The sequence below is a fragment of the Benincasa hispida genome, chromosome 5 (assembly GCF_027475165.1).
Source record: "Benincasa hispida cultivar pf3 chromosome 5, pf3_genome.v1.1, whole genome shotgun sequence".
Lineage (NCBI taxonomy): Eukaryota > Viridiplantae > Streptophyta > Magnoliopsida > Cucurbitales > Cucurbitaceae > Benincasa > Benincasa hispida.
This window is the reverse complement of record NC_143482.1, coordinates 1,598,038-1,670,126: the sequence shown is the minus strand read 5'-3', so window position 1 is coordinate 1,670,126 and position 72,089 is coordinate 1,598,038. Positions and strand designations below refer to the sequence as shown.

At 30.9% G+C, this 72,089-nt stretch overlaps 4 protein-coding genes and 2 non-coding genes across 7 annotated transcripts; 2 read left to right on the top strand and 4 right to left on the bottom strand.

Moving 5' to 3' along the window:
* Nucleotides 1–4,164: 4,164 nt before the first annotated feature.
* Nucleotides 4,165–9,537, bottom strand: LOC120078372 (ER lumen protein retaining receptor family protein). The gene is made up of 6 exons (XM_039032639.2): nt 9,000–9,537; nt 7,727–7,926; nt 6,567–6,707; nt 6,375–6,455; nt 5,679–5,806; nt 4,165–4,359 (listed from the first exon to the last, which is right to left on the bottom strand). The coding sequence occupies exons 1-6, from the start codon at nt 9,307–9,309 to the stop codon at nt 4,326–4,328; spliced, it is 894 nt and encodes a 297-aa protein (XP_038888567.1). The 5' UTR covers nt 9,310–9,537; the 3' UTR covers nt 4,165–4,325.
* A 3,881-nt stretch (nt 9,538–13,418) lies between these two features.
* On the top strand, nt 13,419–14,201 carry LOC150035830 (uncharacterized). Its single transcript, XM_090313956.1, has 2 exons — nt 13,419–13,506; nt 13,591–14,201. Exons 1-2 carry the CDS (start codon nt 13,419–13,421, stop codon nt 14,199–14,201), a joined length of 699 nt encoding a protein of 232 aa, XP_090170082.1.
* Nucleotides 14,202–32,185: 17,984 nt separating this feature from the next.
* Nucleotides 32,186–32,258, bottom strand: TRNAE-CUC (transfer RNA glutamic acid (anticodon CUC)). Its single transcript has one exon. It is a non-coding gene; the product is annotated as a tRNA-Glu (tRNA).
* Nucleotides 32,259–34,033: 1,775 nt separating this feature from the next.
* TRNAE-CUC (transfer RNA glutamic acid (anticodon CUC)) lies at nt 34,034–34,106 on the bottom strand. The gene has a single exon. It is a non-coding gene; the product is annotated as a tRNA-Glu (tRNA).
* A 4,096-nt stretch (nt 34,107–38,202) lies between these two features.
* Nucleotides 38,203–45,278, top strand: CHIP (carboxyl terminus of HSC70-interacting protein). 2 transcript variants are annotated; one of them, XM_039031009.2, is made up of 8 exons: nt 38,203–38,573; nt 38,739–38,806; nt 38,953–39,016; nt 40,311–40,382; nt 43,422–43,555; nt 44,387–44,540; nt 44,647–44,757; nt 44,836–45,278. In XM_039031009.2, the coding sequence occupies exons 1-8, from the start codon at nt 38,457–38,459 to the stop codon at nt 44,959–44,961; spliced, it is 846 nt and encodes a 281-aa protein (XP_038886937.1). In that variant the 5' UTR covers nt 38,203–38,456; the 3' UTR covers nt 44,962–45,278. The 2 variants fall into 2 exon arrangements, with proteins under 2 accessions (XP_038886937.1, XP_038886940.1); XM_039031012.2 differs by lacking the exon at nt 38,739–38,806 and having other exon boundaries at nt 38,208–38,573.
* A 6,153-nt stretch (nt 45,279–51,431) lies between these two features.
* On the bottom strand, nt 51,432–53,857 carry PUB9 (plant U-box 9). The gene is made up of 2 exons (XM_039032313.2): nt 53,222–53,857; nt 51,432–52,732 (listed from the first exon to the last, which is right to left on the bottom strand). The coding sequence occupies exons 1-2, from the start codon at nt 53,507–53,509 to the stop codon at nt 51,638–51,640; spliced, it is 1,383 nt and encodes a 460-aa protein (XP_038888241.1). The 5' UTR covers nt 53,510–53,857; the 3' UTR covers nt 51,432–51,637.
* Between the last annotated feature and the right edge of the window lie 18,232 nt (nt 53,858–72,089).

Sequence of the window (72,089 nt, the reverse complement as noted above, 5' to 3'; positions counted from 1 at the left end):
TCTTTAGTGGAATGCCTGACAGTTAACAAATGGTAGATCTCGTGGCTAAAGAGTTTAGTCAGCTATTCACGTATCGTTAGAGCTTCGAGTCACAGATCCATTAGGTCCCCTGGGTAGTTTGGATAAAGTCAAGAATCAGTATTTGGGTTAATTTGAATCGTTCAAATTGACAAGAAGAAGTTCGATTATATATGATATAATTGAACTGGTTAATTATATATGATATAATTAACTAAATGTATGAGATACATTATTTTGGAGAAATTAGATATAAATATGATTTATATCAAGTAGAGAAGAAATTACTATAGTAGATATGTGATATCAAACTATATGGTAAGAATATAATATGATTATATTTATTAATTATTGAATTGGTTAATTATATGATAATTGGCCTAAAATTTCTCTCGGACGTACGTTAGTGGGAGCAACCGATTCGGTTATGGTAACCAAAGGATAAAATTAAAATTAGTTTCATTTTTCAAGGGTTCGAAAAAAAAAATTTAGCATCGGTGTGGAAACGTAAATGATCGCATAAGTCGAGAGCCTATACGATATTCGCTCAGCGCCTAAACGATCACACACCTCGCACCTAAACGATCGCACGCTAGTTCCCAGACGACCGCTTAGCTTTCCTAAACGATCGCATAGTGTGCCGTGTTTTCTAAACGATCGTCCACCTTTTACTAAACGATCGCTTAGTAAAACCTACACGATCGTGTAGCTTCTTCTAAACGATAAGCACTTAGCTATACGATAGCTTCCTTTTCTCTCCCACTTGCTTATCGTCTACACAATTAGTTCATTCTCTAACCTTTACCAAACTCACCGAAGACCACATTTTGAGTTCTCACTCTGAGAATACCAAGGGCTCATTTTTAGTGTTTTCGTCCCTACTGCATTCATTTGTTCGTTATTGATCGTGTTGATGCAGCTGACGCATTTGTTGGGCGATAGTAGATCGCGTAGAGGTCTTCCGCTACGTTTGAGTTCCAAAGCTTGAAGAGCGTCTTCAATTGGTATGAAAACTCTTCCCTTGTATTTTATTGTTTGAAGCATGCCGTTAATTACTGTACATTTGCATAATTGTATGTTCGAATGTATTTATTGTATTTTGGTAATGGTGAAATCGGAAAGACCTGAATGCGCTCATGGATGCTCTTCGTCAAAAGTTCCTTCAATATTGAGACTGGTAGTAAGAATAATGTGAAATATCTATATATTACCTCTACTGTCTCAAATGAAAAACGTTTAAAAGAAAAATTCATGCTTTTTCTTCTAGATTGTATTATATTTATATACGAGTAATTGAAACATATACAACAATGAACCTGAAGTTCATGAATCCAGATATATTTTCTATTTGACATGATGATTGGGTCAACCAGGATCCATAATGATGAGAAGAATTATTGAGAATTCAAGTGGACACCTATTGAAGAGCAAGAAGATTCTTCAACCTAATGAATTATTATGTGATGCTTGCTCTCAAGGAAAATTAATAATTAAACGATCACCAACTAAAGTGGGAACTGAATCACTTTCATTTTTAAAACGAATTCATGATGATATATGTGGATCTATTAACCCACAAAGTGGACCATTTAGATATTTTATGGTATTAATAAATGTATCAAGTAAATAGTCGTACATGTGCTTATTATCAAGTCGAAATCTTACATTTGCAAGATTACTTGCTCAAATAATTAAGTTAAGAGCACAATTTCCTGATTATAAGTTAAGACCATTCATCTTGATAATGCTAGTGAATTTACATCTCAAGCTTTTGATAATTATTATATGTCAATTGGGATAAGTGTTGAACATTCTGTAGCTCATGTTCATATACAATATAGTTTAGCAAAATCATTTATAAGATGTTTGCAATTAATTGCAAGACCATTACTTATGAGAGCTAAGCTTCCTTTATTTGTATGGGGATGTGCTATTTTGCATACAACATCAGTTTTACGCATTAGGCCAGTAGTTTATCATAAATACTCACCATTACAATTAATTTATGGTCATGAGGAAATATTTATTAGCTAATAATACAAGACCATATATTGCATTTTCAGTAAATTTATTAGCTAGATATAGTTCTTCTTCTACCAAAAATATTAGAACATAATTAAGCATATACTTCGTTATCTCCGAGGAACAATCGATATGAGTTTGTTTTATTCAAATAAATCAAATTTTTACCTAGTTACGCAGATTCTGGATATTTATCTGATCCACACAAAGCTAGATCTCAAACAAGTTATCTGTTCACATGTGGAGGAATTCCTATATCATGGCAATCGATGGGACAGACCATAACAACTACTTCCTCAAATCATGCTGAAATTCTTGCAATTCATGAGGCTAGTCGAGAATGTGTATGACTAAGATTAATGACTCAACACATTCGTGAAACATATGGCTTGTCTTCTAATAAAAATCTTCCAACAATATTATACGAAGACAACATAGCTTGCATAACCCAACTCAAAAGATGATATATTAAAGGAGGTAGAACAAAGTATATCTCACTGAAGTTTTTCTACACTCATAATCTTGAAGAAAATGACGACATCACTATACAACAAATTTGTTGTAAGGATAATCTAGTAGACTTATTTACAAAGGCATTTTCAACCGCAACTTTTGAAAAATTGGTGCACAACATTGGAATGCGGTGACTCAAAGATTTTAAGTGATGTTTTCATGAAGAGGTGTAAATATATTGTATTCTTTTAGGAGTATATATCATATGAAATATGTATTTTTTTTTTCCTTCATTAGAGTTTTTTTTCCATTGAATTTTTCCTAGTAAGGTTTTAACAAGACATATTTTATATATATATTGACATCTAAGAAGAAGTGTTATAAATATATTATAAATATTATAAAAATAAATAGATGTCCATTGCTTAGTGTTTTAAAAGTCATGTGTTAATCTTCATGTTGCTCATGTGCCTTGTAGTTATTCATGCTTGGTGTCCATATAAGGCTGCATCTTAATTGTCACTTTGCCTATAAATACTGACATTTGATGGATTTTAAAATCACACACATTGGTGAGAAATCCAATCCAAATTTTCACTAAATTTTCATAATTTTAGTTATTATATTATATTATATTTATATACTATTATATTATATTTTCTCCATATCCGTTGTGTTCCTCAATTTCACAACCTTTTGAAATAATTCAATTTTAAATTTAAAAAAAAAATATTGAAAAAAAAGTCTAATTGATACTAGTGAATTTGGGAGTTATTTCAATTACTACATCAAACTAATAATGGTTTAATTTAAACTAATAATTGATGCTAGTGAATTTGGGAGTTATTTCAATTACAACATCAAACTAATAATTGTTTAATTTAAACTAATAATTGATACTAGTGAATTTGGGAGTTATTTCAATTACAACATCAAACTAGTAAATCAAATTACAACTTTAATTAGTAACTAATTGGAATATAAGTTCAAATTCTATCGGATATGTATTTCAGCCTAAATTCTTTATCTTAATTAGTAATATAATTAAATTTTCATTAAATATGACGTGAATTTCTCTCTCTCTCTTACTTTTATGTGTGTAAATTTTAGTGTTTAGATATGAAACAAAAACCAATATAATACTTCTATATATAAATGATAGGCAAATATAAAAAAAAAGCTTTCGATCTTATATAATTTAAACCTTAAACTAATAATTGTATCAATTTAAACCATAAATTTTGGTAATTATATCAATTTAAACCTCAAACTAATAATTATATTAATTTAAACCCTAAACTTTTACAAGTGTCAATTCAAACCTAAACTTTTATAATTGTATCAACTTAAATCCTCTATTGTGTTTTATTGGACACACATATGAATATTTAGTGTTTAAATTGATATATTTATGAAAGCTCAGAGTTTAAATTGATACTCTTATGAAAGTTTAGGATTTAGATTAATATAATTATTAATTTGGGATTTAAATTGATAAATATCCCAAATTCTGGGTTTAAATTAATACAACCCTAAAGTTTGAGGTTTAAATTGACGCAACCCTCAAAGTTTAATGTTTAAATTGATACAATTCCTGGTGTAGGATTTAAATTGATACAACCTCAATGTTTTGGGATATAAATTGATATTTACTAAAAAAAAAAAAAAAAAAAAGCCAAAATAATGGGAATTATTAGTAATGAAGGAAAAAAGGGTACATTATTAAATTTCCACAAGCTAGCAAGTGTAGCAACAAAAGGTTTAAATTAGTATGTCAAATTTGAAACCTCTAAAATGTTGAATTTTCAATTTACTTGGAGAGCAATAAGACTTTAAACAGGCATCCTCAATTTGCCTTGCATCACACTGCAATTCAAAATAATAAAACAAAATTAGAAACATATATAATCTAGATAACCTTAAAAAAAAAAAAAAAAAACACACACACACACATAATTTAAAAAGAATAGCAAATTACAAAAACCACCCCGAAGTATGGTGATAGTTGCAATTATATCCTCAAAATTTTCACTTCTAAAATTTAGACCCTCAAGTTTCTACCCATGTTAAAATTGAGCCTAGGGGTGTTAAAAAAATTCGAAAACCCAACCTAAATTATAAAGATTGGGTTAGATTTGGTTGAGTTGGATTGAGTTGAACTTTTTATATTTTTGTTGGGTTAGGTTCGGTCTAGGATTGGCTAGGGTTGAATCAACCTAACCCAAATTATACACATATATATATACATATACATTTTCTTTGTTTAAAATTTGACTACTTTGGGTTAATGAATTCGGGGTGGATTGAGTTAGGTTGGAGATCTTATTTGGACGTTTTGGGTTGCCAATTCAACAAACTTGAATTTCTAATGGTTGGTCCAAAAAAGACGTTCAATCCAACCCAATTAGGGTTGGCAACGGGGTCGGGGCGGGGCGGGGGAGGGTCCCCCGTCCCCGGCCAGAAATTCCCCCCATCCCCGCCTCCGCCCCCGCCATTTGAAGGCGGGGACGGGGACTGGGATTCCTCGTTGGGGAAATGGATCACCGCGGGACCCCATTCCTCGTTTCCCCACAAGGATTCTCCTATTAATTCCCTACGGGGAATCCGATCCCACGGGATTTCCCATTTTTTTCTTTTAATTTTTTAAGTTGGGCTTGACTTTTGGACTTAAATTTAGAATTTATATATTCAATATTGGGCTTACAACACTATAAGTCTATAGTATACATTATAAACATACATATAAATAAGTTATTTTATATATTATAAATATATATTTATAAAATATTAAAAATATAACTATATAAAATCGGGGTCGGGGTTGGGGCGGGGATACCATCCCCGTCCCCGCCCCGTCCTCGGACGGGGCCCCGAAAAAGTTTCCCGATTTGACCCCATCCCCAGTCAAACCGGGGATTCCCCGCCCCGCGGAGAATTTTTTAGTCGATCACACACCTCTTGAGCCTTGCAATTTACAATAGTCGTAAAAAAATTGAATCCTCAAAACAGTTTCTACGAGTATGTATGTTTGAGGGTCAAATGTTAACATTTGTATAAATTTAAGGGCGATCCATTTTTAGAATGAAAAGTTTGAGGATATATTACAATTACACCGTACTTTAGCGATTGTTCCGGATTTATTTTTTTTTTTAAAAAAATAAACTTTAAAAGAAGGAATAGTTTACCTTTTTATATAGTAATAACAAAAGTCAGCCAAAATAAAGGATTGAATCATTTCTGCAAGGAAAGCCGCCATGAACCAAAAGTAACCATTGCCAACCAATAGCAAATATTCTCCACGAGTTTCGTAAACCTAAAACAAATTTTGTTACAATTAAAAAAAAAAACCTAATAAACTTACATAATCAATGTAATTAAATACAATACTTACATCATGTTGGATAACAATTTGATTTTTAAAATTTGTATTTGTTTTCTCGTATTTTTCATATGAAATTTTTTTAATTCTTAAGCCCGTTTTCAAAAACAAAAATGAGTTTTTGAGAATTACAACTTTTTTCCTTGATTTTGAAAACATTCATAAAATGTAGAAAATAAAATAGTGATATTTATAGGCTTAATTTTGTAAAATCAAAAACCAAAAACTAAAGTCCTCTTTAGTAACCATTTGGTTTTTGGTTTCAAGTTTTTTAAAATTAAGCCTACAAACATCCCTATCATCTCTGCATTTCTTATTTTCTTATCTACTTTTTACCCATGTTTTAAAGGTAACTTTTAAGATTTTGTTTTTTTTAAAAAAAATTAACTAAAAATTCAGAAGATGCAATCAAACGAAACCTAAATAATTATCAAAGGGAGTCTTTAATAAACAAAAAGTCATTCAAAAAACAAAAAACAAAACCGTTATCAAATCATCAAACCTGAATAACCCAATGAGCAAAAGCCAAGAATCTAGAAATTCCCAAAGCAAACACATAATGGGCTGTGAAAGGCTCTATCATCTGCCAAACAAAAAAAAAACAACAAATATATAATAAAAATGAAGCAATATATAAATTGAAGTATTTTGATGAATCAAAAGAAAAATTGAAAGAAATTAAGGCTAAATTTACCTTAGCATTTTGCATAAGCCTAAGTTGAGGCAACACTGAAAAGGATTCTAAGTAAACACCAAATGCCCATGTCACACGAACCAAATGATTATGGTGTGTATAGGGAAAGATGAAGAAAGAAAGAATTAGAGAAGGCACCACCTATTTGAGACAATAAGATAATAAATCATTGTCAAAATAACGTTTAAAAGGTTATACTTAACGGGTGATTTACGATAAATTTAATTAGATTTAAATACTATTTTAATTCCTATACTTTGGATTTTGGTTCATTTTGATGTATACAATATTAAAATGTCTATTTTGATTTTATACTTTTAAAAAATGAATATTTTGACTCCTTCATTGTCATTTATATCTCATTCGTTTGGATTGAAATTTTTGCATGAAACACTTCTTATTCACTAAATATCTTAAGATGTAGCCATATGTTGCAATTAAAACGTTTTCGCTGGGTATAAAATTAACCATGTTAAAATATGGTAAATAGGAGTTAAATAGTCATTTTTTAAATGTAGAAGTGAGAAATATTAATTTATACTCTTAAACTTTGAAAATTATATCAATTAAAACTCTAAATTAATAATTATATCAATTTAAACAATAAACTTTCGTAAATATATCAATTTATACCCTTCATTACATTCTGTCTGGATTATTATAGTGTGAGACATAATTTTGTGAATTAAACCACTAAACGTTTATAAACGAATCAATTTAAACTCTCAATTAGGATTTTCTTTGAAAATTGTGCATGCATCAATTCTAATTGTCAATTTTGTAAATATGACAAGTGAAGAAACATGTAAGAATTGACACATCTACGATTTTCAAAAGTAATCTTAATAATAGGTCTACATCGATTCATTTATGGTAATTTAAGAGTTTAATAGAAACAATTATAAGTCCGACACAATATTTTTCTGATGAAATTTGAAAAAGAGTGTAAATTGATACATTTAAAAAAGTTCAGGACTTAAAATGATATAATTACTAGTCAATATCTTCATTCAAAGTCACAGCCTCGTTAAATATCACATATATCAAATCATTTATTTAGAAAAAATAAAAAAGTTAAGTCGATAGATTATGATAAATTTAGTTATATAAATATTTTCTCGAGATGCGAATAGAAGGAAGAGAAGGCGAAAGATTATTACCACATAATACAAAGGGAAGTTGTCAAGGGATTTTGTATAGGTATTTTTCAACTTGAAGCGAATCATGTAGATGACCCAAAGAGTGGAGAGGAAGGTAATTAAGTCAAAAAGTGTGTAAATATCAATTTCCATGATTGACCCACACACCAATCTTACAACAAGAAACAGAGCTGTGAGTTCTTGACTTTTTGAAGATATACCTGTTTACATTACCAAAATATCCTTGTAAGAAACAACTAGTTACCATTTTGTTCTAAATTAAATTCCTTTTTGTTTCGAAATTTTGACTAAAGCTTAACTTAGAATTCTCGTAATTTTTAAAATTATTATTAGTAGTAGTTGTACTTTTAGAAAAATCGACTCTAACAAGGAGGTAATTAGTATTTGGTCAATCTAAATCAACTTTCACTTAAAAAAAAAAAAAAAAAAAAAAAAACTCATGAACTCCATAAAGATAGACATTACACAAATGTAATGTTTTTTTTTAAATACCATTTTGGTCTCTGAGCCTTGAGTTTAGTTTTCATTGAGTCCATAAATTTCAAAATGTTACATTTTTACCCTTGTGAGTTTAGTTTCCATTTGGTAACTAATTTCAAAATTTTAGACTTTTACCTTCGATTTAAAACAATCCTAATGTGATTTTTTTTTAATTAATTTTTTTAAGAAAAATTTTTATAAATAGAAACATCCAAATACTATTTACATTTCATAGCAAAAAGTTTCAAAAGTGTTTTGTACTTTTAGAACTTTTTGGTATAAAATGTAAATATTTTTAAATATCTTTTATATTTAAAAAATGCTCTTAAATTTTAAGAGTCTAATTTAATTATAATTAACTCAACTATTTTAACTTAGTTACTTTACATTAATGATTAGAATAGTATAAATTGAAAGTGAATATTTAGTAAAAAAATCAAAATCATAAATTTTAAAGTTTTAAAATAAGAAAAAACAAAATTCAAAATCAAATAATATAGCACTGTTAAAATTACCGACCAAATAAAAATTAAATTAGAAATTCATGGGTAAAACTTAAAACGAAAGCTAAAATTCAAATCAAAACTAAACCCAAAATCGAGAAGGAAAAAAAAACATGTAAAACTTTTAATATCCACCCAAGTCCTCATATTTAGATATTTTTTACCTATCAACCCCTAAAAATCCCAATTCTTGGCGGCATTTTCAAACAGAAATCCCAAAAATTAAAAATAATAATAATAATAACAATAAATTGAAGCGTTTAAGAGATAGAGAGAGAAAAAGAACTCGCCGGAGCAGGTTTTATGAGTGGTGAGCTTATAAGCGAGGACGAGAAGCCCGGCGGCGTGAATGGATTCTCCGGCCATGAAGAAGTAATTATGATTCTTAACAGTATGCTTCAAAATCACCAACGCAAGCACCGTCACGGCCACAATAATACCAATTTTCGCCGCGAAGGATCGTCGGTTCAGCCATTCCGCCGCCGCTTGGCTCATCCTTCTCCTCCAAATCGGGCGGTTTTTCTTCAATTCATCGCTGTCGCTGGAGATCGGAACCCTACCGGAACCGAAATTGATCGGATACGAACCTAGGGAATCCATCTACAGAGAGAAACAGAGAAATGAATTGAAATTAAAGGATGAATTGAAAGAGAGAGAGAGAGAGAGGCGTTATTGAGAGGGGGGAAATTGGGGGAAATGGATTGAAACGGTTGCCATTTATGCAGAAAAAAGCATTTATGGAGGAAGGAATCAATGAATTGAAATTTGTAAGAGATATGGTGAAATGAACTCATCCGATTTTGTTTTAGAAATTACATAAATAATGAGAAAAAAGTATAAATTTGGAAATAGTAATAATTTTAATTACAAAAAATTAATTCTAAAATTGGAGTAGGAAGTAAATTAATTGACAAATTTAGGGTATAGTTTTTGACAGCACCAAACCTCGTTGGATATGCTTATTTAATTATTTTGTTTATTATAGAATCAAATGAGGAAGGAAAGAAAAAAAACATAAATTTGGAAAATCTTGAAATTGAAGTTAGAGTTTTTTTTTTTTTTTTTAATAAGTCATATTTGTTAAAAACATAAAAAGTTTTATTGTTTACATGTGCACGGATCTAAAATGATCGTTTTCTTTGAGTTTTGTGTGCTTTATGTGTTTGGTAGGTTGTTGTGATTGTTCGTTTCCGTATTAATTTGATAATATTTTGTTTGTGTATTGACTTTAAGTAGATCAGAGGTATACGTATGTATGTATATTTTGTTTATGTCATCACAAAGTAAAACTACAGGATTAAATCGTTACATATATGTGATCTCGTTGTCAATTTTCAATATCTGACTTATTCTTCTTTTTAATCTTCCTTTTCTCTTTTTGTGATTCATTCATGTCATTTTTGTTTTTTGTTTTTAATTCTCATTATTCAATATGAAAGGAAGGAAACTTGAAAAATGTCAGCAAAGGAAAAATAAAATATGAGTAAAGAGTATCAATACACGAATACAATGGGACAATTTTGTATCAAGCGAGCGAAAAGGTTATGGAATTTAGGTTTTAAAAAAGGTTGGTTTTCATTTGAAGCTGGTAAAATATGGATAGTCTATAAGATTATTTTCTGAAATTTGTTTGTTTTTTAAGAAGAAATTCATTCAAAATCAACCAAATCCATAACAAGGACATCCTCTAGAACTTCAAAAGAAACCCAATTAGGCAAACAAGAAGCCTTCCCAATAACAACTTCTTCCAAACTAGATGAAGAAATCTTCACAAAAGAGTACACAAAATCCTCCTTAACAATTGCTGCCTAGAGAAGGTTATGGGTAACATCACCACATACCCTCAAATATTTTGCAAAATAGTACTCTTAAACTTTCGAAAGAAAAATTAAAAGTTATTCTTTCAGTTAGTATTAGATGGAAATTGTAAGTACTTTGTTTCAAAAGTACACCTAATATTTTAAAATTTCAATAATAACCTTGAAAGGATCGAATCTCAAACTGAAGTGTGTTATCGCCTTGCAATTCGATTTTTGATTTTACATAAACAAAATAAGGTATAAAAATAATAACATAATGGATAAAACAATCAGATTAGCATGCCTTTAGGAGAAGAAAAGAGGGAAGAGCTAAAACTTACCTTTGTGGATTCCCAAATTTCTTCACGATTCCCTCTACGTCTTCTCCAGAACATCTCTTCATATTTAATATAGAATTAATCAATTAAACGACTATATTAAATCATATTTAATATAGAAGTAATCAACATATAATTATCACATATTTATATGTATACATCTCTTTATATTGAATCTTATTCAAATATTTTTCTCTCTTGATTATAGATCACATCTATAATTAACTGTATTATATTAATCTCATTAATATGCAATTGATTTATACAATTCAAACCATTCTTCTTATATATCCTTTAGTGAGCTAACAATGGGACCTTATGGGGACCTATTAGATACTTCAATGATACCAGATTAATTAATTAAACTCTTTAATTAAATTTCATTAACTATCGGTCACACCACTAAAGATCGATAGTTGCACTCTTCGCATTATAGATTTATTTTTGTATCCACAAATATAACAAATCAACAATAAGTTGACCCTTCACAAATTACTTATAACGAGTCAAAATACTGTTTTACCCCTATAGTTACATCTAACTCTTTAAATATCATTGATCTCTCTAATGAACAAACAGTTTATAGTCAAATTGTAAACTAACATCTCTCGGGCGAGTGAGAGGTTGTGACCTCAATGTTCAAGACCCAGAATCAGCTATTAAGAGAGCAATTTGTCTACTTTTCCTAAGGTCGAGAAAGGAGTGAATTCCATCTTGTAGTTGTGTTCCTAGCTCCCTACTCGAACAAGTCCCCAAAATGGTACGCTTGTTGAGTCGACTAACAAGGCTGCTCCCATTCATACAAATCAAAGGATTGCCCTCATAGATAAGAGTTCACAACTCACTCAGGATTAAGGTTATTCTATTTATATAGAATACCCTTGCTCACATGTCTCCACATTTGTAGTACTTTACAACAATTGTAACATCTACAAAGCAGACCGTATTCGTAGTGTCACCATGATAAGGTACCAAGCCTTATCCATCTACTACAAACTGTTTAGGTTATCACTTAAACATGATCCACTTGTATGTCTCCACATACATGTTTAAGTTTCATAAAATAACCTTAGATCTTAGTGTATTGGATTGATTTAATGTAGTATAAACATTAATAAAATATCTCTTATGTTATTAGATATATAATTTGTCTTTACAAACTACAAGATACACTCGATTTAGGACATTAACTTCAACAACCCTTACCTGATAAATGGACAAAAATGGTTAGTCTCCTTGTGTGCTTTATATCTTATGTTTGGTGGGTTGTTGTCATTGTTTGTTTCCTTATTAATTTGATGATATTTTGTTTGTGTACTGACTTCAGGCAGAGAGGCATATACATGTATGTATGCATATTTTGTTTACGTCATCACAAAGTAAAACTATAAGATTAACTTGTTACTTATGTGTGATCTTGCTACCTTGCTTTTTCTTTTTTTTTTTAATCTTCTTTTTCTCTTTTTATGATTCATTTATGTCATTTTTATTTTTTTTTAATTCTCATTATTCGATACTAAATGAAGGCAACTCGAGAAAATTTCAACAAAGAAATTTAAAATATGAGTAATGATATCAACACACGAATACAATGGGACAATTTTATATCAAGCTAGCGAAAAAGTTTATATAATTTAGGTTTTAAAAAAGTAGGTCCATTTTTATTTGTGTTGGATATATATATATATAGTGAAAGAAAGTGAAACAATTGAATATTGAAGCATAAAATGGGATTTAATTGTGTAGATTAAATTCATTGTTTAGAAACTTTCAAATTGGATTGAAACTTTAAATTAAAATGATGTTTCATGTACAAATTTAACATGTATCAAAGTTAAATTTGTAGTTTATTCAATTTGAATGAGTTATGTTTGATTTTTGTCAAGTAACAACTCAATTGAGTTAGAATTGACAAATATTTCAATTTTTGTATTTATTTGATTTCATTTTGTACTTTGGAGAGTTCGGAGAGTTACTAAGTAGCTAGCCCATAATAGAAACTTGGTTATTCATTTGTAGCATCTCATTCCAAAGCGAAGAGTTCTCTTCTTTCTTTCTTTCTTTCGTTCTTGAGTTGAGTTGAAAGTAAGTATCCAAGAGTTTTGCCAGATCTGAGTAGTTCAAGGTTACAGTTCTATTGTAGTTAATTGTTGTATCCTTTTGAGACGATCGTTGTAGTCTGATTGCAACCTTTGCAGAGCTAATAATTGTCTTCAGGACAACGCTTAACAGAAGCGTGGCTCGACTATGTTATGAAGTCTCTAAAGGTTTTGAGGTTCTTTTAATTTTTTTGTTATTTCATATCTAAGCATTGTCACACCATCAATATTTCATTTGAGTTTGAATATTATACATTGAGTGTATTGTTTCTCGTAATTGAGATGTAATCAGTTTGCTAGTGTATTCAGTTCTATATATACCATTTTCTCTTAACAATCTGAAAACAATTAATATATCTAAATTGATGGCTGCAAAATCCTCCACCAATGTCGCTATTTCTACCACGATGGGATCGCTCATTGTCAAACCTCATGCTAAAAACAAAGAAGTTTAAGGAAGACAACTTTAAGAGATGGCAACAGAAGATGATCTTCTACCTCAGCATGTTGTATCTTGTTCATATTTTGAAGGAAGATTTCCCAATTACCACACCAAAAGCTGTAACTCCTAAAACGAAAGTTGCGAAGCAAGCATGGATGCATTCAGACTTCATATGCCATAACTATATACTTAGTGGTCTTCAGACACTTTGTATGATGTCTATTGTAATGCCTATAATACATCAAAACTATTGTGGGAGGCATTAAACAAGAAGTACAAGCTCAAAGATGTTGATGCTAAGAAACTTCTCGTGAAAAAGTTCTTAAATTACAAGATGATTGATACCAAGTTGGTGGTCAATCAAATGGAAGAATTGCAAATTATCATAAGTGATTTGCAAAGTAAAGGATTGGAAATTAGTGAGCCATTCCAAGTTGCTGTTGTAATTGAGAAGCTACCTCCTTGCTGGAAGGACTTCAAATGTTATCTCAAGCACAAGCGAAAAGAGTTATCCATGGAGAACTTTGCAGTGAAACTCTGTATAGAAGAGGATAACAAAAAGAGAGGTAAAAATCCACTGGAAATTGAAGCCAAGACTCATGTTGTTGAAGCTTCAAAACATAAACCCAAGATGCAAAATTTCAAGAAGCATCATGGGCAAAAGAATGATCTTAGCAACTGCATGCGAGGAAATTGTTGGGTTTGTGGCAAGAGTGGTTATATTGCTGTAATGTGCAGACACAAGAAAGGACAAAATTCCAACAATCAAGTCAACGTTGTGAAAAATGATGATCTGGTTGCCGTCATTTTTTAGGTAAATATGACTTCAGACACCAAACATTGGTGGATTGATATTGGTGCTACTAGACATATTTGTAAAAGTACCTGTACGTTACATATGAGAAGCTAGATGGCAACGATAAGTTGTCATGAGAAATGCTTCAATCACCTCTATGGAAGGCAAAGGGAAGATCCTACTGAAATAAATTTTTAGAAAGATACTTACCCTTAATGATGTGTGACATGAGCCAGAGATTCGAAAGAATCTAGTGTCATGAACCCTACTTAACAAAAATAGATTCAAAATATTTGAATCAGATAAATTATTTTGACAAAGGGAGGTACGTATGTGGAAAAGGATATCTAAGTGATGACATGTTGAAACTGAATGTACTGACAAAAATGCCAAAGAAAAATAATAATATCGACTCTTCTATTTATATTGTTGGCTTGTATGATGTTTGGTATTCTAGATTGAGGCATGTCAATTATTATTCTTTAAATAGAATGGTAAGCTTAAGACTATTGTCGAATTTTAACATTGATAATAGATACAAATGCGAAGTTTGTGTTGAATCAAAGTTTTCTAGAAAAGTCATTTTCATTTGTGGAAATAAGTAATGAATTATTTGATTTAATCCACAGTGATGTATGTGACATGAAAAGTATTCCCACAAGAGGTGGTATGAGATATTTTATCACATTCATTGATGATTGTAGTAAATATTATTATGTATATTTATTACACAGTAAAGATAAAACCTTTAATTTTTAAAAAATATATAAGGCAGAAGTTGAAAATTAATTTGAGAAGAAAGTAAAGGTGCTCAGATCATATAAAGGTGATGAATATGAATCATCATTTTATGGATTCTGTGAAGTTAATGGTATAATCCATCAAACTACGATACCTTATATATCACAACAAAATGGTGTAGTTGAAAGAAAGAACTGGACTTTAAAGGACATGGTTAATTACATGTTAAATAGTTCAGGTTTACCTCACAATTTGTGGGGGGAAGCTTTGCTGACAATAAATTTTATACTAAATAGAATTCCACATAAGAAAACTAATAAGTCGCCTTATGAAGTATCGAATGGAAAGTTAACCTCATATAAAATGCTGAAAGTGTGGGGTTGTTTGGTAAAGATACAAGTTCCTTTACCAAAAAGGACCAAAATTGGGCCTAAGATAATTAATTATATGTTTATAGGCTATGCAATGCATAATGTTGCTTATAGATTCATGGAGATTAAATTAGAAATATCTGAATCAATAATAACACCATAATGGAATCTATTCAAACTGAATTCTTTGAGGATATTTTTCCTTCAAAGGAGGAAGGACATAAAATTATTAGTGTCAAAAGAATTAATTGTTAGGGTTTGTGCCCTAAAGTCTCGTGTCCAGTAGTTTATAAACAACTTTGTACGAACACTTGTGATGTATAATATAAATGATATTTACTTCACTACTTGACTTTGCACATTTAGATGTTTTTCATTTTACCACAAACCAATAAACATAAAATATCTTATTATCTGTATGTGACTCAAGCATGTATGTGGTGACATACAAGTGGATTATGTCTTGAGTGATAACCAAAATGGTCTGTAGTATATGGATATAGGAAGGAAACCTTACCCTGGTAACTCTACGGATGCGGCCCGTTTTGTGGAATGGTCACAAGTGTTGTGACTTGTCACAGATGGTCTGATCTTGATCGTTCGTGTAGGGGACATGCGAGCGGGGGCGTCTTATACAAAGCGTTTGTATAAGACCTGACTACAAAGTGTTAACGTCTCGTTATATAACACCGTTCATAACTGAGACTTCACATCACTAGGATGACCATAGGTAACATGATCTCAATCCTGAATGAATTGGAAACTCCTACCATTGAGGGTGGTCCTTTGATTTGCATGGGTGCGAGTAGCCAGAACGCCGACTCAAACCTACCATTTTGGAGATTCGTCTGATTTGGGAGCTGGGAACTCAGCTACACAAAATGGAATTCACTCCTTCCCCGAAGCAGGGGCAAGTAGATAGATAGCTCCCTTAAAGGCTGATTCCAAGGCTTGAATGATATGGCGCCACACACCTTCTCTTGGCTCGAGAGGTGTTCACACATAGTAGGACTATGTTGTATTGTTCATTAGAGGGATCAGTGGTACTTAAAGAGGAAGATGTAATTACAGGGGCAAAACCGTAAATTGGCCTACTATAATTACGAGCATCTGTGAAGGGTCATCATACTGATGATTGGTTATATCCAATGGACATAGAAATATATCTATGGCAAGAAGAGTTCAATTGTCAATCTTTAGTGGAATGTCTGGTAGTTAACGGATAGTGGATATCGTGACTAAAGAGTTTAGTCAGCTATTCACGTACCATTGGAGCTTCGAGCCTTAGGTTCATAAGGTCCCTTTGATAGCTTGGATACAAGTTGAGAGTCAGTTTTTGGGTCAATTTGAACATTTCAAATTGACAAGAGGGAGTTTGATTATATATGATATAATTGAACGAGTTAATTAAATATGATATAATTAACTTTATGTATGAGATACATTAATTTGGAGGAAATTGGATATAAATATGATTTATATCTAGTAGAGAAAAAATATTATAATTAATATTTGATATTAATTGATAAGTTATGAATGTGATAAGATTACATTCATTGGACAGTTATAAAGGAAATAGGAAGGCACTCTTCTTTTAAAATAACGTATGAGTGCATTATAAATAGCAGACGGTGTGTTGATCTCGGTGTGCGTGGGTATTGTGAAAAAGATAGTGTCATCGTTTAGAAAATCAGTGCCTATACGATAGGGACTGTACGATCGCTTACATATATGATATTGTTAAACGATCGTATACTGATTATACCGTCGTGCGCTATTACCTAAACGATCGTTTACCTTTTTCTAAGCGATCGTTTAGCTCCCAATATTTACTAAACGATTGTATAGACGATCGCTTAGTTTTTCCTACGCGATCGTTTTGGACGATCGCTCACCCTTTTCCTACACGATCGTTTACATTTTCCTACACGATCGTACAGACGATCGTTTACTTTTACTACACGATCATACACTTTATCTAAACGATCAAGCATATTGTATATGCGATAGATGACCGCATCTCCCACTTGCTTGATCGTTGTGTACAGTTGCTCTTCCTCCTTCCCTCTACCAAATCCGAACAAAGCCTACACTTTGGATTCTCAATCTAAGAATACTGAGGGCTCTAAGTGATGTCGTCTTCTCCAATTCCTTCTGTTTGAGTGATGATTGTTCGAGGTAGACGATTGGGCTTCATACTCGAGAAATCTTCATCTGGTATGATTTCTTGATCCCTTGATCCCTTTAGCATTATGAAAGTATGTTTGAATATATATGCGGTAATTTTGTCACAATGAATTGGAAAGATCCGCTTCCGCTCGTAGGTACTTTTGAATAAGAGTTCCTTCATTAATGAGGTTAGCTCTTTGAAAGGTCAAAACAATCAGAATACTGAGTCTGAACCCAAACGAAGCAAAAGAGCTAAGAAAGCTACTTCGTTTAGACCTGATTTCATAACTTATATGATAGAAGGTGAGCCTTAGACTTTTCAAGAAGTTGTATCATCTCCTGATGCACCTTATTGGAAAGAAGCTATCAATAGTGAGCTGGAATTTATTTTATAGAACAATACATGGGTATTGGTTGATTTACCTCTTGGAAGTAAACCAATTAGGAGTAAATGGATTTTTAAGAGAAAACTAAAGGTTGCACGATTGATAAATACAAAGCTCGGTTGGTAGCTAAAGACTTTTTCCAAATTGAAGGGCTAGATTTCTTCAATACATATTCTCTAGTGACGAGGATTACATATATACGGATGTTAATTGCAATATCAGCTTTATGAAATTTGGAAATCCACCAATTAGATGTAAAAACTGCATTTTTAAATGGAGATTTAGATGAAGAAATTTATATGGAACAACTGAAAAGATCTGTTGTTAAAGGACTTGAAAACAAAGTTTATAAACTTGTCAAGTCTCTTTATGAGTTGAAACAAGCACCCAAACAATGACATGAAAAGTTTTGTCACACTATATTATCAAATGGATTTAAGATAAACGAGTGTGATAAATGTGTCTATGTTAAAACCGTAGATCAAAAGTATGCCATTGTTTGCTTATATGTGGATGATATGTTAATAATGGACACAAATAGAAGTGTTATTGATTCCACTAAAAGGATGTTGAAATCAAACTTTGATATGAAAGACCTTGGTCTTATTGATGTTATCCTTGGAATTCAAATAATAAGAAATCCAAATGGACACATACTTTCTCGTCTCACTATGTAGAGAAAGTGTTGAGAAAATTTGATCATTTTAAGAGTAAGCCAATTGTTATTTCATTTTATCCAAATTGTAAGTTGAAGAGAAAAAAATGATGAAGGTGTGTCTCCTCTAGAATATTCTAGAGTTATTGGTAGCTTAATGTGAAGAACATTCCTCCTTAAGGACAAACTTCAGATCCTCAATGATGAGTATCATCGTGAGCATATGTTTCCAACTTGAATAGCTTTGGCCATTCAGTTTTTCTGCGCTAAATAAATTGATAGTGGTTGATGCCATTAAAAATCGTTGCTGAAAAAAACGAATAACCTTTTATAAGACTTTGCAAAAACCACATTTTTTAACCAATTAATTTTAGGAAAACAGATTCCAAGTACCCTAAGTGAAAAGACTTCTACTTTACAATGATGCCCCAGCGAGGCAGGAGAAACGTCACCAGTAGGGTGATCAGATGTCCCCTTCACTGGGATGAGACATTCTCAACCATCAGGCAGAACCAACTCTTGGAACTAAACCTAATAGCCACAATTTGTTCGGTCTAGAATAGTTAACTCTTAACAATCCTGCGTAAGTGTAACCCCTCGTTTTCGGCCCCAGAGTCCCGCCCTAATGCGTCCACTGTAGGAAAAAAAGTAGATTAGAAAAAGAGACTAAGTAACATTATCCTCTTACAAGAGATCAAATAAAGAAACGCGCAAAATAGCCATCCTATAGGGGGACACACCCAGGGTGCCACGAGGCAATGCGCAGAAACTTTATTCAATCCAATGAGGGAGACCAAAAGATATGTTGTCACACTTCCCACTCCTACTTACTATGAACACTCTCTCCATCCACTTTGATATTGACCTACATAAACACCATCCGAGGGGGACACGCCAAAGGTGCCTCGATGCCGAGAGTAGATCTTACAGTGTGGACTATGAGGGAGAAATGCGAGAGGTGAAAATGAAGCATCAAATGCCCCAAGAACCTCCCACTGAATGTTCTACCTAAGGGTTTATTAACCTAGACTATCCAGCTACTGATAATGATCTAAATAATTTATTAAGTTTGCTAAAAAATAACTTTTATCTTTAAAATTAAAAACAAAAACAAAAAAACAAAAAACAAATACAAGTAGTCACATTAAACTCTTTAATGGATTGGCCTTAATTTGCATGCATGCATCAAATCTATCTAAATTACCTTTCCAGGTAGGTTTCCAGGTAGGGGTGTTCTGTTGCCGTCATCTTAAATACCGCAGCCTAGACAGAACCCGCCTTCGACAAAAGGTCTATTATAGATAGATTTTCTACATATTAATCTTTTACTAATTATTTTAGTTATAATTTCATTTTATAACCATTTATAAAATAAACAACTAAAACACTCATGGCACATAACGAAGCATTTATAACGCTTATAAATATAACGTTAAATAATACAATATACATAAATATAAATCTTATATTATATGATGCATGAGCATGCACTCATGTAAATTAAATTATTATTCACTAAATCATAACACTTATAATAAAGAGAGTATGCATGACCTAAGGTGAGATTTATCTATATGTGCATACCATATGACATATATATATATATATATATATATATATATATATATATATATATATATATATATCACATGTATAAAACCATGGATTAATGGACTGGGATGAACCAAAACAAAACCGGAATGAGAAAACAAACTATTTACATAATTCAGCTGAGCAAACCGGTTCACAAGCGAACCGGGTCTGGAACCACCGAGTGAGCTCCCATCGTATAATAAACGTCTCCAGGTAAACGATCGTATAGCGTACACTAGATGATAGCGTAGAAGCTAAACGATCGCATAGACAATAATGAGGTTGTGAAGCCTGATCGTCTAGACGATTGCTTAGCACGTGAAAGGTAAACGATTTACCATGCAATTACTCCGTGATCGTATAGTCAGTAACTAAGCGATGAGGCTTGCTGAGCTATACGATCGTCTAGTGCGCACGCGCGTTAAACAACAACCGAGCATCCGATACTCAACGATCGTCTACCTGATCGTCGACACGATGCGATCAACCCTTGATCGCGTACCCGATCATCGACACGATGCGATCAACCCTTGATCGCGTACCCCATCGTCTACACGATGCGATCAACCCTTGATCGCATACCCCATCGTCTACACGATGCAATCAACCCTTGATCGTATCCATCCTCGAAGCATCGCAATGCTTGCTCCGATCTTCTTCACGAACGACTCAAAACTCAAACAGACTTTGAATTACAGACTCGATAACGATTATCAAAGCTAAAAAACGTAAGGGCCTTTATTAACAACCGCAAATGTAAAAGAATTAAATCAAAACGATGCTACCATCCACGAAAACATCCATTAATCCGCACATCCACAACAATTTAACGAATTTAAACATAGTAGACATGCACCCACCAAGAACGTATATGTCATTCGTTCAACAATGAAATTGGAATATCAAAAACCTGGTGCTCTGATACCAATTAAAGGAACTTTTATTCAAGAGTACCTACGAGCGGAAGCAGATCTTTCCAATTCATTGTGACAGAATTATCACATATACATTCAAAATATACTAATGTGCATTCATAATGCTAAAGAGATCAATATATCATACCAGATGAAGATTTCTTCTTCACAGCGAGTCTAAAACCCAACTGTCTACCTCGAACAATCACCACTCAAACAGAAGAAAATGGAGATGACACCACCACTCAGAGCCCTCAGTATTCTTTGAGTGAGAATCTAAAGTGTGGGATTTGTTCGGATTTACTAGAGGGGAGGAGGAAGAGAGACCGTACACAACGATCAAGCAAGTGGGAGATAAAGTTGTCTATCGCATAGACAAAATGCTTGATCGTTTAAGTGAAGTATACGATCGTGTAGGAAAAAGTAAGCGATCGTCTAAATGATCGTGTAGGAAAGGGTAAGTGATCGTCTAAACGGTCGTATAGGAAAAGGGTGAGCGATCGTCTAAACGATCGTGTAGAAAAAACTAAGCGATCATCTATACGATCGTTTAATAAATATCAGGAACTAAACGACTGCTTAGGAAAAGGTAAACGATCGTTTAGTTAATAGCACGCGAAGGTGTAGTCAGTAAACGATCGCTTAGCAATATCGTATATGTAAGCGATCGTGCAGGCACTATCGTATAGGCACTGATTTTCTAAGCGATGACACTCTCTTTAACACAATGTCCGCGCCTACATTCTCAACACAACGTCAGCTATTTATTCTCTCAAAGTGATCTTTTAATACACTCATCCGTTATTTAGAACAGAAGAGACGTCGTCTCATTTCTTTTATAACCGTCCAATGAATGTGATCTCATCATATTCATAACATATAAATTAGTATCATATATTAATTATAATATTTTTCTCTACTAGATATAAATCATATTTATATCCAATTTCCTCCAAATTAATGTATCTCATACATAAAATTAATTATATCATATTTAATTAACTCGTTCAATTATATCATATATAATCGAACCCCCTCTTGTCAATTTGAACATTTTAAACTGACCCAAAAACTTACTCTCAACTTGTATCCAAGCTACCAAGGGAACCTTATGAACCTATGGCTCAAAGCTCCAACAATACGTGAATAGCTTACTAAACTCTTTAGTCACGATATCCACCATCTGTTAACTGCCAGGCATTCCACTAAAGACCGACAATTGAACTCTTCTTGCCATAGATATATTTCTATGTCTATTGGATATAACCAATCATCAGTACGATGACCCTTCATAGATGCTCGTAATTACAATAGGTCAATTTACGATTTTGCCCCTGTAATTACATCTTCCTCCTTAAGTACCACTAGTCCCTCTAATGAACAATACAACATAATCCTACTATGTGTGAATACCTCTCGGGCCATGAGAATGTGTGTGGTGTCACATCGTTCAAGCCCCGGGATCAACCTTTAAGAGAGTAATCTATCTACTTACCCCTACTTTGGAGAATGAGTGAACTTCATCTTATAAAGCTGAGTTCCTAGCTCCCAAATCAGACGAATCCCCAAAATGGTAGGTTTGAGTCGGCGCTCTGGCCACTCGCACCCATGTAAATCAAAAGACCGACCTCAATGGCAGGAGTTCCCAACTCACTCAGGATTGAGGTCATGTTACTTATAGTCATCCTAATGAAGTGAAATCTCAGTCATGAACGGAGTTATATGACAAGACATTAACACTTCGAGGTCAGGTCTTATACAAACTCTTTGTATAGGACGCCCCCCCTCGCATGTCCACTACACGAATGATCAGGATCAGACCATCTATGACAAGTCACAATATTTGTAACAATTCCACAAAGTGGGCCGCGTCCGTAGTGTTACCAGGATAAGGTTTCCCTCCTATATCCATATACTACAGACTATTTTGGTTGTCACTTAAGACATGATCCACTTGTATGTCACTACATACATGCTTAAGTTACATAAAGACAACCAGGGATATTAAGTTTATTGGCTTGTGGTAAAATAGAAAACATCTAAATGTGCAAAGTCAAGAAGTGAAGTAAATACCATATATGTTATACATCAGAAATGTTTGTACAAAGTTGTTTACAAATTATAGAACACAAGACTTTAGGGCACAAACCCCAACACTATGATCATCCTATGAAATGTTAATCTCTTCAATTAACGGTGTAATAAAGAGAGATTAATTATTTCGTGGTTCAGTCTTATACAAACTTTTTGTGTATGATATCTCTACACGCATGTCTCCACATGATCAATTAGGATTAAATAGTTTGTAACACTTTACAACTCTTATAACAATTACAAAGTGGGTCATATTCGTAGTGACACCAAAATAAGACACCCACTTTTATTTGTATACTACAGACCATTTATGTTATTACTTAAACATGATCCACTTGTATGTCAACCACGTAAATGTTTAAGTTACATAAAATAACCTTGGATCTTGGTTTATTGGATTAAGTTAATGCAATCTAAATGTCGAATAAAACAACTCATTATTTTATTAAATAAATAATTCATATACAAATTATAAATTATAAGAACCAAGAGATTTAGTGCATCAATCCCAATAATATGATTAGTTTAATGTCTTTTTTTCCCAATCAAAACAATATATTTAAATTTGAAGGATAGGGAGTTGAATTTATAATCGTAAATTTTATAGTATAAATGTCATGATAGATAAATTTTACCTGGGTGATACAACAAACTCATTTAATAGAACTTACAAGCAAAATTGTATGGTTGAAATAAAATGTCAAATGTGATAAAATTCATCTATAGCTTTCACAAAAATTCTACCACATTATTCGCAGCATTTCTCATTGACCATATAGACATTTGGGAGTGGCTTTTTCTATGGTCGTTAGGTAGGTGACGGGACTTTTTGGTTGAACATGCTTGTTCTAAATATTTCATGAATCATGAGTTACATGAGAAATAATGAATATCATTTTTATATTTTCAATAATATAGTGCAAATTTTATTAAACAATATATTCCAATAAAATTGTAGATTTTTTTTTAAATTTTGATCCTAAACTTTTAGATTCGTCAAATTGCATTCTAAACCTAGAAAGTTTTTTAATTTTAATTCTCTAATAAGTTTTTTCTCTCAATATCGCTAAAAACATATTCTCTAGCAAAATTTCATTCTCTATCTCTGATAAACCATGATAAACTACTATCGGTATCTATTTGTGTCAGTATCTATCTATGTCATGATAGACACAGCTAGTAGTCTATTGTGGTCTATCGCAGATATAATGTGATATTTTGCTATTATTTGTAAATATTTTCAACAGTTTTATCATTTAAAATAATTATCCATATTTTTATGATACAAAATTGATAAAATTGTAGAGAAAAACAATATTAGAATAACTAAAAAATATGTGTGAATTTTTATAAAGTTATTTGATGGTTAATATGTGCATTGGTCAAACTTATTTTCTTGTAACACTTTATTTATCGAAATCTGTGAGTTTACGAAGATTCTTACACTATTTTAGATTAAAATTTGTGGGCAAATTAGCTAAAATTGAAATAAAGTTTAAGGGTATAAATTGATATTCTCGAGCATGTGTAGATTTCTTCCAATGTTGATTTTACAAAATGGATGATTAAAGTAAATGCATAAATGATTCTAAAAAAAAAATCTAACTAGAGTCAAAATTGATTTATTTATAAAAGTTTAGGAATTTAATTGATACGATTATAAGTTTCACACGAGATTTTTCCAAACAAAAGGTAAGGGAGGGTATACATTGATAGACTTACAAAACTTCTTGATTTAAATGTTACATTTTTTAGTTCATGATTTAAATTTATACAACTTTAAAAGTTTGAGTATGAAATGATATTTGTCTAGATTGGGTGTAAGTGGGTCGAGTCGGGTTGATTTTCCTTAAAAAAATCGACTCGACCCAATTTGGTTTCGTACGGACAAAACCCAATCTGATTCACTTTGGGTCATGTCTAAAAGTGAGTTGGGTCACTTATGCTTTTTGTGTGTATCTTATATTCTGAAAAAAAAAAAAAAAAATGGAGAACTTAAATTAACAAGGAACTCTTCGGCACAGTCTCATGATCAAATTATGCGAAAGATCACAAAAAATATCAAAATGGTAAACCCCTTCTTCTTCTCCTTCTGATTTTACTTCTTCTACTCCTACATCGTCTTCTCCTCTTTCTCATTCTCCTTATCCTCCCCATTCTTCATTTTGAGAGAGAGTAGAGGGTTCTGGTTTATTTTGTTAAGAACTAATCCAATTCAAAGGTTCGATCGAGTTTTTACCCTCCTAATTTTTCCTAACTTATTTTTATTTTACTTTAATTTTTTCAAGTAATAAATTCTCCACAATAGTAGGTGATTTTACCCAAAAATAAAACGAAAAAAAGAAAGAAAATAGAGGGAGAATATACCTTTTTAATGGTATTTGTATTCAAATAGTTGGTTGGTGATCATTTTTTATTTTATTATAAGAAAAAAGAATAAGCACACTCTTAATATAACCTAATCTAAAAAGTAATGGATACACTTTTCGAAAAAGATATCTTCATCAATGTGTATAAAGAGTGAATCTCTTATTTATTTGTATGAACCAACTCTTTTTATTTATAAAAAAAAAACCCAAATAACAGGTGAAAAATTAATTATCTATTTTTCCCCTTTAAACACATTATAATATTTTTCTGATCATATTTCGTATTAATGGGATACAACGAACTGGTGTGAACATGAAGAGCACAATAAGAAGATGGATACAATAAAATATAATATTAAAATAAATATAACATAATATAATAATAAAATAAATAAATATTAAAATAAATTAAACATAATATATAAATATATGAAATAAATAAATAATAAAAATAAATAAAATAAAAAGAATGAATTTCTCCACTTTCTCCAATCTTTATGAATTTTACCCAATGTGTGTTCCAAAACCCACCAAATGCCAATATTTATAGGCAATTTGGCAAGTAAGAGTTGAATTACATGGATACATTGTGTAATATTGAGACACATGGATAACAATTTGGGAAATGGGAGCATGACACATGGACAACAATTTGGGAAATGGGAGCATGACACATGGTCAATGGACAGTAAGCATGAGTATCTAATGGGCATTTATTATCATAATATTCATAATACTCCTCTTAGATGCCCATTATATATATGAAATATGTCTCGTTAAAACCATACTAGAAAAAAACCTAATGGAAAAAAATCCTAGTGAAAGGAAAAAAGCACATATTTCATATAATTACTCCTAAAAGTATATTTACTCCCCTCATGTAAACATCACTTTGAGATCTTTGAGTCACCGTAATCCAATATTGTGCACCGGATTTTCAAAGATTGTGGTAGGTAATGCATTTGCAAATAAGTCTGTCAAGTTATCTTTCAAACAAATTTGTTGTACAGTGATGTCGTCATTTTCTTCAAGATTGTGAGTGTAGAAAATCTTTGGGGAAATATGCTTTGTTCTATATTTTTTTTAATATATTCTCCTTTGATTTAGGATATGCATACTGTGTTGTCTTCGTATAATATCGTTGGAAGATTTTTAATAGAAGACAAACCACATGTTCCACAAATGTGCTGAGTCATTAATCTTAGCCATACACATTCTCGACTAGCCTTGTGAATTGTAAGAATTTCAGCATGATTTGAGGAAGTGGTCATTATGGTCTGTTTCACTGATGGTCATGATATAAAAATTCTTCTCCATATACTAAGTAATTTGTTTAAGATCTAACTTGTATGGGTTAGGTAACTAACCTACATCTTTACAACCAACTAGATCATAATTAGATTTATTAGAATAAAATAAATCAATGTAAACTAATTCTTAAATAAAACGTATCATATGTTTAACTCTACTCCAAGATCCTCATTTTGGAGGAATATCATATATATGTAACAAAATCACTAAAAAATACTACAGATGCAGTGTATAAACTAGTCAAGCTATATAAGTGTACTTATTTATCAAAATTTATGGTTCTTCAGGACCTAACATTCTTCATCATATTTCTCAGATCATATGATATATCTGAATGAACCACCTGAAGGATCTCATACCGAGAGTTCCATGAGCGGATTCAGATCACTCCGATCTCACCGTGACCGAAATAAAAACAATATACATTCAATACAAACAGTTATGCAAACAAAGACTAATTAATGACATGCTACTAACAATAAAATCATAAGGGAAATATTTCCATACCAGTTGAATACTATCTTCGAACTTCGGAACCCCAACGCAGCGGATCCCTCCAACAGATCTACCAACACCCAGCGAGAACGTCGATTGCAACAATACGATCAACGTGAATACAAACGCAGCAACAGGGACGACACCACCACTAATAAGTCCCAGGTATTCTCGGAGTGAAAACCCAAAGGGTGGGCTTTGGTGAATTTGGTTGAGGACGGAGGAAAAACGAGTCATGTAAGCAATAAGCAAGTGGGAGAGAAAACAACGTTGTCGTATAGCAGAAGTGCTTATCGCATAGGAGGAACTACACGATCGTGTAGGATTTGTTGAACAGTCGTTTAGGAAAAGGTATACGAGCGTTTAGCTAAATCGGCACACTATACAAACGTTTAGTTAAATCGCGATGTGGACGATTGTCTAGGCGGAGAAGCAACTATCGTATAAGCTCTCGAGCTATCGTTTCATGAAATCTTTTTGGGCGAAAGAATGAATATCGATTGTACGATTCAAAATGAAAACTTTTTTCATTTTTAACCCATCGGTTACCATAACCAACGTTGCCCACTACCCATATCCGAACATGGAAAAATGATTAATTATCATATAATTAATCAATTAATAAATAAATAAATATAATCATATTATATTTATATCCTATAGTTTGATATCACATATCTACTATAGTATTTTTTTCCTCTACTTGATATAAATTATATTTATATCTAATTTCCTCCAAAATAATGTATCTCATACATTTGCCAATTATATTATATATAATCGAACTTCCTCTTGTCAATTTGAACATTTTAAATTAACCCAAATACTGGTTCTCGATTTTTATCCAAGCTACCTAGGGGACCTAATGGATAATTGGCTCGAAGCTCCAACGGTATGTGAATAGCTGACTAAACTCTTTAGCCACGAAATCCACCGCCCGTTAACTATCAAGCATTCCACTAAAGACCAACAGTTGAACTCTTTTTACCACATATATATTTATGTGTCCATCGGATATAACCAATCATGAGTACGATGACCCTTCACAGATGCTCGTAAGTACAGCGGGGCCAATTTATCGTTTTGCCCCTGTAGTTACATCTCGCTCCTTAAGTACCACTAATTCCTCTAATGAACAATACAACATAGTCCAACTATGTGTGAACACCTCTCAGGCCAAGAGAAGGTGTGTGGCGCCACATCGTTCAAGACCCGAAATCAACCCTTAAGGGAGCTATCTATCTACTTACCCCTGCCTCGAGGAATGAGTGAATTCCATCTTGTGTAGCTGAGTTCCCAACTCCTAAATCAGACAAATCCCCAAAATGGTAGGTTTGAATCGGCGAACTGGCCACTCGCACCCATACAAATCAAAGGACCACCCTCTATGGCAAGAGTTCCCATCTCACACAGGATTGAGGTCATGTTACCTATGGTCATCCTAGTGAAGTGAAGTCTCTGTCATGAACGGTGTTATATAACGAAACGTTAACACTTCGTAGTCAGGTTTTATAGAAACTTTTTGTATAGGACGCCCCCGCTCGCATGTCCCCCAACACGAATGATCAGGATCAAAACATCTGTGACAAGTCACAATACTTGTGACCATTCCACAAAGTGGGTCGCATCCGTAGCGTTATCAAGATAAGGTTTCCCTCCTATATCCATATACTACAGACCATTTTGGTTATCACTCAAGACACGATCCATTTGTATGTCACCACATACATGCTTGAGTCACATACAGATAACCAAAGATTTTATGTTTATTAGTTTGTGGTAAAGCAAATAAAACAAGAAAATGAACAAAATATAAAATGTGAAGTAAATATCATATATTAACAACACAAGCGTTCGTACATACTGTTACAAACTACAGGACACGAGACTTTTGGGCATCAACCCCAACACCACCATAAGAGTATTCAATGATGTACATAATCCACAAAAGATCATTAATGTATAAATTGATGCAATTCTATTTGGTCTATGCTTTATTTGCAAGCTAAGGCAAAATTTATCATCTCAATTTCTTTCTTTAGAAATTCTATTATTTTTTAAATCTCTTCAGGAGTTTCTGCTATGCTTTATTTACAAGCTAAGGCAAAATTTATCATCTCAATTTCTTTATCTAGAAATTCTATTGTTTTTGAAATCTCTTCGGGAGTTTCTGCTCAAATCATCAATAAATAATAAATCTTAGGTTGTAATTACTTAATAAAAGAATATGGACAAATAGGGTTATTTTTGTACTCTCATACCAACAAATATTGAATAAGATGATTATATCAATTCGTCAGGAATATTATATAAGAATCTCTATGATATATATATGATTCTCTAATATTCGAATTATAAGATTATGATACCTTTAATTCTTTAGAAATTTTCATAAATAAATATCATTATTAAGAGATTCATATAAATGTGGTACGATTGCATCCATAAGATGTATATTAAACTTTTCATATACAATCAGATAAATTGATTATCTCATGGTATTGTATATCGACAATAAGGGAATATGTTTTGCTTCCAGCCTTGTCAGTTTAAAAAAATATTTTCTACTTGCAAGTATTGTACGTGTAGTTGCACTGTCTGCCAAACATAGATCTTCTTTACTCAATTTTTAGTCACTCAACATACGAAAATGATCCATGTTTCTTCATTAAAAAATAATAATTACAATAAGAAAAACAACACTTGAAATATACAAAATTTAACATTAACCAAGGAGAAAAAACATGAAAAAAAAATGACAACATTATACGAGGGGTGGAATCGGTTCAGTTCGGTTCGGTTTGGCCTGTTTGGTTCAGTTTGATGGCCAAACCGAACCGAACCGCTTTTATTTATATATGAAACTGAACAGAACCAAACCGGTTCTATTCAATTCGGTTTTGTTTCATGAATCGGTTTCAATGAAACGGTGGTCTACTGGTCTTTCCTGCGCCCTCTGGTTCACGAAAAAAGAATGACGAAAGTCTTTCCTCTGGTTCACGAAAGAAGAACGGCGAAAGTCATGACGTCCTCTAGTTCACAAAAGAAGAAAGGCGAGCGAAACTTTCCTCTGGTCGACAAAAAAAGAACGGCGGCGGCGGCGGTGGCAAAAAAAGCCCTAAAACTTCTTTTGAAATCGAAATCAAAAGCATTGCGTTGTGCTTGTGCATACTGCATGCGGTCGCCTTTCCTCTGGTCGATGAAAGAAGAACAACGGTGGTGGAGAAAAAAAACCCTATAACTTCTTTTGAAATCGAAATCAAAAGCGTTGCGTTGTGCATACTGCCCTGCGTGCGGTCTTTTTCTTGCTTTAGTTTTAAATTTATATATATATATATATATATATATATATATATATATATATATATATATATCGGTTTTCAAGCTTCCAAACCGTTTAAATTCGGTTTCAACAGCCCAACGAACTGCATCGAACCGAAAAATTCGGTTTTGCTTAAAAATCGATTCAGTTTTGCAATTTGGTTTGGTTTGAGCAGTTTTGCTGTCCACCCCTAATTAATACTAAATATTATCAAAATCAAAAGAAACGTTTATCATGCCCTCAATTGTGCCAATTTTCTCTTCAGAAGTTTTGGAAAAATGTGCCACATAAAAATATGTTATATTAAACGGATAAAATATCCCATTATCCTAGTATGCAAAATTTGTTTCCATATTTTTTCCTTTTTTCTTCAGTGATGCTTGATAGAGATCAATTAAGTGTTTTGATGTACAACAGGTACGTGACCAATGCTCAGTCATTCCACATCGAAAGCATTTATTTTCAACACTTTTTGAACTATTATCATGTAGAGCTTTTCCTTTGTGATTATCATTTTGTGTGGTTCTTTTAAAATTTCAATGATTAGAACAACTAACACAAAAATAATTATTATTTATTCCTCTGCCATAGTCACACAACCGCGACCGCGACCTCGACCCCGATTATTAACATTCACAACATTCACTTCAAGGAATGATGTTGTTCCAATTGGGCGAGATTCATGATTTTTCATCAATAACTCGTTATTTTATTTAGCCACAAGAATACATGAAATTAGTTCAGAATACTGTTTAAAACCTTTCTCTCGATACTGCTACTGCAAAAGCATATCCGAAATGTAGAAAAATATTTTCTCTAACATATTGATTTAAAATTTTGGAGACTCAAATGCATCCATTTACGACGAGTTTTAGGGGAAAAAAAAATATTTTCTGATGATCACATTTTTACAGCATCCAGGTGTATTGTGGCATCAAGTATTAATGACAAATTATTACCATTAATATCAAATGCTACAAATTCTAATTTTATGATATTTTTCTTAGTAACATTATTACAAAATGTTGAATTGATATTAGAAATTTAATAGATGTTAAATATGCCAATAACATTAAATTTATTAATTATAACGAAGAGAAAAAAAATCGACATATCTTTATGACCTACGTTTAGTGGGAAAAATGATAAGAGTTTGTGTTGATAGCACGTTGTGAACTTGAGGAGCATAACGGGAACACGGATATCAACAAAATTAATATAATATGATATAATAATAAGATAAATAAATATTAAAATAAATTAAACATAATATATAAATAAATAAAATAGCAAAATATAAAATAAGAAAATTCTCTAAATTATCCATTTTCTCCTAATTTCATAGATTTTGCGCAATGTGTAATGTTGAGATATATGGACAATATTTTGAGAAATTAGAACATGATACGTGACAAATAGACACTAAACATGAGAATCTAATGGACATCTATTATCATAATATTTATAATATGAACAACTTTATATTTTAGATTAAAATAATTACATGGAAAAAACAAGTAATAAATACAAAAAAATTACAAATATATAGAGAGAGTTACAAACAAAAATAAAAATAATAAAATTCCGTTGCCGGGACTTGAACCCGGGTCTCTCGGGTGAGAGCCGAGTATCCTGACCAACTAGACTACAACGGAAGTTGCAAATTAAGCGGCATTAGTAAATATCTATATTAAAACAAATAAAATTATAAGAAATGTTACATTTGTGCTACTTTTTTTTTTTTCTCTGTTTTAAGTTCAACATTAAAAAAAAAAAAAAAAAAAAAATTATTTTAGGGCATAAATATTTATATTTATATTTTATTTTATTTTATTTTAATCTCAAAATAAAATAAAAATAATGACGTAAAATTGTTTATATTAGGTTTAAATACTAAAATGTGAATATCTTTATGTATGAGAGTAAGTTTAATATGCCATCTACATTCTACAAGACATTATCAAAGTCAATAGACCTTTTAGAATCATACTTGAAAATATGATTGAATTAAAAATTTAAAAATTAATATCAAACAAAGTCTTGAAAATTAACAAGTGTATATACTAAAATGTAACATAAAGGCATTATGATCTATCTATATTTACATAATCTAAAATAGGTTTGAGAGATAAACTTTTGATTTATGGTTTTTCCCTCCACTCCTTTGTCTAGTTAAATGATTGTAGAGGTGGTAAATTGAATTGTTGATATTTGAGATTGTAATTAATGTCTTATATACTAAATTTCTATTTTTTTATACACTGTCTAAATGGGGTTTGAGGGAATCGTTTTTACTCTAATTCAACAATTGTGAAGGTGAAAGATCGATCAAATCAACTTTGAAGGTAACAATCATTTTAATTAAATTAATATAAAAACTAATTCATGTGGATAATTAGTGTATGAACTAATATTTGATTTTTTTTTTTAATATAACCAGGATGAGGAGATTTGAACCATAGATTGCATGGTCACTCACATATATCGTATGTCAGTTGACCTATGCTCACTTTGACAATTAGATTTGAAGTTGAAGATACACAAATTCACAAGTTTTATTTATTGCACTCAAATGTTTTTATTTTATTTTTATTTTTTCATGTATCACACATATGGCAGTAAAACATATGTAGTTTAATTATCTCATCTCACTTTTATGATTTGGTTAACCTAACAAGTCAAATAGTTTATTTGTATTGGTATCAAATGACAAATAATTTGATAATATTTGTCATTAAGCACATATAATAATAAAATAATACTAATGACAAATAATTATTACCATTGATATCAAATGCTACAAATTCTAATTTTATAATATTTTTCATAGTAACACTATTATAAAATATTGTATTGATATTAGAAATTTAATAGATATTAAATATGAAAAATAACATTAAATTTATTAATTATACCGAAGAGGAAAAAAAAATCGACATATCTTTATAATCTACCTTTAGCGAAGAAAGCGATAAGAGCTCGTGTTGATAGCATATTGTGAACTTGAGGAGCATAACGGGAACACATATACCAATAAAATATAATATTAAAATAAATATAACATGATATAACAAGAAAATAAATAAATATTAAAATAAATTAAACATAGTATATAAATAAACAAAATAAAATAAATGAGCAAAATATAAAATAAGAAAATTCTTTAAATTCTCTATTTTCTCCAAATTTCATGGATTTTGTCTAATGTATAATGTTGAGACATATGAAGAATATTTTGAGAAATTAGAACATGACACATGATTAATAGACGTTAAAGATAAGCATCTAATGGACATCTATTATCATAATATTTATAATATATATTAACGATATTTTAGTTTAAAATAATTACATGGAAAAACCTAGTAATTTATACAAACAAATTACAAATATATAGAGAGCGTTGCAAACAAAAATAAAAATAAGAAAATTCCGTTGCCGGGATTTGAACCCGGGTCTCTCGGGTGAGAGCCGCGTATCCTAACCAACTAGACTACAACGGAAGTTGCAAGTTTAACGGCATGCTACGTTATTTTCCTCCGTTTTGAGTACAACTTTTTTTTTCTTTTTTTTTTTTTTTTTTAAAAAAAGCTTTTAATTTATTTTAGGCCATAAATATTGATATTTATTTTATTTTAATCTTAAAATAAAAATAATGACATAAAATTGTTTATATTATGTTTAAATACTAAAGTGTGAATATCTTTTATGTATGGGAGTAAGTTTAGTATGCAATCTACATTCTATGAGACATTATCAATGTTAATGGACCTTTTAGAACCATATTTGAAATTATGATTGAATTAAAAATTTAAAAATTAATATCAAATATAGTCTTGAAAATTAACAAGTGTATATACTAAAATGTAACATAAAGGCATAATCTATCTATGTTTATATCATCTAAAATAGGTTTGAGAGATAAACTTTTGATTTCTCGTTTTCCCCCTCTATCCCTTTGTCCGATTCAATAATGGTAGAGGTGAAAGATCGAATTATTGATATTTGAGATTGTAATTAATGTCTTATCTACTAAATTGTGTTTGGATTGATCCCCATGTCCCTTTATCTAAATTTCTATACACCGTTTAAATGGGTTTTGAATGAGTTATTTTGTACCCTAATTCAACAATTGTGAAGGTGAAAGATTGACTAAGCCAACTTTAGAGGTAACAATCATTTTAATTAAATTAATATTAAAATTAATTCATGCGGATAATTAGTGTATGAACTAAGAATTGAAGGGGTTTTTTAGTATACTCAGGGTGAGGAGATTTGAACCATAAATTTCATGATCACTAACACATATCGTATATCGGTTGAGCTATGCTCGCTTTGACAATTAGATTTGAAGTTGAAGATATACGAAGTCGCCCAAGTTTTATTTATTGTACTCAAATGTTTTTTTTTTAATTGCATCGCACACATGGTAGTAAAATATATGTAGTTTAATTATCTCATCTCACTTTGATATCATGATTTCGCTAACCTAACAAGTCAAATAGTTTATTTGCTTTTTTTTTTTTAAAGTGAAATATGTTATTGGCTACTTTACAAAACTAGTTTCTGTAGATAAACTTGAATTTAATTATTGTTTATAATTAAATATTGTTTCATTTTTTTAATAGGTAATATTATTATACAACAACAGGAGGATCCCACAGTCCGGGATCAAGGCACCACAACAAACAAAGCAACAATAAAGATCGAGCTCTTAATAGAACCAGAGATCAAAAGTCATAGCAAAAGAAAACAGAAAAAACGACCAAGAGAACCAATCACGAAACAAAACAAACCCCACAAACCGAGGGCAACACCCAAAGAAAACAAAAGACTGAACACAATAATTAAGAAAGAACATTAATAATAATAATAATAATAAACTAGAGAAGACCAAGAAGATCAACTCGCCAAGAAACAGTATGAGCACGAACCATAGAGACAATAAGATGGAATAAAGCTTACGTCGTCCTTAGACGACCTCCATGAAGCCGACGATTCCTCTCTCGCCATATATAATAAATAGAAACACACCAAAAGACTAAAAACAACTTACTTCGTACCCCCTTACCCGCCCCCACTCGACAAATCCAATTCAGCTCAACGTCCCACCCAACCACCCAATGGAACAACCCCAACAAACATAACACACCCGACTAAACCTCTCTCCCAAACACACACTCGAAAAATAAATTATCTCGAGACTCCCAAACCCACCTCCCACCTACACACAAGAGACACAAGAGACACGTACCATCGAACGAGACATTCCACCTTCTAACCCAATACCGAGTACCCAACTTATCTCTCACAGTCAGCCAAGCACAAAAAAGAGAGTTACAAAGACTTTAAATATTTTAAACTTTGTTTCTAGAATAAAAATTAATTTTTAAAAGTGCGTTACAAAGACCTTAAATATTTTGAATAATATTATATTTTATTTAGAATATCAACGTATATTTGTTGCTAATTCTTGGAAATCTATATCGATAAATATCAAACTACAATTTTCAACTAAACTTAGAAGCGTGTAACTAATAGTTAATATAGTTGACAATTCTAAAATATAGTCATTTTTTAAAAACAAAAAATAGTTTTTAATAATTGTTTCATTTTACAATGAAAATTTATTTGGATTATCAACATATATTAAGTATAATTTTTATTAATAGATATGGCAACCTTCAAAATGTCTAGCACATATATTTTCTAAACTTTGGAGTTGATTATTATATTAATTTAAATCATGAAGTTTCAGAACTGTATCAATTTACATATTTGATAGTATTTTATTTTGATAACATCGTCTAAAACTCATGATTTTATCAACTAAACTTCTAAACTTTCATAAGAAGGTAAAATTTGACTCTTATTTTGAATCTCTTTTGAAAATCGTCGATGCATTACTTTTAATAATTCATTTTGTTAATCTAACATTTGAAAAAAGTCCACATACGTACACGTAGAAGAATTGAGGTGTTGTGATTTTCAAAGGCATCTTAATAAATCTTCGAATTTGATTCACTTACAATAATTTATTAGTTTAATCGAAACGATTATAAGTTTCACATGATTTTTCAAACAAAATCTAAATAAGAGTGCATGTTGGTACTCTTACGAAAGTTCATAATTTAAATGAATATAATTAGGTCCCGATTTAATCTTATAGTTTCTAAAAAATTTAATTACATATCAGTTTATCAATCTACATGTGTAAGATATAATTCAATTAAACCTAAGTAATATTTTTAACAATAAAGACTAAATCGTTACAAATTGTAAATTACATAAGCGGAATTGTTATAAATTAAAATTTAGAACCTAACTTCCCGTTTGTTAACTATTTGATTTTTTGTTCTTGTTTTTTAAAATTAAGCCCATAGACTTTATTTCAAATCAAATTTTTTTATTTGTTATCTACTTTTTATCACTAATTTTAAAAACCAAGTCAAATTTTGAAAACTAAAAAAAGTAGTTTTTTAAAGCTTGCTTTTGTTTTTTAAATTTGACTAAGAATTCAACCATTGTTATTAAGAAATATGCAAATCATTATAAGAAATTGAGAGAAAAATAAGCTTCATTTTTTTTTTTTTTAAAAAAAAAAAAAACTGGTTACCAAACAGAAAATCATTACCAACTACAATTTACAGAGGAAAAAATTTTTGTAGGCAAATTGCAAAAATCGCCCTCAAAGTATGATGATAATTGTAATTGTATGCTCGATCTTTTAAAGGTGTTTGGGGCATCAATTTAACTAGATGAAGTGAGCTATTATAGCCTACTCTATGTTTGAGGTTCTAATTATAATAGTTGGTATTTCCAACTATTATTTCATACAATTAGCTATAGTATTAATTTTCTCAAACAAATCTTTTTGTTACAGTGTTTACTATTTTCTACTAATTATCTCTTTTCATCTTTGTTATGATACTTATTATTTCCTACCTAAACTAAAATAGTATGTACATCAAACATAAACTATTATAACATAAACTAAAATAATATGTATCTCAAACACATATCATTATAACTTTCAGACTATAATAACTAATTCAACGTCCCAAACACCGTCTCAATTGTAAAAATTAAGTCCTCAAACTTATAAAGTGTTAAAATTAAACTCTCAAACTTACATAATTGTAGTAATTCTAACATTTGTATAAGTTCGAGAGTTTAAATTTTATCATTTGAGGGTCCAAATTCTATAACTATAGTAAATTTGAGGGTCCAATATTAACACTGATATAAGTTTAAGGACTCAATTGAAAATTTGCAATTTTGCCTATATGTTTTTTTAACTGTACAAAGATTTGGAAGAGATATTTGGGAAGCTAGGATGTAATCAAAATTACTGAAAATTAGAAGAGTATTGAAATGCATGATATATACCAAGGATGGAATGGAAATAGAATCGTAAAACATAAAAACGGTGGAAAAGAGTATTGGATTATGATGAAAATATAATGAGTTTTGTATTATAAATCAGACTCAAAACCTTACCTTCAAATATGGATTTTTAATGGAGAAAAATAGGCCGATACATAAAGAAAAGTGATTTTATGTTATCCATATAAAATAAATAAAGAAAATTTTCTCAATAAAATAAAATAAATAAAGGAGGAGATGTGAAATTTGGTGTCAACACATCTTTTTGCCTGGAAATGTCCTGAACCTTAACCCTCTCCTCTCTTCTCAAGAAAACGCTTCTTCTTCTTCTTCTTCTTCTTCTTCTTCTTAATCAATCACTCTAAAATCCCATTTCTGCAAAATTCTCTCTGTTTCTAGATTTGCTGAATCAAAGAAAAACCCCATAGTTACATTCAGCATCGTCGCTTTGATTTCCTTGATTGGTAATGGGGCCAGGAGTGGCCTTGTCTGGCGCTGCAAAACAGGCCGAACTTCTCAGAAAAGATGGCAACCACTATTTTCAAAAGGGTCGAATTGGAGCTGCCATTGAAGCTTATACCGAGGTTTCGCTCCATCTCTCGAATCGTTTTTTTCTGGTTTCTGTTTGGGTTTCGTCAGAATTTGTTGATAGAATGTTTGGGATTGTATCGAGATCGAGTTATTTGATTCTGGGGTTCTTTAGTTTTACTTGTTTAGTTTTTTTATATTCTTGGTGTTTGGATTTTAAGGCGATTACACTATGCCCGAATGTTCCTGTTTATTTGACGAACCGTGCTTTGTGTCATCGCAAGCGGAAGTATGTACGGGCACCTATCCTTATTCCTTTCCATTCGTTGTTGTTGTTTTTACATTATTTCTCTTTAGTTCTTGCCCCTTTTCATTCCTTATGGTGGAGAGGAGAAAATTTATCGTTGTGATAAGTTCTTTTTCAATGGTGTATAGTGATTGGAAGAAGGTGGAGGAGGACTGTCGGAGGGCTATTCAGCTTGATAGCAGTTCTGTCAAGGTATTGCTTTGCTGTATTCTATAAACATTGGAAATTTAGTTGTTTCTTAGAGTCCAATAAGGAAGTGCTGATATGCTGATAAAGAAACTAACACAACATGACATGAATATGATGAGACCTAATTTTCCTAAATCTAGGGCACGGACGTGTTTATCAATGTACATTTCATTTAAGTATATGTCATTTTTATATTCACATTTATACAATTTGTTGATAACCAACATTTTTTGTATGGACAATTCTGAATGTCGAACGAGTGTTGGAGTGTTGAGTCTCTATTGTGCGTTACTCAAACTAAAGTGTTTGCGTTGCTTCCTTTATATATATAAAAACAAATTTGAAGCGTAGCGTCTTTCATGTGTCCAACAAGTGTAGGAGTGTCAAGTCTTTATTGCACATTAACCAAACTAAAGTTTATGTGCTCATTATATATGTGTGTGTGTGATACACTAAAAAGAATACACAAGATGTAAGAGAAAGATAGAGCAGCATATAGAGCCAAACTTAGAATTAATTTTATAAATGGAGCTCCAATCCAAAAGAAGTATCCACGATGCAGATAGCAAGTAGTAGATGCAAATAAGGGTAATAGTGGATATAAAAATATTCCATCAATATGAATAGAATGTCTTAAAGTTTAAAAGAATTCGCTGTCACAATGCTTTATGGCTGGAAGTTGGAAGTTTTATCTGATTTTGGAAGTGCTTCTTTCATTAAAAGTTGACACCATCAGTAATTTTAAGGAGGTGCTCCTGAATAAGCACTTCTTACATTGAGAAGGTGCTCCTGAGTTTTCCTTTTAGAGAAAAGGTTAAAGTTTTGTGGCACATTACTTTCTTTGATATTTTGTGGGGAGCTTGGCTCGAGAGAAACAATAAATTTTTTTAGAGAGTTGGATAGGTCCCATGAGGAGATTTGGGGGGTGGTGAGTTTTAATGCCTCCTTGTGGGCATCGGTCAGATGGTCACTAGGTTATTTTGTAATTATGATCGTAGTTAAGTTTTGAAGTTTTGTAAGTTTGCTGGGTCACCTCTTTTTGTTGGGTTTGTTTTTTGTATGCCCTTACATATTCTTTCATCTATCTCAATAAAAGCTTGATCCCCCCTCCCCCCATGGGTCACTTCTGTTGTATTGTAGGCTTCCCTAGTTATATTGTGCATGATTTCAATTCAGCTCCCCCTGCCTCCATGTTATTTTCAGTTTCTTATGCATTTTTCTTATCTTGGATTCTTGATATATAATCCTCCCTTCTCTCTTTTTCAATATTAATTTGTTGGCAATTTTTGATGTGCAGGCACATTACATGTTAGGATTAGCATTAATACAAAACAAAGAATATCCGGAAGGAATCAAGCATTTAGAGAAGGTAACTGTTCATTTTTGTATTGTTCCCTCTTTTTCCCCTTCTCTTTGGGTAGAAAAGAATCAATGTCATCTGGTATATAATTGGATTGGAGATTCAATTGAAAAACAGTGAATTGCAAAAATAATTCTTGCATTTACAGCCTCAATAGGGCAATGTGAAGGCGGGGGAAATTGCCCCACTTGAATTGTCTTAGATTCAAGAATTAAATAAAAAAAATCATATTCTCTCTTATTTTCCTCCTGAATTTTCAGAATTGAGAGACTACAGATAAAAAGTAGTTTAGATGTAAAAAATTTTTCCTTCCCTACGGAAACTTTTGACTCTACCCTTGGCTCATGCACTTGATTACCCTTTGCTATGTATATTTTTGAAATCAATCAAATCATAAACTTGTACACTTTAGAAGTTTGTATATTTTTTCCCTTGACTAAACTTTTCTGAAAATGCTATTTGAAAAGTTGACGCACATGTTGAGAGGCTCATATCATTACAAATAAAATAGTGCTCATGCAACTTAGTCAATGTGAAAATATTATTCCTATTCCTACTATGTCAGCTTTTCTTTTAGCCAACTGTGTGTAGGAAGATGTGAATCTTTTGGTGGCGAAGACAAAAATTTCTACTAAAAAAAGCAAAGAAAAAGACAATTTCCCCCCCTTAGGAATTGGATTATCTACTATGATATATGCAACTTTCATGAGGAGAGGAGGGGGAACTAGGCATTAATACCGCAAGGAAAAAGTGGGAGTCTCTTATAGTTTGTTGTAGTAACGGGGTGGAAGAGATGGTTATAGCAAGTAGTTCAATGAAATGGGGTCGTTGTTATGTGAAAGCAACTGCCACTAGCCAGACGTGCATTTTTTGTTTAAGAGTGATTGATGAGATGGTAGGGAGTCTCTACTCCCATTTTGCTTGTATTTAGATATTTCCACACGACAATAATAATGCTTTGAGGACTTTGAACATGAAGAAATAAGAGAAATATGATTCTGAAGAATGGCTAGAAACAAGAAAAATCAAAGTATAATTTGAGCCCTCCATGTAAGAAATGATCCTTGACGCTAATGGGGGAATAGATAAGTCGATCATTAGTGAGGAATGTTGAAATTATGACGGATACAATGTGGATAATCATCAATGGGAAGTACTTCGAAAAGTTCCCTAGCAGTTCCAAGTGGAGGTTGTGGTGGTGGTGGAAATGGCTATGCACCAACACTTTGTCAAAAACAAAAGGATTCTGATAGATTACTCTTATGAACTATGAAGCACAGGCATTTTGTTTTTGACAAAGTGTCCTTGTTGGACACATACCAGACACAAATACGTCTGGACACGCTTTGGGCCCATGTCTGACATGCTAAAAAGTGCATCTCAAAAGATATTTTCTTTTTCCAATTTTGGACACAGCTTTGACACATCTCTGGAAAATATTTAACTTAACAATTAAGGGGAAAAAAATTGAGATTTTTGGGTTCTGAATATCTGATCTTAGAATTGCTTATTAATTAATCATTCAAATCTAGTAGAAATTTGTCGCAATGACTTTGAATGGAGGAGCGATGCACTGTGTTCGTTCTAATAGGAGAAGCAAGGGTCTGATGCATCATTAGGTCAATTTGAAACATTTAAAACTTGTTCAGTTTTAACTATATGCAGTATGCCTAAAACTTGTTGTACTACAAAAAAATTATTGTTTTCTAGTACCATAGTTTGAAATATTGAATGCTTTGCGAGCCAATAGAGTTCGTATTGAAAATCGTCAGTGGCCTCAGTAGGATGTTGCATCCTATGGGGGGTCAGCCTAGAAGATAAAATTTCCCAATGGTTCAGGGGCTCCCTTCGTCCTCAACCCCAGAAGGAGACGAGTACCCGAGTTTTTGTATTGGATGTGAATGTGATGCAGAGTTTATGATTGCAAGGTAGATGTAAGAATCTAAGGTGAGGGTGCTGCAGATGACGATGCTTCATGATTGAGAGAAGGAAGAGATTGTAAATGGAGGAGCAATCAACGTGGGCAAAGTTAGATTAGAGGGAATAATTAATTAATAGAATTAGTTGACCTATCATTGAACTTCCCCACAAACCACTAGGGTGAGAGCTTGAGCTAGAGGAGGTAGGCAGAGCAATGTGTAATAGAATGGATGATAGTTGTCGCGTTACTGTTGGTGAGTTGAATTGAATATCTTAATTCTTATCGATATAAATCTGGGGGTCTGACCGCTGAAAAACCTTAAAAGTAAAATTTAGGTTGGCTGAGTGGCATGTCATGTCAGGCTGTCACTTTGTGTCCTATCACAAGTCTTACCATCACAGTGGTAACACAATCAGAACTTTTTCCAAAGACCTGAAGTTTAATGAATACCCATTAACTACTGCATTAGTAGAAAATACAGACAATCAAGTTCGGAAGAGTAAGTAATCGGTTATTTCCCCAATCATACCTTTAATACCACTAATTCGTATACAGAAGTCTGATCAGAACTATTGTGGTCTTCACTCATTTCTTTTGAGAATGTTTCAGTTAAATTAAAATTTTCAAGAATGTAAAATAAATAAAAGTAACTACGCATCATTAGGAAACAGAGCCAATCAAATTTGAAAGAAAGAATTTTGCAACTCTGGTACTCACAACTAATTCCACTAATAAATATAAAGCATTCTGACTGGGATGTTGACATATTTATTTAGTTATCTTTTTTACTAGAATTTACAAACCACCTCTCATTGTTGTAATGAAAATGAATATATATTCGAGGGGAAGTATAAGAACTAGTCATAAGTTCAGAATGATATTTCTTCTGAGAATGCTTTGGTTAAATTAGTTCTTTCTAGTTTCTAGAATTTAAGAAGGCATCGGTTTTAAATGTTACAATATATAGACTTTCAGTCGGATGCATATTGCATCTTGGCAGTGAGCATATAGTCTTATAACTTTGTTATAAAACCATAAATTGGTTTGTTAATAAAACAGTGATGATGATGAAGAGATGACGTGTTTATTATGCTAACGCAGATTTAATTCGACCTATTTTTTTATAGGCTTTGGATCTTGGTAGGGGTGCAAATCCGAAGAGTTATATAGTAGAGGAGATATGGCAGGAACTTGCTAAAGCAAAATACAGGGAGTGGGAACAAGCGTCTACCGAACGTTCATGGGAATTGCAGACATTGAAGTAAGTTGTTTTTCCCTGAGTTCAGGCTTTTTGTTTTCGCTTTTCAGAGTTGGATGTAGAGGTGTTCAAAATAGTCGATAACGTGAAAAACCCCGATCTACCTAATTTAACTTGTACGATTTGGGTTAGATTGGGTTAAAATAAATGAAAATTGTATGGGTTGGATTGATTCATGGGTTCATCTAAAATAATTCAAACCAACTCGGACCAACTTGAATTTATTATTAATTTTTAAAAGTATGTCTTTTATTTACGATACGATTATATATGCATATGTTTATTTCAATTTTATTTTAATTTATGATTTTTTTGGATCATTTATTCTCCAACTCATAAAAACAATTTTTTAGCACTTTGGAAAGAAAATTTTCATAATATAAATTGAAATTGACTTGTTAATCTTAATTCAGTATATGAAAATAATTAAATAAAAGTTCTACAAATTAACCTTTTACTTATTTTTAAAACAAAAATTTAAATAAATGACCTGAGTAACCCGAACCAACCAACCAAAATGTTTCATAGTTGGATTGGGTTCATTATTTAATAGGGGTTGTTTAGGTTGAAGAAACTTACAACCCTGAACAATTAGGTGTTGGGACTAAAAAGTGTTTCAACTCAACCCACTAACACCATAGCTGGATGCACGTATGTACACTATTCAAATCAATGATCAGCACATTTCTGCAAACCTTGAAATAAGTTTTCTTTTCCCCACCTGAAATTCTGAAAATGTCAATTATAATGATTAGACATTAAAAAAGATGGGGTTTCATCACCAATTCCGTTTCCTTTTTTGATTTTGGTCAATCTACATGTACTGTTTCTCAGAGAAGCTTGTGAGGCTGCCCTTGAACAAAAATACTTTCTTGACCAGTCTGAACTAGAAGGGTTCGTAGATGAAGCCGAAATTGCTCATCGGAATCAATTAAAATCGCTAAGAAGTGTGTTTGAAAAAGTTGCCGAGGCAGATGCGCCGTCAGAGGTAAGCATGTTGGTTACTACTTTTTTAGTTTTTTTCGTCGTTAGAAACTTTTAGGCCTAACATTTGCAATTTAAACCATGTGGAGGTACTAATTTATTGTTTTCAGGTACCTGATTATCTTTGTTGTAAAATCACACTTGATATTCTTCGCGACCCTGTTATTACTCCGAGTGGGGTTACGTATGAGAGAGCAGTGATTCTTGACCATTTTCATAAGGTTGACATTTTCCTGCATTGCTATTCTTCTTCTACATGTCTTGTAGCTACAATTCTGACTACTTTCTCCCTTATCTAGGTTGGTAACTTTGATCCCATAACACGGGAGCTGCTTGACGAGTCCCAGCTAGTACCAAACTTAGCCATCAAGGAAGCAGTACAATCATTTCTAGATAAGCATGGATGGGCTTATAATACAGTTTAAGGAAACTTGTATTTTGAATGGGAACTCAATCAAGTTGATGGTTATGCCTGTCGTGAACGAATGGAAATACCTCAATCCCATGTCGCTAATGTCGTGATTATCTCCTCGATTCTTGTATATGGATCGTCGATTACGGTTTGTCATATATCATGCTTTCCATGACATTCTGAGGCTGTACTGTCAATTAAGTATGTGAGGTCCTGTCTTCTGATTTGGTCTTGTGCAGATTGTTACTATGAACTTGTTAATCTTCCTGTACAGTTATTACTTAAACCTTTGATTATGGTTTAGTTATTGAGGACTCTGTTCAGCAGGTATTTCTTCCTTTCTATTCACTTTTTTTAAATACCATTTTGGTCCCTCTATAATGGGAGTTTTTCAATTTTATTCCTTGTATTTTTTCAGCCCCCACTACTAGGCTATTTGTTAATTTTTTCAAAGTTTTTTTTATTATCTATTAGTATTTTCACTATAAATTTTGAAAAATATTTCTTTACATGAAATTTATTATTATTATTTAATTAATTTTGAGGGACTGAATCTAGGATTTATTGAGAGTATAGGGACTAAACAAGACATTTGAAAATATAAAGATTAAAATTAAACAAATTCTCAAGTACAAGGATAAATACTATTTTAACCCCATTTTTTTAGTTCAACATGCAGGGAGACTTTCAGTACTTCTTGATCGAGGTTGTATGCCTTAATCGGTCGAGTTAGGTCTCTAAGTTAATGCATCTTTCATGTGTTAATGAGACAATTAACAGGTTCCTAATCGAGCACAAAGAAGTATTATTCTCAAGTGCAATTAACGTATAGTTGCAAATTTGAATTTCAACTTTAAAAGGAAGTATTACTAAACTCTCAGAGTTATTTTCACGTTTGTTATTAAGGACATTTGAACCGTTACATTTTGTCAAGGTTTTGACTTAAATCATCTTTAAATTTTGAAAATATCATATTATGGAAGACTTTATAATAATAAAAGATTATTATTATTATTATAATAGGAGGCAAATAGTATAGTAATATGATTAATTTGTTCTATTATCTATACTTGAGCAATTAATTATAATTTCATTAATAAAGATGTCGAATTAATCACACTGCAATTAAAATAGACGATGAGGGTATTTTAGGATTAAGAAGATTGGACTTATGTGACATTCATGTGTTTTGCTATAATTCAAAACTATCTTACTTTTTGCTATTTTTTCAAATGATAGTGTAATTATTGTTATATACCTGATTATTCGACTTTTGAATCTCTCAAAGTCTTGTGATGGTTCTATGGACCAACACTATTGATTATTGTTGGCCAAAATTATTGGACTGCATATCACATGGTTTTTCATTTCTATTCAAGCTCACAGCCAAGCCAAAATAATGATAATAATAAAAACAAACCCACATTTTTGTTTTCCACAAATTTTCTATTTATTTTTTATTTTTTAAGATCACAATAATTCTAGTTGTGCCCATTTCTTCAAGGAAAAAAAAATTCAAAGATAAATAGTGATACAAAAAAAAAAAAAAAAGTAATAATCAATTTTAGCCCTAAATTTATCATGTTTGGACTTTAAATTTTCAATTTTGTCCATTTTAACCTTATGCTTTAAAAAGTGTTTGTAATTTTAACCCTCCAATAAGTTATTACTCCAAGTATTAAAAAAACAAGAAATTCTCTTATGTATTTAATGAATTATCGAATTTGAAAATAATAAATTTTTGGAGAAATATCAATTTACATCCTTAGAAATTAGGGATGTATCAATCTAAACCTTGAACTTATATTTTTTTCAATTTAAATCTTGAACTTTTATAAGTGTATAGATTTATACATTTCATCGTGTTATGTTTGGATAAACATCATGTGAGTTTTAACATTTTATCAGTTATACCCCTAAACTTTTATATCAAATCAATTTAGAATTTAATTAAAAAAAAAATTGTCCATGCATCAATTATAATTGTCCAATTTATTAATCCGACATTTAAAGAAGTCTACACGTGTACAAATTGAATGCATGGACGATTTTCAAATGTAATCTTAATAAATGATCTAAATTGATTCACTTTTAACAATTTAGAAGTTTAATAATAAAAAAAATTACATGTTTGCATGATACTTTTTAAACTAAGTCTAAAGACGGAAAGGGGGTGTAAATTGATATAATTAGTTTTGAGTTTAAATTGATACAATCCCAAAATTTAGAACTGTAAATTAATATTTTCCTAAATTCTTTCATAGAAAAACATCATAGTTTTTGTTTTTCTTTGAAATTTATGGATTTTGGGAATGATATTCAATAGTTAATTCATGTGTCGGAAGAACTTATACTTGTGCAAAATTTTATTTTAGTAAGGGTTAAAACTGCATCATTGATGTGCTTCTAAGGTCAAAATTAATGAAATTTAAAACCTATGATATTTTTTTTAGTAGGACAATTGTGGGGAACGGGATTGAACCCCCAACGTCTAAGGAGAAAGGTTATGTCCAATTATATTGAGCCAAGCCCATTTATAATCTAAATAGATACAACGTGCGAAGAGTTTAGGGTCACATTTGATGTTTTTTTTTTAATGATGTAACAGTTCATCCAAACTTTGTCCATATGAATAGACATTGCATATAAAATTTTGATTAAAATGAAACATTATTGTAGACAAGAAAAACCAATAGAAAGTTGTATCTTCTAGCACCAACCGCACATTGATTAGACAAACAATTGTACGACAATGATTAAATTTAAATATCTTTTTTCTCCCCAAATCAATATTATTACCAAAAATCGTTTTTCAAACAAACGATTTTAAATTTGTAATTCTTATGCATGATTTCAACTTTAGTCTATCTAACAAGAAGGTAACATTTTTTAATACTTAAAAATTCATTTCAATTTTGATTTCTTGAGATGCTTTAAATTTGTTATCTGATACTCCGAATGATCAAGTATAGGATTTAAGGGCGAAATTCTCTGGTGAAAATTTAAGGGTGTTATATTGAGATTACGTTCGGAGTTTTCATTTTAGACCTTTCTTTTCGACCTATTGATTTAAGAGAAGTGTCATATATAACCGCCCCTGGAAACTAATTTATATTGAGATTATGTTTCTATTTGTGACTTTCTTAACTCTAGGTATTTATATATTCTGTACTTTGTAACTTTTTAAGATATATAAAATTCTTTCTCCTTTGCTCGTGGACGTAAGGAAACACAATGTTGATGAACCACGTAAATTTATGTATCGTTCTTCTTCTTCTCTATTATTTGCTTGTCGATTTTGTTTATATGGTCATAACATTGATTTTGCTTAATTTTGTTTTTTTTTTTTTTTAAAAAAAAAAAGGAAAAGAAAAGAGAACTTGATTTTTTTTCTTCTTTTGAGAGAGTGAGAATAGAGAAACAGAAGAGAGAAAGAGGTGTCCCCATTGTTGTCTATTGAGATGGATTAATATATCAACATAATGCTATGCTCTTTGGATATTGCTCCCATTGGCCAAACCCCATACTTTGCATTATATGCCACATGGTAGACCCCTCTTCTCTTCTTTGGATTTCTTTCTCCTCAAACTTATACCTAAATTTTCTAATCATAACCATTAGGTGTTCGACTTAAGGAGTTGGGATTAGGATGAGCGGAATTGTGTGCTTCACTTCTTGTTTATTCTAAAAAGTTCTTAGGCCCCACAATTAAGAAAACATCAATTTTATGTTTTATTAACTCTTTACACTATGGGACACAAGACTTCATAACTCTCCAGACCTCACAACCTCACTTATTTCAAACACTTTCAAATCTCCACTATACAGAAACTTCAAATTCTATCATTTGTTTTTCAATGGTTAACCATAGCTATTGAATTTATGCTTCTCTCTTCCTAATGTTTTATAAGAAGAAGAAAATTGAAATACATTATAAAACACTAGTTGGTAAAACTTAAGATACATAATATTTTAGGACAAATTGCAAAAATCACTCATGAAGTAGAATGGTAGTTACAAATACACACTCAAAGTTTTTATTGTAAAAGGTGAGCTCTTAAATTTTTACAAGCGTTAAAATTGAGTCCTCAAATTTACATAGATGTGCAAAATTCAACCACCAAATATTTAATGATAAAAATTGAACCCTCAAACTTATATAATTATTGAAGTTGGTTGGACTCACGAACTTGCAAACTTGTAGAAATTTGGACCTTATACATTTATTTTTAAACTTTGGATTGAATAAAGTAAATTGTCCAATTGTAAATGAAGTAATTTAATTTTAAATGTTTAAAGGTGAAATGATTTCTACAAATTTGCAAGTTTAGAAATCCAATATTAACAATTGCATAGGATTCAATTTTATCATTAGATGTTTGAAGTTCCAATTTCTACATTCATGCACGTTTGATGGTCCAACACATTTGTATAAGTTTAATGGCTCACATTTAACAATTAAAAGTTTGAAAGTGAAATTGCAATTATCATCATACTTCAGGGATGGTTTATACAATTTACCTAATATTTTATGCTAATTGAGTTTAATATTTTGTATTCGTTGAGTTATACTCATGTTTACATCATTCAAAATGTATTATAACTATAAAGTTCTTGAAGAATGAATAAATAATCCTCCAATTATCAATAACTCAATGGCTCATTACTTAAATGTAACTTTTTCTTTTCTTTTTCTTTTCCTTTTTATCTCTCAAGTTCACCAAAATGAATGATATAAATGGACTCTTTAGGACGCTAAGATGATTTAGGATGTGGGGAGTTCTCATCGAGTATGATCGAATATGTTCAAGCACTAAGATGATATACGATACACGAAAGGAAAATGACGATGAGATACGAAACATGTTCCGAAAATGGACCCACAACCATTTATAATCGATTAGATAGGATAATGGACCTTAAACACTGAGATGATATAAGATGTGGAGATATATCATCTCATATTGGACCCCATGTTATATGAAATTGATGTAATATAAACGTGATAAAATCTTAAATGCCCAATAATTTTTTAATACCTAACAAGGACCCATTGGATTTAATACGTTAGGCTTAAGGAGGGACAATATGCAAATAAAAAGAATGATTGAATTTCACCTAAAAATTTTTTAAGGTACATCAAAAGTAATTGAAGAAGAAAATTAGTATTCTCATGAAATATTTAAAAGTTTGGGCCAAAATCTAATTAATTGTCGTAATCGCAAAGATACCGATCAAAATGAGCTAATTCAACGATAATTGATATGATTCAAACCTCCATATTTGCTGTGGTAAAAAAAAAAAAAGTTTCTTCATTGGTTTTAATTATAATTATATTATAAATGTTAAAATGAAAGCTATATATAAAAAATATTTTGTAAAAGAATCCAAATATCCAGCTAGCAGGGACAGGAAGGGATTTTTCTCTCCCATAAAATACAGAAAAAAAAGGGACTGGAAAGCAACCTGCTTTGATTTGATGTTACTATTTCTCTTAATATTTTAAAGAAAACAACTATTTTCCCAAAAAGAAACAAACAAACAAAGAGAGTGAGAGAGCTACAACTGAAAACTAAAAATTTTAATAGCCTCAAGTATTTCACTGAACTAACCTATATGCAGTCATAACAAGTTTCATTTTGGCCTCAATTGCACCAAATTATGAAGCCAAAAGCCAAAAACAAAACCAAATTATAAAAACTCAAACATAATAATAATAATAATAATAATAATAATAATAATAATAATAATAATACTGATAATACTAATAATAATAATAAAGGCAAAAACAACTCGCCCATGGAAAAATTGGGGACTTTATGGAACATAGATTAGCCTAGTGGTAAATAAGAGGTACGACCTTGATAAAAGACTAAGAGGTCATGGATTCAATCCATAGAAATTGTTTCGAATACTCTTTAGTGAGGAGGAGATTGAACCTTTTATCACTCATTAGGAGAGAGATTAGTACTTAGTACCTGTTACTACTTGTATCCACATTTTTAGACCATATTTGTATGGAATAAATTTCCTTGCTGATGAAAATGGGAAGGTGGAGTAGAATGAAGAAATATAAACAAAAGGGGAGGTTAAAAGAGTGAACTATATCTTCACAAAAAGGTGTAAGGCATCCAATATTCCTATTCCCTTCATCTTCAAAGGGACCACATTACTAGAGATATCACATACACCATTCAAAATGATGCACATTACTTTTCCTGTTACCTTTCACTGACTCTTTCTTGTCCAATGTTAAGATCCATTTGGTACCACTTCGGAACATATGCAATGAAACAATCATATCCTCTCTCTACTTTTATTCTCTCCAATCAAATTTGCTCACTTCCTTTTGAACAGGCTCTTAAACTTATCAGTTATCAGTTCAATGAAACAGAGAGGGGAAAAACTAGCATTTTCAAAGTGCAGTAGTGATAAGAATAAGTAAAACTAAAACAGAAACAAAAAGAAAAAGAAAAACTAATATCAACAGAACTCACTTCACATTTATTCACATTGACTAACTGATGAACTTGGCAGTGAAATCGACATTAGACTCCACAGGATAAGAGAATATACAAAAAGAAAAAAGATGATTGAAGATTACCCAAACAGATGACCGAGTCTTAGCAAAGACGAGAGTGCCGGATTTAGACGCAGAATCTACAAGTTTTTAATGCCGAGGAATTTCATTAGGCAGTGTGGGTCATATTAACTACCCTGTTTAGTCTTTCAAGTATGCCACTGGCCTTTCTCTTGGCCCTAGAAGTTCCATTCTGAGCAAGTTCGGAGATAGTTCGATAGCATTTCTCTTCCTCCCTCATATCCTTCCATTTGGTTCGATCGTATAAGCAGATTGCATGGATGATCACAATGCAATTTTCCTTGTTACGTGAACAAGAACTTTCCCTGATAATTCTGAGTAAGAAAGGGACGGCTCCAAGTTCACCAATTTCTTCGATAGCTTTTTGATGGGACGATAGCATTGCAAGAATAGCCAACAACTCATCAACATGCATCTGGTTCATGATCTTTTTCAGAAGCACTCGGACTGCACCATCTCGCACAGCTCTTGCTTTGTTTTCATGAATTATACAAAGATTGAATATTGCTGAAGCAGCATCTTTAATTGATAAAGGATGCCCCTCGTCTAAAAGCTTGATAAGTGGTTTCAACGCACCAGCTTTCCCAATGATTGCTTTGTTTGAGTCGAGAGCAGACAGTGTAAATAGGGCTGCAGCTGCATTGCTCCTTGTTTCCATGGTTCCTGATCCTAACGCTTCCATTAGAAGAGGTATTACATTGGGTGTTTCGATAACAAGCTTCTTGTTGTTGTCATGGATCGACAAATTCAAGAGTGTTGTGATTACATCTTCTTGCAGATCCGTGTGAATACTACTACTTTGCGACTTATCTCCACAAAGTGGACTAAGCAACAAAGATATGGCATCAAGGGACTCACCAAAAAGTGCTCGAAATGAGGGCATTCGCTTCGTCAACATTCGAAGCTCCTTAGCAGCTGCTTTCTGTTCAGATATTGTCATAGACATTTTCTCTATTAACGTGAGAAAACGATCACGATCAGCCTCTGTTATCACATCATCATCAAGATAATGAACACGGACACGGTCTTGCAACTCAATTCCCCGACTTGTACACCACTGAGATATCATTTCACGAATCAAGTGATTGGGAGTGAGGTTGGTGTGTGAAAGAACTTGCTGAGTTCTGGGGCAAGTCCTGTTCCCTGATTTCAGCCATTTCTGAATGAAGGGTTTGTCATATGTCTGTAAATAAGATCAAACAAAACAATAAGAACTAGAAAACCTAATGAAAACAAAGGATTCAAAATGGGCAACAAGATCCAATCCCCCAAAACCATACATATAACAAAAGATCTATAAGAACTCCTCCTCCTCCTCCTCCTCCTCCTCCTCCTGTATTCTACATAATTCCAGTTGACCATTCATATTATTCACAGTCAACAACATGAATACACAGTAACCGAAGATCCTAAGGGTTTGTATCGTTCGCCCTCTAAATTCTAAATGAAATAAAAAAGATGCAATGTCAATGAACATACAGCAAGTTAAATTTAAAATTCTAATCTAAAAACCACAGAAACCTGAAAATCTTCTTGAGAGCGCTGAAAATTGAAGAAGAAGAATAAATTTCACACTCGTGTTCTCAAGAACATAGAAGCTAGAACCGCGAATTAGGAATTAATTTCAAAACCTAGAAGAGAAGAGGGAAAAAGAAGAAAAAAAATCACAGACCTCGCCAGTAGACACAATGACAGGATCTCTCATGAGTTCTCTAGAAAGCGGACAACGAAATTCTTCAGGACAAATGAGATTCTCGAAAAGATTAGAAGAAGAACGCGATCTCTTCCTGAGTTTCAACTCCTTAAGTGCAGAAAGAATTTCTTTAGCGTTATCAATGGTGTCGGTGGAGTAATTATCGTCATCAATAATAGCAACGATAAGTCTCTGTAACTCCCTCTTCAACTCCGTGGCTTTCCCCATAACTGTAGGATCAGAATCAAACACGCCTGTTTTCGCCATGGAAGGGAAAAGCAAGAAGAGGAAGAAGAAGAAGTGATTGATGAGAGTTGAAGAACAGAAAAACACTGCTACAAATGATGAAGATGAAGATGATGAAGATTAAATATGAAACTTGTCATCTCATCTCATGTTTGAAAGGAAAAAAGTTAATCCCCCATCTCATAAGTTTGAAGAAATTGGGGTTTGTGTTTCTCAATCCGCCATTAAAAGCAGAGAGAGCATCAGTTTTTGTTGAGCTCCTTCCATTCTCAAAGAATGAATTTCTTCCAACTTTAAAAACTGATAAAATCTACAGCTACCACATAATTCTCTCTCTTTCCTCTCTCTAATTTTCTCAAGGCTTCTTTTAATCCAATTATCCTTTTTATTATTTTTTTTTGTCTTTTTTCCCCCTAATATTATTTTTCTCATTTAAAAAAAAAAACTATATTATTTTCACCTTCAACCTTTTACCCTCTTAATACTCTGGAGTTTATTCGATTCTAGGCCACGTTTACTTCAGGTGAAAAGTAATCAATAAATGATAATGTAAAAATCAACCTCAATTGATTATTTTTGTTGTTGTTTACTGTGTCACGTAATAAGTTATACGACCCACTTCAAGTGATTGTGGTTGAAAATTAAGTGGGACCCACTACATTTGTTGTTATCATTACAAATGTTATTACTGTAACAATATGAAGATTATGAATCTGCCACATTTATTAATACATTTACCTCTACCATTACCGGTAGAGTCAAATAGTAACGATAACAGTAAAATGTGACATATTTATAATTATAGGTAAACGCAATAAAAAACAATCTAATTATCTTTGCGATTTGAGCCTAATACAATTCATGAAATCTCATTCCAATTACACCAATTTTTATTACGATTTAGTAAACGTGGCCTTAGTCAATCTATATATTTTTAAATGATGATCTTTTTGTTATGTACGGTCAATAAATTTTAAATTTAGTTACTATTGTTGATTTTTTTTTTTTAAAAAAAAAAAAAAAAAAAAAAAAACCTTTTGTTATCTACTAACATTTTTGTTGTAACATTTGAATTTTCTCACATGAAATTTATATTATGATCAAGACAATTTCGATAAAAAATAACTTAAAAAGTAAACTTTAGATTTATTGAAAGTGTGGGAACTCAAGTTAGATCATTAATAAAGAGACTAAAATTGAATAAACTCAAAAGTACAAATATCAAAATAGTATTTTAACTTTTAATATATTTAGTTTAATTGCTTGATTAAAAAAATACTTAATAAACTTTCGTAAAATTGGCAATTAGTACATGAATTTTAGTTTGTAATGATAATGATTTGGTTCATGTACTCTCCCGTTTGTAATAATTTAATTTTTTTTGAACATTATTATATAAGAATTTTTAATCAAAATTAATGAGTTTAGTTTTTATCATGATAAATCTCAATCAATTTTTTTTATTATGTAATGACGTAATCTTTATATTTCTAAACAAATTTGATTAATTATTAATTTATCGATTGATATATGTAAGAAACTTAACTAAAGTATTTCTCACGATAGAAACTATATCATTATAAATTGTAAATATGTGGATTAAATTATTATAAAATTAAAGTTCAAATGTTAAAATTTTAATTTCTTGAAAGTTTAGGACTGGAAGCGTTTTTAAACCTATTTTATTTGTTTAAAAGAGATTTATTTTAATTTTCTACTCATTTTTTTAAATATTGAAGACTCCAACGTTCAAATCTTCATTTCTATTTTTTTTTCTTTTTTGGATTTAAAAGAGTCTTCCTAAAATTCGTATTAAAATGAAAACTATTTTTTTTAGAAAATTCATTTTAACAATATTGTTATTTTTTAATGCTTATTTTGAAATAAATATTAAAATAAAACAATATTCAATTTCATGGATCAAAATGGGAATGGAATAATTATTTTAACCGCGTGATAATAAAATATGGAAAGAAAGGGACGTGGAATTTAGCTGGCTCATTAATTAAATACTAAATTTGAAGAGAAAAAAAAAACCCTTCCTTTTTCTAAACATTTAATTTCCTTAATTTTTATACATAGAATTTTCTTTGCATTAATGTTCATTGAATTCTCTAATTAAGAGGCAAGAATTTTACACGCGTAACGTCTATTTAATGTTTAATTTTCGAGAATGAATTTGAAATTGAATAATTAATTAATTTATTAATTCTATATATGACTTTCTTTTCAACAACTCTATCGTTGGATTTAAGAAAGTGTAAAAATGATTTTAAATCTTGTGATTTGAAAGTCGAGAAATGATTTTAAATTAATTATTTTATTAGAAACGAATGTTTTTTAAATAAATATATTTAAAATTTTGTATTTAGATAGTAATCAGAAAAGAAAAGAAAGTTAATAATTTACTAATATAGACTTTTAATTATGATGTGTTGATTGAGAATTAGAATTTGATAAGCTTATTAAGCCTCGTTTAATAACCATTTTATTTTTTGTTTTTGTTTTTAAAAATTAAGTTTATGGACACACCTCTACCTCTAAATTTCTTCCTTTATTATTTACTTTTTACCAATGGTTTAAAAAATCAAGACAAAATTTTGAGAACTAAAAAGAGTAGCTTTCAAAAAGTTGTTTTTATTTTTTGAATTTAGCTAAGAATTCAACCATTGTACTTAAGAAATATGCAAATCATTATAAGAAATGTGGATGAAATAGACTTAATTTTTAAAAACAAAAAACAAAAAACCAAACGGGACCTAAGTAATTTAATTTAAAATCCTATGAAGTCTTGCAAAATCCGAACATTTTATTCAGAAAAGTTTTTTTTAAAAAAATAAAATGGGATTTGAAATCACTTTAGATTTTTAAATCATTCCATTTTATGCATTACCAAACAATGAAATTCAATTAAAATTCATTATGAATCGAAATCATGAGATTCTAAATAGGCCATAAAAGTTTTAAATAATAATTTTCTTATAAAATACTATTTGGGTTCTTATATTTTAATAGTTGTTCAATTTTAATTCATATAATTTTATTGGTCCAATTTTAGTCTCTATTAATTTATTTTTGGTTATCTATTAGTATTTCTATGGTAAATTTTGGCATCATATTTATATATTATATTTTAATGCATGAAAATTATTATTATGTTTCAAAGATGTATGAAAATTATTATTATCATTTAATAAATTTTGTGAGAATAAGATTTATTGAAGGACAATTTTCAAATGTAATAAAACACGTCAACTTATTTTTAAATATAACAAAATATTATTGTCTGTAAGTGATAAAGATTATTAAACATCTATCAATATCTTTTGTTATTTATTACCTATAAATAATTATATTTTGTTATATTTAAAATATTTTTATTAATTTTACAACTGAAATTATTACCGTTCATTTTTCTTATATATATATATATATATAACGCTCTAAAATAGTGACTTAAATATAAAAGGCAACGAAATAATAATTCCGTTTTTTTCTAAACAGAATCATAATTACCGTATTAATTAAAACATGTAAATTAAATGAATAAACTGAAAAAAATATCTTTGACCCAAATGCAAAAGGTTCAACTTTTATATTCAATTTAAGTAATTTTCCCTATTTTCGGTTTTAGTTTCTAGCTTTTAAAAAATATATATATATATCAAATCCTCAAACTTGTATTGACTCGTATTTTAAACATTAAAGTCGTGTTTATATAGGGGAAAAAAAATCAATGAATGATGATCTAAAAAGCGAATTCAATCAATTATGCTTGTTGTTATTTACTATGTGTTCCGTATTTGTGTTGATATGGGACCCACAACCCAATTTATAACAAAAAAAAAAAAACACAAATTGATAGATAAACGGAGAGTGATCAATCTATTTGTGTTTCGAAATTACGTTATCGTTACCGTTACTATTAGTGTACTGTTACAGTAGGAGAAGTATGGATCTGTCACATTTACTCATGATATCAGTAAATGTGATATATTCATACTTCTAAGCAATCCAATTACGTTTGACATTCTGGCCCATCGTGATTGATTTATTAATGAAATTTCATTACAGTTATACTAATTTTTATTACAGATTTGTAAATGTGACCTAGATTTAAGGGAAAATAACTTTTTTTGGGTAAGGAGGTTTTCGAGCTAGTTTTCATTTAGTTTCTAAATTTTAAAATCTTACACTTTTAGTTCTTGAGTTCAATTTAGTTCCTAGGTATCAAGATTTACATTTATTAGCCTTGATCTTTCACTAAATACTCATTTATAGTCTTTAAGATTAATGTCAACTAATTAATTTAAAAGAATTAAAAATATATATATAGTTAATTAAGTTTAATTATTTTTTAATCACCATTAAAATGAAGTTTAAAACTTCACTTTTTAATCATTTTAAATTAATTAATTTACATTAATGTTAAACTCAAAGTGGGTGTTTAGTGAAAAATTCAAAGTTATAAGTGTCAATCTTGAAACTTGGAACTAAATTGAAATACAACTCATATCCTAAAGATAACATTGTAACATTTTAAAATTTATGAAGTAAAATAAAATTAAACTCAAAACTACTGTAAACGTAATACTTTAAAACTTAAAAATCAAATAAAAAATAGATCGAAAATTTAAAAATAGAAATTTTAAAATATTAATAAATAAAGGTCAAACGAGACAAATGAAAAATAATGATTTTAACTTTTTACCCATAGTTTTGTTATTGGTTCAACTTTCAACTTTTTATTTCTTGGTCTTTCAACTTTTAATTGTGTTGTCTTAACCCATTTTATAGGGTTTCAAACCATCAAATCCTTTATTGCCATATAATTTTATTCAAAATGCTTTTAGTAAGAATAACGTTTTCCAAGAGTTGAGTAAATCAAAATATAGACCTTGCATTAAAAAAAATCATCATCAAATCTAAAAATTTCCATTCAATAACGATCTCATTTTTTAATTTTTAATTTTTAAAATTTAAACATGTTTTCTTTCCATTTATCTATTCTGGTTTTTATTTATTTAAAGAAATTATTTGAATTTATGGTTAAATTCTAAAATTCAAAACAAGTTTTTTAAAACTATTTTCTTTTAGTTTTCAAAATTTTGTTTTAAAACATGAGTAAAAAATAAATGACAATATATGGAAACTTATAGGTGGAAATATTGTTTCTAAATTTAATTATTGAAAAGAAAAATAAAAATCAAATATTTATCAAACGAGGACTAATGTATTAGATATGATTTCAAATATTCGTTCATAGACATTTACTCCATAGACAAATAAACAACAGAAAAGTGTCAACCTTAACTTCGAATCAAATCCTTTATTAATACATGTATATATAAAAAAGAGTGATACACATTATGAGTGAAAATTACAATTATATTTATGAACTTTAAGCCATGTTCACTTCCCATGTTTACTTCCCCGTAAACGTAACCTATCAACCCTAATATAAAAAGTGGGGTCCATTTAATTACATTCGCATAAAACTAGTTAACAATATTATTTGAATTATGAAAAATGAAAAAAAAAATCATTCCAATTGCTACAATTTTGATTACGAAGTAGTAAACATGACCTAAGTTGTAACTATATTCCCAAGATCTTTTTTCGTGACTAACTTATATAAAAAAATTTCTTAACCAAACTAGCATACAATTGACCTCATGGTCAAAGGGTTGTTTCTTCCATCCCACACATGACAAAAGAACGTTATGATTCAATTACGTCTCTCAACGTTTTTTTTAAGTAAAAAAGTACACAATAGGAGATCGAACCTCTAACTTCTAAGAAAGGAGATCATACCTATTTTGTCGAGTTAAACTCACTTTAACAATTATGACTCTCAACATTAAACCATATTTTAGCGGAATCTAAAATTCTAAATCCTATTTTATTATGATTTTCAAAATAAATTTATATATATATATATTTTTAAAAAAGAATAAATAAATATTGATGGTAGATATAATATTAAACTTCTGTTAATATGTCAATAATTTTTTTTAGATATTTTTAAAATTTTATAAATTTAATGTTGACATAAGAGATGAATCAATATTTCTATCAACATTTTCATAAAATTAAGATATTAATGTTTTCTTCTACGTCGACATTTTAAATTTTGATGAAGAAATAATAAAAAAAAAAATGAAATGATGATTTATTTGTATAAAAATGAGAAGAAAATGGACGACAATAAAAAAAAAAAAGGAAAGTGGGGCCCAAGCGGGGTAGGGATGTAGGCAATCACGGAATCTATGCCCATACAGCTGGCATGCCGCGTGGGCGTTCTTTCCTCTTACTATCTCTCTCTCTCTCTCTCTCTCTCTCTTTTTTCCTTTCATTTTTTATTTGTCTTATTTATCCTTCAAAATTATCCATATAAATTTTACACACAAAATAATAATATTTTAAAAATCTATCACTTTCAAATTATTATTTTCAAATTCTTCTATTCTTGATTTTATTTTTTCAGTCCAATCATTCAGTTTCTCCATGTGAGAGAGAGTATGTCACATTATTTGCACCATTTTTTTTAAAAGATGCATTATTTGAACCATGTGATTAATAATGTTCCATTATTTCTTATTACACTATTCCCCCCCCCTATACATTTTTTTACCTTCTTTTTCTCGTAATTAAAATTGACGTAATTATAATAATTATAATGGATCTCAATCACAAAAATAATTTGATTGATTTTAATCACGATTATTTAGTCACTTTACAAATGTAATTTGATTACGATTGTGATTGTTTATTTTGTATTGTCTTTTTACTATGACCGTTTAGGGTCAATTCGTAACAATATTTGTAATGATAATAATAATTGTGACAATTCATAGTTCTCCTACTGTAATATTAATAGTATTCATAATAGTAAACAGTAACAATAATGTTGTCTAATGACAAAAATGGACAAATATCGTTATCAAGTATCTGCAAAAAAAAAAAAAAAAAAAAAAAAAAAAACTAGTAGATTCCATATAATTTTCAAGCGCAATTGAATTGATCACCCTCATCTCTGCAATCAGATTGTGTTTATTGATTGCATATTTGACAATGGACCCCACATTCTATTACAATTACGAGACACTGTTAAACAACGAGAAACACAATTAAATGGAGGACTACTTTTCAGATTGTCATTGATGGATTTTGTTTTCCCTGAAATAAACATGGTCTTAATCTCTCTAACTTCTCATTTTAACATTGAAATCAATAATACAAAGTTTATACTAATTAAGCTATCCAAGCGTTACAGAAACGAAAAGAGAGAAAAGAGATAATTTTTTAATTTCTTTTTATTTAGAATGTCATATCATTATTTACCATAAAAAAATTACTTCATAATTTCTTTAAACTTATTCTTAAAATCTTGTGAACTAAAAACATGTTCAAACAAATATGAAAATTCAATATGTTAAAATACTATTAAAGTCTTGATTACTTGAGTCATGCCTCAAGTTGGTATCATTAGTTGTATCATAATTGTTATACATGTAAGAGATAAAAGTTTCTTTAAATCTCTTATTCATATGTGATGTAATAATTATATATATATAGAGTAAATGAATGAAACTGCATACTAATAACTTATATTTCTTAACTCACCACATTTAATAGTAATGATGATTGAATTTATATACTTTATTAGTCATATTAGTTGGCTCAAACATAATTTAATTGATAAAAAATATGAAGATTGACCTAATCGACCATGAAGGTAAATCACTCTTGACGTATTTGAATTATAATATTATAGCATTAAAAAAAAGTATATTTAAATAAAGACTCGATTATTCTATTATCAAAATATCATATATATATATATTTATTTATTTATTTAATGAGTCATAAACATCTTAAACGAGGAAAGTAGATCTAATGATTTATGAGGGATTGAAGGAGGAAAATAAAATATTGCAATAGTGAAGATCCAAAACACATAAAATAAAATCCAAAAACCAATTTAATTATTTATTAAAGGAAATTAAACTTTTTGTTGAAGAAAATAAAAGGACACGTGTCAATTCTTAAACTGCCAACATGTATGTGAGCTGGAGATCTTCAACGCGTATTCGGCGGTCTTCATCGTACGCGTGATACGGTGCCGTTTGGACATTGGCAAGCACGCGCCGCCTCCCCACCGCCACCGCCAGCGGGCTGACTCAAGCATAAAGCATGATTACGTATGCAGATCAATTAGGTCAAAATTATAATAGGTAAATTTTTTCTATAGTTTCTATTTCGTCCTAAATTTATAAATATTACTTTATTTTTTAATTATACTTTTAATTTTAAGTTTTGAATTTGATTTCCATTTAAATCTTACATTTTAAAATGTTATAATTTTATATTTTAGATTTCAATTTTATCTTTATTAAGTACTCACTCTAAACTTTAGTATTAATATTTACTAATTAATTTAAAATAATTATAAAGTGAACTTTTAGAATTAGTTTTAATAGTAATAAAAAATAGCAAAAACTTAAGTGATTATAATTATTTTAAATCTCTTAGATTAATTAATAAACAAGAATACTAAAAATTAAAAGTACATATTTATTGAAAAATTGAGGTTAAAAATATATATCTTAAAATCTAAAGGTCAAATTGAAACAAAACTCGAATTTTAAAGATAAAATTGTAACACTTTAAAATTTAGGGACTAAATTGAAATCAGATTCAAAATTTAAAGACAAAATATATAATCTTTTAAAACTTAGAGACCAATTAAAAACTCTTTCAATTATTAAATTTAGTGATTACAAAATATATACATATTACTTTAGTCAATACAATTCGATATGGATAAAAAATGGATTAGGTTGTTTTAATTTTAGATTTTGATTTTAACAGTAGTTGGCTAAATATCAATGTGATGTGATAGTGATACATTAATTGAAATATAACTTAATAGATAAAATATCAAATTTTAACCTATTATTAGATCACTCTACTCTCAATTTTTTATTTGATGTGATATATATGATCTAAAAATTCCAAAAATTGAAGAATTTAGACATTTGAAAAAGGGTTCAACCTATTGTTGTATTTACAATAGGTTGGCTTTTTAGTCCTTAATGTCAGTTTAATTAATTAATCAATTAATTAATTAATATTTTAATGATAACAAATCTAAGTTGATTTATTAATGGTTTGAACGTTTTGAAGTGTTTATTGCTTAGGCCTCAGAATACGATTTTAACATAATTTGAATAACTCAAATTTTAAACGAAGAAGATATGATCGAAACAATTTTAATGGAAGAATACCAAACTAATGACATGGCTGAATTTTTTTCTCATGAAAGTGAAGGAATTAAAAGGTACCACTTGGAGTAATGAAAAGAATGACACATGGCGACTTTTTGATTTTTAGATTGATATAAGAAAATGAATTTAATATTATTTTATGTTTGTATCTAACAACTAATTTTTGATATGTGGTGTGCTTTTGCTTTTGTTGGGTTTTAAAAGAAATATATATTATTATATTATTTTTTGTTTCTGTTTAATGGCTAGTTGATTAAGAAAGAAAAACCTCATGTATTGATTTTTCATTTACAAGATCTAACGACCCAAATTAAATGTGATTTTCATCAAATTCTCTCTCTTTTTAAACACTTCATATTCTCCAAAATTAAAACAACAATTAGTTTTGTCTTTTTATTAGCCAACAAAAGCATAGCTCAATTGGCATAGTGTTCCTACTATCTCCTCCCACACTTTAATTACAATACTTTTCCAAAATAATTTGTTCTCCCTGGTGGAAGGCATAGGTATGAAACTATTGTTTAATTAAATTATTTTAAAAAAATATATTAATTTACTTAATTGGATCTATTTAGTAATTTTTTTAATTAGTTTCAAGAAATTCTATTCACCCATTTTATCCTCCAAAAATATACATGATAACTTAAAAGATTAAGTTATATATAAAAGGTCAAGTCAAGAACTCCATATATGGACAAGTATTATATTGAACAAATTAATATCAAAATATACTAAGAAAACTAATATATAAATATATAAATCATTATTTGAAAAAAAAAATATATCAATATATATTAATGTGTTCAAATTTATCTTTATACAAATATCAAAATGAACTAAGAAAACGAATGTATAAATATATAAATCGTTATTTGAAATAAAACAAATTAATATCAATATATATTAACGTGTTCAAATTTATCTCTATACAAATTTGTGTTCCGATTAAAGTTTTGATGCCACTATTTGATGATATTATACTTGTTTGGATGGCTAACATACATGTGGGAGGAATTTGAATCACGAGTTTTTTAGTTTTCAGTATATACGTATGTCAGTTGAGTTAAACTCTTTTGACTGATAGTGATCGCACAGAGATAGTGGTGGTAGCTGTAAGAGATGGTCACGAGTTGGTCGTCAGTGAGGATAGTTGAAGATGATTGTTGGAAGTTTCATTAGAATAGATTGTCGATTGTGGTCAACAAAGGTGCACGACAGAGGGTGGTGATTAACCATTAAGCTATCATCACCCTCCGTCGTGCACCTCTGTTAACCATTTTGATAATTTTAAGAATTATATAAATTAGGGAGAGAATAACCATTAAGCACAACAAAAGCATTTGTAAGAAAGTTAATTTCAAGTGCTTCTCTCGAACCAACTTATTTCATAATCTCTCTCGTTTTTCATACTATAATCTCATTTTTTTAAAAAATTATTTTGAGTAGTTGTCAAGTACTCTATTTTTTTTAAAAAAATAAAATATTTACAAAATTAAACTAAGTACATTCTTAAAGTTTTCGATATGCCACGACTTCCATAGCACAATATTATACCTAAAGAAGAAATGAAAGGTGCTTTATACTTCATTTTAGAATTAACTGCTTTTTTTAGGTTATTTTTTAAAAGTTTAGTTACAAATTTAGTCCCTAAATTTTATGATTTATGTCAGTTTGATTTTCAAAGTTTAAAAATATTTAATAAGTTTGTAAATTTTCAATTATATGTAAAATTCTAAAATTAATTTATACATTAATATAAATTTGAGTTTTCAATCTAATAAAACCATAAATTTTAAATTTGATGTCTAGTAAAATTATGAATTTTTAAAAAGTTTAAAAGTTTAAATACTAAATTTGTAATTTCGAAAATTTAGAAACTAAATAAACAAAAAAATTCAAAATTTTGGGATTACATTTGTAACTTTATCATATTTTTATTTTTATTTTTACAACATATTCACATATCATATTTCCTTGCATACAAATTATTATTGTTCTTTAACTAATTTCGATGAGAATTAAGGACTAGATTTAATCTTCATTAAAACTTAAAAATAGGTCAAAGTTTGGAGACAAAGATTATATTTTATTATAAGGTTTATTTTGGTTCTCATACTTTCGTCATTGGTTCATTTTAGTCTTTATACTTTTAAAATATTTATTTTGATCTCTATATTTTCAACCTTTATTCATTTTGGTCTCTATACTTTAAAAATGTTCATTTTTATCCTCGTATCGTTAACTTTTGTTCATTTTGTTTCGTATACTTTCAAAAAATGACTATTTTGGTCCTTTCATTTTCATTTTTATGGGACCAAAATAGTCACTTTTTAAAGTTCAAGGACAAAAAAGAACCAAAATTAAAAACACAAAAACCAAAATGAATATTCTGAAAGTAGATGGACCAAAACGAACCAAAGCTGATACTTCACGTGAGACAAAGAATCATGTATCAGATACCGATACTTCCTAGATATGTATCTGACACGCGATTTGACGTAACTATTTCTACGCGTATCTTTTTTTAAAGAAAAAAAACAAGCAATTCATCTAATCTTTTCCAATCTAAAACTAGGCAACCTATTTAAAAAACTCACTACTCGAGTCTAAAACTTAAAAGGAAAAAAATACATAAAAGACCAAACCCTAGAATCATTTAATTTTTATCTTCACATTTGAGTTCTCACAAAGTCCACCAAAATATAAATTATTTGTATATCTTCAACAATTCAATAAAGAAGTTCTTCGTTTATCTTCATACTTCTCCCTCTAATCTTCTTCTTCTTTGTAGTATGAACTACTTTTCTATTGCATTTTATTAACTATTGTACTTCAACATCTTAGATGTTGTTTTTTTGTATTGTATTTTAGTGTTTGTATTCTATTTTGTGCTATTGTTATTAACTTGTATGCTAAATTTATGTATAACTTAGATTTTTTTAAGAAAAAGAAAATGTAATTTCAATGAATCAGTATCTTCATTTTTTTAGAAATATATATAATTAAAAAAATATATAAAAAAATGACGTATCCTTAGACATATCTATATCTTAGTTTTTTAGGAATTGACGAATCGCCATATCTGATCGTATTCATATTGTTTAATCGTATCTGTATTTGTGCTTCATAGACATTATAAAAATAAAGGGATCAAAATGAATATAATATTTAAGCTTTTATAATAATTCTGAAATTATTATTATTTTTTTAAAAATTAACTATTAAGAAAAGGAAAAAGTAGTATGTCTTTTGGAAGCGCTTGATATATACAATTAATACGGATCCGTCGTTATCGTGCTTGGAAGAAATGAGGTGGAGGGTTGGTGGGTCCCACACTACACGACATTTTTGCCGTCAAATAGGAGAAGTGGACCCCACATGCACCAACGAGGCTCGTGGCGGGTCCCTTCTTCCACGTGTCGTCATTTCCAGCCCCACCATTGCCAAATAATGCCCACACTCTGACAGCGTGTCCCATGCCAGGTGTCTCATTCATAATTTCATACACATTTTTTTTCCGGATTTGTCCTCTTCAATTTATTTATTTTCACTATTTCAATTCAAAATTACACTCAAATATATGGCAAAAATTAGGTGTCTTTGTCAAAATTCAAAATTATTTATGTGTGTATATTATAAAGAAATTGGTTGGATAAATTTGAGCAATACATGTGGAATAATTCATCATCATAAAATTTAAGATTCAAAATAATTGCCTTTCAAAAAGAAAAAAAAAGATTAAAAAATGATTTAGTTTTCAATACAGTTTTGATATTTTGTGCATTATAAGAATGTTGAAATGTTAACGTGATGGGATAGTTTTTTTTTTTTTAGTTAATAAATAAATAAAAACAAACAGAAATGATTACAAAGACATCTAAGTCATATCAATCTCAGCCAAATAACAAATCCAATTAGGAAAATTATTCTACAAACAATAAAAATTATCTCCATCTGCGGCCCATTGCCACCAAAATTTGAGAATGTTGAATATGTCAAAACTGAATTATCCATTATGTTTTATATATAAAATGTCTTCCACCCTAGATTTTCACTAGGGATAACACCTCTTCCTTTTCTGTCAACAATTGCATTGTTATCATATTATCCAATTTTATCACCTGAGGCGACTGCACAACCGAACTCATTGCCCTTAACCCAACAACAATCACCTGAGTCTCACACAAATAAGACATCAGACGAACCTTGTATAGTCTTCCCTCCTACGATAATGATTGTACCCTTATGATTGCAAAACACCCAATTGATACCGCCCTGACACTCGATTGGGAGCCAAGTGTGAGCCCTTGATTTCTTTTTCCTCCACTTAAGTCTAAGGTGCATTAAACAATCACTTGAGCCAAGGAAGTATGATACTTGGATCTTGGAAGGCAAAAATTCTTCTAAGTATTGGGAGGAAAATGTTGGAATGCAAAAGTTGGAAGCATAGTATGTTGGAGTCAAACCTTTTGCTAAGTGTTCAAACTATGTTTTGAACCTAGGAAATATTATAGGAGTAGCACATGCGTTGGGACTATGTGGTGAAGAGAAGAAGGAGTTAAGTTTGTTGGATGCATGACCCCTTTGAAGCTTGAAAAATTTGACTAAGTGTTAATGAAGAAGGAGTAGGAATGAATCCTTGTCAAAAGCATGGATATGTTCAACTCATCAAACTTTGGAAATACTTAGAAGGAAGGAGTAGGAATGAATCCTTGTTGAAAGCATGGACATGTTCAACTCATCAAACTTTGGAAATACTTAGAAGATTGAGAGGAACCAACCTTGGATCATAGGAGGTTAGTTTGGACGCATAGAAGGATATCCTTGGACAATATATTGGTACATGAGAGATTAAAAACATCTACCTTAAAGTGAGTTGCACCAAGTAACCCTAGCAAGAATCCTTGAATGCATGGTCTGCATATCATCTTAGGTCTTTTACTTAGAATTATGAAGGTTGTTAGGTAGAATATGCGTCAATCATGTTAGGAATTCATGAGAAAATGAGCTTGCATCGATCAGCATGATTGAGTCTCAGCTAACCTGTTATTTTGCGTTATTATGCGTTCAATGTTCTATTTTTGTAGCTAACGCAGGAAATGAACGCAAACGTGAAAATCATACCACCGCATACGGAGAAACACTCCATCGCAAAGGCAAATGCATCGATCAATGCATGGATGTTGCGATAATTTGTCATATGCGTCCATCGCATGGGAGTTGCGCTCGTCAAGCGACTGTGGTCATCATGTAGAGTTGCGGTATTAAGCGAATGCGATCATTAAATGATTGTGGCTACCCGACAACGCATTCTAATGGGATCAACGCAAGGTTGGTGGAATGAATGCATCAACGCATCTACCTCGAGAAAAACTAAAAGATGATGTTGACATTTCACCTACCACGCCGTTAGTGGCAGAGTTTCAGAAAGGACTAACACGCCGAACATCAGACTCAGAGCAGTCCAATTAATGTTGTCGGTGACCTAAACTCTATAAATAGAAGCCGATGAGCTGAAATTCAAGGGATCCAAGGTTTTCTCTTGAGGTTTGCCTAGGGCGGATCCTTGCGGTCCAGACGAACGCGTGAGAAGAAGTTTGAGAGTTCTTCACCTCCTTCATCCATTCCGAGTGACGATCGGAGCCTTCGATCGGAGCTAGATCTCGAGAGAGTGTGTTCCTCCACCTATCCATGGCACCACCGACAACCTTGACACACCTCCGCTAGAAGCAATTCTTTGCTTCCAACCGGTCATTTCATTTTTCCTTTCCCTTCTTATATTGTATTGTATGACATTTTGTGATTAAGGAATTAATACAATTTATTTTCAATGCATTTCTGTGTTTCCTTCGACTCCATCTCCATTTTCTCTACTTAGCATCTTTACTTTCATTGCAAAACTTAGTAAGACTGCTAGAGTATCGCATACTTAGTCGTGTGGATTAGAAATATGAAGCATGTAGCAAACCACCGAGAGGTGTGCATTGCGTGAGTGTGTGAGAAAACCTTATTTTCTTAGTGTGAAGCTACGGCAACGCCTGTCTATAGGCTACACAATGCTTGTCTATGAGTAAAGTCAACAACAACCAACTGCCTGGTAGGGTAAGTGGTTGGTCGCATTAAGCAATGTATGCATTGTTCATTAGAGATAGGAATAATCTTGCTCAATCAAGTTCATGTGGTTACCTTGTCTTATGTATGCGCCCATCACACCTTTAGAGCTGCTCGAGAGAGAGTCTAAAGAAAGAACCTAATGACTCGAGAGAGCTAGGTTAGAATCGATGCTCGAGAGGGCTAGATTAGGTTTGCATAAGCAAGAATGGAGACTTAGGAATAAGCTCTATTTGTTATTACACAACATATGCACCCTACGGAGAGGACAATGGTTACGTCCAGGAAGTAGGATATGGTGGCTGTATGCGGTCATCTCGACATTTATGCATACACACCGCATACGTCCTAGAATTAGGTTTTTAGTGTGTGTAGCATGATCGCATAGCTTGCTTTGACTAAGGTTGCCCTTGCGGTCACTCTTAAGGGTTGCAATGAAATCATCTCCGCATTTTATCTATTTTTCTATACATTTATTTCATGTCAAGTGTTGTCGTATCTTTACCTCTCATGCATATTCTCATTACGTTGTCTGTTAGATAGGAGTAAGAGTAGGATTAACTTTGCGACTCCTCCAACATTCTTTTATTTAACCGTCGCATGCACATCACCGCATACATATAGCTACAAGTCCTTGTGTTCGACCTTGGATTACCTGAGAAACTTGCGTTCCAGTTATACTTGGTGTGAGCATAAGAAAACTTGTGGCAGGACGCATGGTCATCGTATACATTCATTAACGCATTATCAGTCCAACGCATGATCATCGATGCATGACTATCAATGCATATCTTAGGAACATGCATCGCATACCGCGTCCATGGGATTTTGGTTGTCAAGTAAAATTGACTTCTACTTTCCCGCCATTAATGTAGGTCACCTTTGGGTGCATACTAGAGATGAAAAAGGGTGGCATTGGATGCAAGATCTCAAGGAGTTAACCTTGGTATCTCTTGGACGCATGAAGAGCACTTTGGACCCCTACATGAGTGAAGAATAAGATGAGGTGCTCCGGGCAAGGGTGTCTTCTTTTAAAGTGCACCAAACATAAGGGTCATTAGGAGAAGGTAAGCTATTTTGTGCGCATTGGGAGAAGCATGCGTTGAACTTGAAGGTAACATATGTTCAAGGAAGGTGGGGGATGCGTTGAGATCAAGGTTGCTTGGGTAGCAAGGCCAAATTGACAGCTAGAAAGTGTAGGTAGCTAATTCGAAGGAAGTTTTGACTAAAGTCCAAGTAGGAGGTGGCCGCCTACGGAGCAAGGAAAAATCATGAAGAAACGAGTGAAGACACCTAAGTGTGTATATTGGATTATGCATGCTGAAGACACCCGAACATGCAAATAAGGAGGAGCTGGCACAAGAAGAAAGAATTGGGACTAGTATAAATAGAAGGAAAGAAAGGCTCAGCTCTTCCATTCTACTCGTGCAAATTCAGTTTTTCTTGAGCCAAATTAAAACTATTTGAGGGTAGAAAGAGGTATGGGCTGCCAAAAATTTGGAGGACAAAAAGGTTGAAGAAATTTAAAAATAAGAGAGGAAGGTCTGGCTGGACGTATAGGAGGCAGAGTAGCCCCAGCCTATGCACAAGGTCGCTTGCCGCCCACACTGTCCGCGCATCCTTCGCATGCTCATCGCCTTGGCACCAACTTTGCCTGTGCGCAGTGTATTATCGCACACCCTCGAGGGGCACAACAAATGCATAAGGGAGCGGTCTATTAGGATTGATACCCTAAATCTTTTTTTTTCGTAGTTTGTAAATTTGTATAAATAAATTAATATTAATAAAATAAACGTTATTTTATTTGTGCATTAACTCAATCCCATAAACTAAGATCCTAGGTTATTTTAAATAACTTAAACATGTATGCGGTTGACATACAAGTGTATCATGTTTAAGTAATAATTTAAATGGTCTGTAGTAAATGGATAAGATTAGGTGCCTTATCCGGGTCACACTATAGATACGACCCATTTTGTAATTGTTACAATTTTCATAAAGTGTTAAAAACGATTTGATCCTAATCATTCATGTGGAGACATGTGAGTAGAGGTATCCTATATAAAGAGTTTCTATAAGACCAGACCGCAAAATGATTAGTACTTCTTTATAATGCTATTACTTGAAACGACTTACATTTCATTAGGATGACCATAGATAATCTGACCTTTTATCCTGAGTGAGTTATAAACTTCTACCTATGAGGGAAATCCTTTGATTTGTATGGGTGAGAGTGACCAGGTTTGTCGACTTAATATGCCTATCGTTTTTGGGATTTCTCCGAGTGAGGAGCTGGGAACACAGCTATATAAGATGAAATACACTTATTCTCGGTCATAAGGAAAGTAAATGAAGTGCTTCCTTAAGGGTCGACTCTGGGTTTGGAGCAATGATTGCCTTCACCCTCTCATTGGCCAAAGAGGGGTCTAGTTTATAGTTGGACTATAATCAATTGTTTATTAGAGAGATCAGTGGTACTTAAGAAGTTAAATGTAACTATAGGGGTAAAACGGTAATTTGACCCAACTTTCGTTATGAGCAATTCATGAAAAGTCAACTTACTGTCAATTGGTTATATCTATGGACACGGTATTATATCTGCAGTGCAAAGAATGCAACTGTCGGTCTTTAGTGGAGTAATCAGAAGTTAATAAATGTTGATTAATCTAATTAAAAGTTTAATTAATTAATCCTGTATCATTGGAGCTTCTAATTTGTAGGTCCATTAGGTCTTCTTATTAGCCCACTGAGGATAAAACAAGGAATTAATAGTTTTGAAATAACTTAAATTGTTCAAATTATTTAACGGAATCTTTTGTATTAATGTGATTAATATAAAGTATAATGTATATTGATACATTATAAAGATAGTTACTTGTGAATATGTATAATAACTAATACTATATATAAGGGATTTAACATAATGCATATTGATACATTATAATTATGAATGTGATTTTATAATCAATAAGAGAAATAAACATTTGAACGAGATTCAAATTGTTATAATATATATTGATACATTATAATATATAATTAATTATAAATATAATTTATAATTACTATGATATGAGAGTGATATATTTGAATAAGATTCAGATATTAATTATATGAATATGATTCATATAAATACTATAGGTTAAAATTTAATGTGAATATGATTCATATTAAAACTATAGATTATGTGAGATGATGCATTT

What these genes read in the sequence shown, in the direction of transcription:
- PUB9 (XM_039032313.2), bottom strand. Translation starts at nt 53,509, where the DNA reads ATGGCGAAAACAGGCGTGTTTGATTCTGATCCTACAGTTATGGGGAAA. An exon ending in TCATTGTGTCTACTGGCGAG is followed by an intron (nt 52,733 to 53,221) that starts GTCTGTGATTTT and finishes TCTTATTTACAG; the next exon opens with ACATATGACAAACCCTTCAT.
- LOC150035830 (XM_090313956.1), top strand. Translation starts at nt 13,419, where the DNA reads ATGGCAACAGAAGATGATCTTCTACCTCAGCATGTTGTATCTTGTTCA. An exon ending in CAATTACCACACCAAAAGCT is followed by an intron (nt 13,507 to 13,590) that starts GTAACTCCTAAA and finishes AGTGGTCTTCAG; the next exon opens with ACACTTTGTATGATGTCTAT.
- LOC120078372 (XM_039032639.2), bottom strand. Translation starts at nt 9,309, where the DNA reads ATGGATTCCCTAGGTTCGTATCCGATCAATTTCGGTTCCGGTAGGGTT. An exon ending in TTGCTCATTGGGTTATTCAG is followed by an intron (nt 5,807 to 6,374) that starts GTTTGATGATTT and finishes AATTTGTTTTAG; the next exon opens with GTTTACGAAACTCGTGGAGA. An exon ending in TGTTATTACTATATAAAAAG is followed by an intron (nt 4,360 to 5,678) that starts GTAAACTATTCC and finishes TTTGAATTGCAG; the next exon opens with TGTGATGCAAGGCAAATTGA.
- CHIP (XM_039031009.2), top strand. Translation starts at nt 38,457, where the DNA reads ATGGGGCCAGGAGTGGCCTTGTCTGGCGCTGCAAAACAGGCCGAACTT. An exon ending in TTGATAGCAGTTCTGTCAAG is followed by an intron (nt 39,017 to 40,310) that starts GTATTGCTTTGC and finishes TTTGATGTGCAG; the next exon opens with GCACATTACATGTTAGGATT. An exon ending in GAATCAAGCATTTAGAGAAG is followed by an intron (nt 40,383 to 43,421) that starts GTAACTGTTCAT and finishes ATTTTTTTATAG; the next exon opens with GCTTTGGATCTTGGTAGGGG.